Below are 72,089 nucleotides of genomic sequence, written 5' to 3' on the forward strand. Positions count from 1 at the left end.
TGGCTTATTATAATATGAAAGAACGCACTTGACACAAAGCGCTTGTGCATCCTATCATCAACGCTTCAGCTTGAAGCAAAAACGTCAGCGTTCCCAAAACACATATGCTGTGTATGAAAGGAGCATAAATCATCTATACAGCCATCAACGTTGCATTTACGTCGCACAGAGGAGGTCTGACATACAAAGAGAACAAGTCGTTTATTTGTACGAGGCACGCGGGAGAGTTCCTGTGGAGAATGTTTGTGAACAAAGACTGACTTAATCTCCACTAAACTTTAGTTTAATTGTGTTTTTCATAGTAATCTGATGTTGCATGTATGTAAAGTGCACTGACTGACGGTAAAATATGCGTTTTGCGTTTATTTTGTTTTAGGAGCGCGTACGTTTACTTCCGTCCCTTGTTTATTTAGTCCTAATCTCAGGGCACAAGCCCTTCATAATGCTAAGTTCATTATGAATTTTAATTAAATCACTGCATAATCAATGATGTCTAAATCCAATCAGCTACCGACCAACTAAGCCAGATGTACGGCATCTTCTTCTGTCCCGACGACATCATTGAATACGTCAGTCATCGTTAGTGATGGACATAGTCAACGATGTAAACTGATTAGGCTGCTCGCTTCAGTGCTTCAAACCAAACTCGATTCTGTCCACCTTTGAGTGAATACAAAATCTTTCCACCAGTTTTTATTTTTCATTACTCCTAAAGAGGGAATGTTTAGGAGTAGGGAATCCATAGGGAATGTTTTTCATAAATATTTTTTTGTTATAGGCTACTGGTTAAAACTCTCTTCACATCCTGATAGCAATTAATAAAAGAAGTGGTCTAGATATTAAAACATGTGCATATATCTTCTGTGGAAGTCTCAGGTCCAAAAAATGTTCGTCCAATCATTGCATTCGGTCCGAATGCAATGATAGGATGTCCTACCTGCAAGTCAGCCTGTGTATTTCCATACCTCCTTGCGCAGACATCACACGTCATCAGCACATTCCTCTATGCAGAGTTAGACAGTCACACCACAAACAGCCGTCTTTTACAGTTCCTCCTAAACCAAAACAACAAACTTATGCTGCGTTCACACCATGTCATAACCGTAATTACGTGATAGAAACCCGTAACGTTCTACCCAGAGCTCTTCTCGTCCTCAGACTCGTTTCAATGGCAACAGCCGCAACACTATCAACAATCTGAAGCAGTCAGGTGATACAAATAGAGCTCTGTAAGTTGTTTATGGTCATTATTATTGTGAAGTTATGTGCTTTGAGACATGAGGTAGCCTACGTGAGAGCATTCAGACTTAACAATTTTAGAATCAACTTTAGACTTAGCTTTTGATAGAGCATGTATTTTGCTAAATTAAAATAATTTATGGAAAAAATGCGAGGCCACGTTTAACATTGTTTTGATAACATTGTTTTTGTGCAATGCAGTCATTTCAATAGGAATCCACACGATTGGGTTTTGCGTGAAGGCGAAAGATTTCCCCACGCAGATTTTGCAGCGGTTTCAAGCTGGTCACGTAGTTTCGCACGTAGGCTAGTAGTTTAGTGTCTTACAACGCGTTGCGTTCAATTTCGGGGCTCATCTGATTTTTTTATACATAGTATGGTTTATTAATATGATGTGTACTGAGTTTGGTCATTTCATATCAATGTCTTAGTACAGTGAGCCACGTTAAGCGTTTTCTTATAGCGGTTTTCTATGGGAGAAAAATGCTTAACGTGTAATTAAACGCGTTGCGTTCGATTTCTGGGCTAATCTGATATTTTATACATAGTATGGTACATAAATATGATGTGTACTGAGTTTGGTCATTTAATATGTCTTAGTACAGTAAGCCACGTTAAGCGTTTTTCACGTTAAGCGTTTAGAATGTCCCTCTTACGAGTAGTGCTTCCAACGATCTCACAGGAAAACGTAACTATTTTAACAGGTGACGATTTCGCATGAATTCGAATTATTTTAATCGTATAAAAACATGATTTTTAAAAGAAACTTATGATGAAGGAACACCCCTAACTAAACATGCCACTGGGGTTTATACAGATCATACGAAAACATATGAGTGAGATTGTATGAATGCGTAATTAGCCACCAATTAAGTGGCTACGTAAATAGTAAAATAGTTACGAATTGCAGTGAGATTGTGTTGGTGCTTCATACAACATCACTCTTGCCAATATTTAAACTCTAAATTTTGCTTATAACCTTTAGACATAACTTTAGGTTTAGATTTAGGCTACTTTTCAGACCCAACATTTAGACTTGAGACTTGAATCCGCACACTTTACTTTCATGATTTAAACACGTCTTTTGTTTAATTACAATTACTTATGGAATGATATTGTAGCTAATCAGTCAAGACAAACACTGCTTATTAGACTTAGCTTAACTAAGACTCAACTTTATACCCCTTTTTTCACAGTAATTTCATGCTAATTGTTCTAGTCTGGCTTACTCTTCCAGGGACCCAAAAGCCACTAGGTCTATTAATAAAGCTCATACTCTCAAGGGGGAAGGAAACGAAATGAGGGAAAGACAAAAAAGGGAATATGTGGATAGGGATGGAATGAAGTTAAAGATAGCCAATATTGTTTCCCAATTTGATTACAAGAGGACTATTAGTGACGGGGCAATCGGAGTGAGGCGCCTTTAGGGGGAATCTGAGGGTGGGCGGCGTATTAAGGGATCCAACCAAGCGTGCTAAGAGAATGGAAATGGGATTTTGCTGAATTGGAGCGAGCAAACGCACACCCATAGGGAGGAGACTCCCACCCCGCTTGCTCGAATCCGGAGCCTGTAATTTACTAATGAGCTGCCCGCGCGGGTACGAGTGATAGCCCGCAAAACTGCTATAGGGCACTGCAATTCTGTTAATCATGATGCAAAAATGTTCTTGTCTTTCCTGAGAAACGGACTCATGGTTTTCAGGATGAGTCAGACAAGTCGTGCCTTGTTGCCACTAGCTCTGACAAACAGTGGTGATGTGACGTGTATCGTGACTAAAGTCATCTATAGATAGTTCCCCTCCGCTGCACGGCTTTTGAAACATGGCTTAACCATAGTTATGCCTCTAAATGGTCATTTCCTGGAGGCCTTCTTGAGAGGCATTTCTAAAAAAAAGAAAAAAGAAAAAACAGTGGAGAGGCAACTTTTCCTCCTTTTTTCCACCCTTAAGGAGAGAGGACATAAAGGAGAGTGTTGAGAAAGTTGAAAGTCCAGAGAGAAAGAGGCTGTGAGTAATGATGGTGAAAGCATTAGGCTGAAGTAGTGAATCTTCCTCTTCATCCTCTGATGTCATATTGTCCTCACAGAAGCACCCCTACAAAAGAACAGATGATTATGTCACACAGAAAGATCCTGACTCATAATGACCAGTGGTTGAATGTACCTATTTTTAAACCTTTGAATAAAATAAAATAAAATAAAATAAAATAAAATAAAATAAAATAAATAAAATAAAGTAAAATACTTTGTATTGGTATATCTATCTATCTATCTATCTATCTATCTATCTATCTATCTATCTATCTATCTATCTATCTATCTATCTATCTATCTATCTATCTATCTATCTATCTATATATATATATATATATATATATATATATATATATATATTATACATTCAGTTAAAATTAATTTACACCTTTATATATGAAATATATATAAAAATATACAAAATATACATATATGTCTACAAATAAATAAATACATAAAAATTACTTTATTTGAATATATAACTATTAATAAACTTTTAAATAAATAAATAAACATAGAACCAAAACCATTTTATTGGTATTTACTTTATTCCACCTTAATATAAAATGTAAATTAATATAAATAAACAAATAAAAAAAACATTTGTATTGATATATAAACCTTTATATATAGCCTAAAATATATTTAAAAAGAAATATAAATAATTAAATAAACAATTGATTAATTAATCAGACTAATCTCTAAAATACTTTTTCGAAAAAGACCAAAACAGCAGCATTTAAAATAATACAACAACAATACTCTAACTGTCACAATGTCAGTTTGTTTTGATTCCGGTCTTGTCTGTTTTTGGTTAATCTGTTAATAAGTTCATTTCTGTCTTTCTCCGCCCCCTGCCTGTTTGTTTCCACAGTTACTGGTTTGATATGAGTTTGAGTTTCGGTGTGTCTCTTTAATGAGTCTCATTAGTTCCTCTGTTTGCTGTATATTTAAGTCTTGTGTTTCTTTCAGTTCTTGGTCTGGGGCCTGTACCATGAAGCCGGTTTAGGTGGCTAGCCAGCTATGTTTCAGTTTAGTTTGCGCAAACCCTGGGTTTTAGGCACCATGAAAGTAGTTTGGCTTTAATCGGTGTTCGTCGCCATGGTATCTTACGCTGCACGGCTAACCTGGTCCGGGGCAGGTTATGTTCCAGGTATACGAGATCTCAAACCGAAATTTAAGCAATCAGCTTTTTACGGACAGTTTAAAGGAATAAATATGAAGGTAATATAAATACACTATAGAATCAATAGATGAAGCTATAAAATGACTACATGTGAGCTTAAATGTTCAATTCTCTCTATACCTTTATCAACTGTATAAATTAACTTCACAACTTTTACTTGCACTGATATAGCAAGACTTTTTCTTTTAGTCGCCTCTTTCATAGACAGCTATTTTCTTCTTGCTGTGTAAATTTGTTGAAATTCTTAATATTTTTCACTCTCGTAATATTCTGCAGAAGAGAGAAGCTTCTCTCGCGAGAAATGAATCGCGGTTTCACTATTTCTCAGCATGTGATTGGCTGTTCGCTACTGATGTCTCAACTCAGGATCAAAGCCTGAGTGGACAGAGAAAGTTGATAATCAGCATCATGGTACCAACAAAGCCTGGTTGGACTGGTTTGGTTTTGTCAACTCGAAACTAATCCTGTAACCCTGAGTTTGTTCAACTACCATCATGGTGCAGGCCCCAGTTCTACCTTGCATTTAGATGGTTGTTCTGTTAATGTTCCTGTTCCCGAGATTCTGTTTTGTGAAGTTGAGTTTGTTTTTGAGTAAGATCCAGATTCATCTCTAATGCACCTTGTAACACACACACACACACACACACACACACACACACACACACACACACACACACACACTATAGGGACAAATATAAAAAGAAATGTGTTGAGGCTAAATACACACTAAAAGACTGAGACTTTTTTATTGTGTGTGTCATTTTGAAACTTTTTTTCAAAGCAGCTGCACTTAATTGTGGAAATATTGTTAATATTATAATATATAATCTAAATTAGTATTAATATTTACTGTCAAATATGAATATAACTGTGATTACATCAACCTAAAATAAAACTATAAAATAGTGAAAAGGCAAACAATCAAGGGATGTAAGTCTGGTCATTAATGTTTGTGGAAGAGATTTTATCATATATTAGTGCCTTATTACCGCATACCACATTTAAAAAGGGTCTCCGTAAACAAAAAGAACTGAAAACATTAAACAGGATACATCACACTGTTAATCAAAGAAAGAGGTGAAAACAGAAAGAAGCAAACGGCATCAGGTACATGGGAATTCTTTGGAAGACTGCAATGGAAAACCCAGGAGCAAGAATGTTTGTATCCAAGACGGAATTCCCCCGTTTATGCCGCTGCTGCTCCTCTGATAAGTGCGAGTGAAGTGAGAAGAAAAGGGAAGTTGTGATAATTCCACTAAAACAAACCAGGGGCCGGTTTCACAGAGATAGACTTTGACTATGGCTTAGATATAGTAGATAGTCAGACTTCAGATAGACATCTAAATCAGACCGTTGCACAAAGCACTTAAGACTCTGACTATCTTAAGTAGGACTACACTGCAATGCATTCTGGGTCAAATAAGACACTTTTCAAAACAAATAACATGGCGGGTCGAGTAAGCGCATTCAACCGCTGCAGTGCAGTTTACCCCAGCGGAAAATATGTGTTTGTTGGAGGAGTAACGTTAGGCTATAAATGACGGAGTATGTTTTTATGTTTCCACTGTTTGATCGCGCCCGTGCCATCTCTCTCTCTGACATAGCCTACACACACACATTCCAGCATTGCAATCTTGACATCGCAGCCTGTTATTATGCAGCGTTCAAACCAAACGCGAATAGAGCGTCAAATTCGCGTCTATCGCGTCTAGTTCGACGCTTGAACATTTTGAATCCATTCGCGCGTCCAAGGCGAATAGGACGCGCGTATAAAGCGAGCGTTTGAAGCGAAATAGACGGTGAACAGTCACGGTGTATTGCATTTCACGCATCGCCCGTGACGCTTGCCTATGAAAGAAAGCGCGTCGATCGTTGCTCGCGCCTCGCGTTGACTATGTAACGGCCCTAACAGTTACAAGGACATTTTACTTGGGAATGTAACGTTAGTAACAAGAAGAAATGTTTAAATTATGAGCCATTTTCACTTTTCTTTTGGCAGTTTGTAATGTAACTGATTGTTACTGCTGGTTGCCAAGGTAACAAAGAGTCTTAGACTTCAGTTAGCCTGGGGGTAAGGTGTCTAATTTTTTTGGTCTAAATTAAGTCAGTCTTTATTTTTGTGAAACAGTCTAACTTGCATTAGACTGTCTATGAGCAAATTTTAGACTTGTCTAACACTATAGACCGGTCTAAAATAGCTTTGTGAAACCGGCCCCAGGAATACAGAAGCTGCAGTGAATTATGCTTTGTGTGCATGTGTTCATCTGGAGTTTGCGTGTGAATGTGCCGGTATAATCAAGCATATCATCGGAGGAAATCTTTCAGACAAACAAACAATAAAGAGAGAGAGGGGCGTGGTCAGTGAAGCAGACATGTAAACATGCGATAATTAAAGCATCTCATTGGTCATTAAAATTCAAATCTGTCTTAAGACAACGGAAAGCACTAATGACCAGATGTTGGGGATGGAAAAACAAAAGATGCCGTTATAATGGTATAGAGAATAAGAAGACAATAGTAATGACTACCTTCGGCAATGCAGTGATGAAAATTGACTGATAATAAAATAAATAGATCATTACTTACATATATATATGAAGAGTTCAGATGCAAAAGCCTCTAAGTGCCATCTGAAATTTTCTTCTAGAATGATCATTTTTATCAAGCTTGTATATTTAAGTTCAGTTATTTCCCTTAAATGACAATTCATAGGTAATTTTCATTGCCATTTAAGTGAAATTACTGAACTTAAATATACAAGCTTGATAAAAAATTATCATTCTAGATATATACTTATAGGCACACTAATGATTTGAGGAAAAAATCAAGGTCTATCTAAAACCTAAAATGTCTTTTAATTTGCAATTTAAAAAATAATTCAATAATAAAATAAAATAAAATCATACATCATACATTTATTTCATGGATAACGACAATGCTTTTGAAGCCACAACCAATAAACTGCCATGTATTGTAAACTGATGGATTTTATGTGAAGGGTTTGTGTGGGTACATTTATTTTATTTTATTTTATTTTATTTTATTTTATTTTATTTTATTTTATTTTATTTTATTTTATTTTATTTTATTTTATTTTATTTTATTTTGGGGTCAAAAGGCCTCAATAGAGAAGACTGCAATATTTTAGTATTATGAGGGCAGACAGATTTTTTTTGTGTGCATCAGATAACAGAGATCAAGGCATAGTTCAGTGCAATACTGCTTCCTGTAGCAGGCATGATTGAATCACTTCTCTATGCCATTTTACACTGACTTTTAACCAACTGCAAGTTTTCCTTTATGTTCAAATGTAACAGCTTTAAAGTTTAACCCATTTAGAGTAAAAGTAAGTTTCACTTGAAGTTGACTAGTTGTCCATAAAAGATACCATGAATTCAGTTTAGTTCACTCTTCTGCATGGTACACTTTAAAAAATGCAGAGGTTGTTTCAACCCTTGTTTGGGACAAATATATATAGATTTTTTTACATTTTTAAACCCAACGATTGGGTTTGCCCATATTTGACCCAAATATGGGTTGAAACAACCCAGCATTTTTTGATTGTGTATCTTTAGTTGCTGTTGATTCAACAAAACAATGGCATAATCCATTGTTGTGGCTAGATCTATGTACGTCCATTGCTATAAAGTCAGAGACATTACAAAGCAATGCACGCACACACTCACACTATCAAACAAGCAGTTATACATTACATAGAAAATCTGTTTCGTGGTTTCTTAGTTAGCACTGCAGCATCTTTAAAGATGACATCAACCATAAACCAATTAAAATGGGTTTTATGAAATATTAAACCTTTGCGTCTGCGTGCTATCGGTCATCAGGTTGTGGTGGACACTGTCTGGTCGAGATGCGTCTGAAAGTGTTCATAACAAACACAGAGGAGTTTAATCTGTGGAGACGTGCAGGTTTTTGAGCATGTCTAAGTCATAGGTTCAGAGCTAAATGAGAGTGAGTAAATGAAGATCCCTTTTTGAGTGAACTGCCCCTTTAACTGTATAATGAGCTGTCCCACTCTAAAAAATGCTGAGTTGTTTCCACCCATGTTTTGGGTCAGATATGGACAAACCCAACCATTAATTAAAAAATTCAAACCAACAGTTGGGTTTGTCCATATTTGACCCAAACATGGGTTGAAACAACCCAGCATTTTTAAGAGTGCACATGAAAAACATAATTCATATAGAAGGTCCTCTATGTAATTTGTAATCGTTTGTGTGCGTCATTTCCATTGCCTCTTATCCACTGTCGGCTGCAGACATCAGCACATCAGTGATGCGTGTGTTTATGTTTGGGAAAGGCAGAGATCCCAGACCACAATGTGCGCTCTTATTACAGTAACACTGCAGCCGTTTCCAGACACAGCTCCACAGATGGGTCAAAGGTCACTCCTGTGTTTTTTTATACATACAAGTGGGCCAATCTGTCAATAGAATATACAGACATAAGGCATTATACATAAACACCACTATATGGAGAGAGAGAGTGTGTGTAGTTGAGGTTTATATATTGATTTCAATTGGCTTTCCTGTATACAGACCTCAAAGAAGAGGATGTTGTTTACAACGAGCTTGACTGATAGCACATCAATGCTATTGATGTGTAAAGATGCATTTCCTTCTCCTTTTATGACTTTCTTCCTTTTTTTATTGGTTGTCTATGATAAGTCATGTATCGTTATTATTAAACGACTACTACCACGGAAAAACGAACAAAAAACGGGAGAAAAATATCTCAAGCAACCACCTAGCAACGCCCTGGCAACCACTGAGAACACCTTAGCAACCACATAGCAATACCATAGCAACCACTTAGAAGCCTAAGCAACAATGTGCAACCCCTTAGAAAATCTTAGCATCCACATAGCAATACCATAGTAACCACTCAGAACACCTTATCAACCACCTAGCCATAGCAACCACTCAGAACACCTTATCAACCACCTAGCCATAGCAACCACTCAGAATACTTAAGCAACCACCTATCTACGCCATACCTACCAGCTAGCAATCTATAGCAATCACTTAGAAACTTAAGAAACAACATTGCAACCACTTAGAACATATTAGCATCCACATAGCAATACCATAGTAACCACTCAGAACACCTTATCAACCACCTAGCAACACCACAGCAACCACATTGCAACCCCAATAGAACACCTTAGCAATGTCATAGCAACTACTCAGAAACCTAAGCAATAACATTGCAAACCTTTATAATATCTTGGCAACCACCTAGCTACACCATAGCAACCCCTTACGGGACAAAAATATATGAGAATATAATGCAAAATATAATGCAATATATATCATAATACATTTCCATATATGGAACACTAGTGCTTATATTTTTCAATATACTGTAATATATGCATTGACTATGTATGGCTATATATTAATGAATATAAAATTATATAAATGAAGACAAAAATAACAAAAAATATATTTGTATAATGGGGGGGGGGTTATTATACATTTATAGAGAAATATATAATGTAATATATTTCTTATATATTTTATATTACATTATATATTTCTCTATAAATGTGTGTTTATGTTGCATGAGTAAATATATATGCAATATAGTTACATGTGCAGTACCATATCTGATCACATATACATCTATATATTAAAAAGTAAATTACTGAATATAAAATTACATACATTATGATATACTAGTAAATATTTTGTTTCATATTTTTCAATATATGATACAATATATTATTCTGTATATTTTCATATACTGTTAAACCATTTAATATATTAATAATTCATATATAGGAAATATATTTTCGTTATGTAAGGGATCACTCAGAGCACTTTAGGAACCACTGAGCTACGCCAGCAACCACCTAGCAATCGTTTAGAAAGGAAACAACATTGCAGCCTCTAAGAACACCTTGGCAATCATGTAGCAATGCCATAGCAACCCATTAGAACATCTTAGCAACCACTCAGAACACCCTAGCAACCCCTTAGTAACCACTCAGAACACCTTAGCAACCACCCGGACCAATCTAGCATTGTAACAAAGTGTACTGCATGGGCAAACACATTCTCATTTTTCACATCCTCAGGAGAAAAATGATGTTTGAAGCTCAAAGTAACAGGAAACTTTGCTTTGCTTGAGACAGCATACGATGTCAGTGAAACATGCTGCAATGTTTATTTACTATGCACTTTTCTTCAATTTCCTTTGAACAGATTGTCTCGAAATTCAGGAAACTCTGTCATTTAGGACTTCTCATTCTCTTACCACCCCACACAAACAAACGAACGAACAAACAAAAACACACAATGTGCAGAGAGTGTACGTAAACAAGAACAAAACACCGTGAAACTGACAAAAATCTTTTAAACACAATGGCCGACAATTATTTGGCAGCTGTTGGTGAACAATTGCGTTTAAATGATGCATTACATAAGTGGAAGTGACATTCCTGAGATGGTTTGATGATAACGTCTGACAGTAGCAGACACTCTTATCTCTTGCGCTACTACCAGCTTAGATGTCCCTAAATAACACTTTGATGCTATCTGCATCCATATGGATACAGTTTATGGAGGCTGATCAAAAACTTGGTTGAACTCGAGCGGTTTGACCACAGGTGACCATTTTGCATGCTGCAGATAATGGTCTGTTACTGTGTAACTAACAGTCTCATCATCTGTGGCTTTTTTCCGGCATGATTCTGTAATGACTCACTGTAATGAGTCACTGTGAAGAAGGGTTGAGATGTGTGCTGTGGATTAATGATTTAGGATCATGATGGGGGAATCATATAGAAACTAGCCAGTCAGACAATAGTACATACATATCGAAACTAGCCAGTCAAACAACAGCTACAGTACATACATTCTGAAACTCCCATTTTGGAGTCTCATGGTTGTAAGCTAGAATAGGGATACTAGCAGTTCAAAGAGTGGGTAATAGATATTTTGACCAAGTTAGCGTTAGCATCTAGCAACTGTTAGCTGATCCCACCAGCTGAAATCTTTAAACATTGATGGATGATAATACATCTCTTGTTGCCATCATTGGTTTGGTTAAAAACAAACCAAATATGTGTTAAACTGTTAGCATCTACGTTTCTATAGTTTACAGCTGCCAGACAGTGACATTTTTCAAGCTTTGCAAGATGTACTCCTGCATTTAAATGCGATTGTCACTCCACAACTTTGCATTGTGTATGTAGCCTACATAATTGATTTATTCAGTTCGGCTATTTTCACGTTGGTTTTTATCACATAAAAAGCGCAAAGTATACAGTACTTTAGTTTTTGCACGTATAGGGTACACATATAGTAGCCTACACATGGCGTAAATTTCGTTATCAAACTAGTACGCACACATCCTGATTTTGGCGAGTTAGACAAGCTCCTGGGTCAACATATTTTGTTGATCCTTGAAGAACATTCCTGTCCGAAAAATTAATCTTACCAACCCAACCCATAAGTTATCCCTAAAATCAGAGGGAAATGATAGGTAAATAACGCTGATGTAGAAGCACCTGTCCCTGGTTGTAAGCCTAAACTTGACATAAACTGTTAACTTGTCCCTCAAATCTGATTGGTTGATTAGAATGTTGTTCCAGGATCAACAAGGATGTTGATCCAGAAACACGTTGTACTTGGTGAAATCAGATTATGCAGTGAAGAGAAGACCACAAAACATCAAAATGCCAAAGAAGTCAACAACAAGATACCCGCCTTGACAAACGAGGGCTTAAGAGATACAATCAACTCTAGTTTAAAAGAGTATTAAACATGAAACATTTTATTGGTCATGACCTCTGGAGAGAAATAGATATTAATCGGAATTCAGGAAGTTCAGAATAGGTCACAACCAGAAATATCTTTATTTAAAACCGAAACATTAACAACAACAATAGTAGCATGGACGTCATTAGTCAAGAGTCTTGAGGGTCACCAACTACAGATCCAGTAAACTCTTTGTTTATTTTGGTTTTAATGACTGTCAAGAGCATATTTGTTTAATTTTTAATGTACTTCATTGAGCACTTTGTGGATTTTCCATGGTTGGCGTTCCAATCGGTACCAAAAAGATGATGTATTTTCAACAGAGAAAACCTCAACGTCTGGGACTCTGATTCACGTCCGCGCAAGGTCTGCAAAACAAACATTAAGCTAGGTACGGATACGGATTTGAGCATAACTCAAACCGGATTCTTCTGCTTTTCCCCGTGTTTGGTCAGCTGGGATTGTGGAATTGCGCTTCAGCCAACTGAAATTGCAGAAGCCTGTCGATTGAGGCAAACGGGGAAATGGTGCACCACAAAAATGGAACACGATTCCAATAAATGCTAAGATTGTGACGAAAGCCACTCGCTACCACACGGCCTCTTCCGAAGATAGAAAACAGACACTTTGAACTACCTTTACACAATACGTTACACAAGAGATAAGAGACCCAAGGCGTAATGAGGAGGACAGGGAAAAAAGAAAGATGGCAGGAAAATAGAGAGTGGGACAGAGGAGGGACGAGAGAGGCCCTGCAACTCTTTGTTAGCCACACAGGACGATCTCCAATTACCGCACAAAAGGAGCTCATTCAGGAGGCACGGACTGAACACTAGGGCTTTGCATGGGAAATGAAGACTACGCGGAATGCTAAGAGGAGCTCTCCGTGCAACACTCACACACACACACACATTCCCTCAGTTGCTTTGCCATTGTGGTGCCACTAAGTCCCGTTTTTTGCAGTAGCGTATATTGATTTGTTTACCTTTGCTGCCAAAATCAGTGCACACTATTTCCTCAGGAGTTTCACCATACATCCGAATATTTTAAGTAGCATTTGGAGACCATCATTGGACTTTCCCAACAGTTGCTGAGGCAGCTTCCTGCACACCTGAACACCTAAGTATTCACTAGGCATTGCATTGACAGTCTCTTTGTTGTTTGAGTTTATATATCCGGCAAACTCTCAAATCTAACTTTTACTTTGGGGTTTTCAGTGGAAGGATGTGTCGATGTCAATGGCATTTGTAGGGCACGCTGAACGGGACAAAGGTCAGCTGCTGAGGAAGTGACTCACTCTGGCTAGCGCATCCCTTGACTGGAAGAGGATTGCATTCCACAGGCCTTTCCTGGTCACTCTAGACTTTTTCCAGGCCAACTCACAAAACAAATCTGTAGTGTAATTGCACCGTGTTCATGACCTTACATTGTTTACACATGGTGTATATCCTTAATAATGCATGCTCATTACTCTTCAGGCATCTAATTCCTGACGCATCCAACAGTTTTGATAATGTCTCAAATTCCCCAGGGTACGATTAAAGCAGGGCTTGTCCATTCACACGTTGGATGTTGTCGTAATCGAATTCTAATGACTCACCAGTCGTATGTTCCCAAAATAATACTTATGAGATTATATATCAGGCTGAAACCCAGTTAAAGAATAATGGTGGAAGCTAATCAGTTTTGGCCATAATTTATTATAATGTGACTGTCGATGGAACTGTTTCGTTTTCATGTTTTTTGTGTACTGATACTGATGAAAAATAGTGCCTCATTTAGCCATGTTTTTAAGGCGTGTGGCTTGCGTGACAAAGCTTTCCAAGTTTGAGTCATGACAGTTAAACAATCATGGAAGAATCTCAGTGTTGGTCATAATTTGTTTGGTCACACTTTAGGGTCCAATTCTCACTATTAACTAACTATTAATTACGACTTTTGCCTCAATAAACTCCTAATTACTGCTTATTAATAGTTTGTAAGGTAGGTAGGTATAGGATTAAGTTATGTAGAATATGGTCATGCAAAATAAGGCATTAATATGTGATCTATAAGTAATAATAAACAGCCAGTATCTAAGTAATATTAATGCTAATGAGCAACTAGTTAATTGTGTGAATTGGACCCTAAACTAAAGTGTTACCATTTGTTTAATTGTGAATGTCAATGGAACTATTTAGTGTGTACATCTTTTTTTTCCCCATGTACTGATATTGATGAAATATAGCGATGAAGCTTGCCTTATTTAGCCGTGTGGCTTGCGCGACAAAGCTTTCCTGAGTTGGAGGCATGTCAGTTAAGAATCGAATCAGTTTTTGGTCATAATTTGTTATAATTTTGAATGTCGATGAAACGATTTAGTATGTTCATCTTTTTTTGTTGTTGTTGTTGATGACAACAACATAGCGATGAAGCTTGTCTTAGCAATGAAGCTTAGCCGTGTTTATGAAGTGACTGGCATGCGCAACAAAGCAAAATGTCAGAGAATTCACTGTAGCAGCACAAGAATGATAAAATACATGGCTAAAGCATTCATTATATACCTAATTCACATTCTCCGCTCTTAATCTTGTTGCATTAGCGCTAAAAGGCTAGCTGAAATTTCCCCAATGGCCAATTTTTCTGAACACACATTGCTTGAATGCAAATCATTATTATTAAGTCCAAACTCGTAAGTTGGAACATTTCATGACGATTTGAAGGTTCCAAGAGTTGTCAGTTGGTCACATGACTTCATGACACGCACACTACTCTGGATCAGAGGAAAGCACATGTTTTCTCTTCCTCTATATTCTGGTCCCACTGGTTATTAGTAGCTATTCAGAGCGCCATGCTGTCAGCTATGTATAACCTAGAGGGAGGATTACGGAGAAAAAGGTGGGGAGTGAAAACACAACAGACCCCAAAAAAGACATTCTTCAGTATTCCCCTGACACGTCTGCCTCACAGCGACGACGTACGCAAAGAGCCAGAGACTTCCCACTGAGAATCGTGGGAGAAGGCAGTGGCCACTGGGGGAATATTCATGCCCGGAGCACAGGAATAGGAAACAGGGGGTGTTCTTCCTGTTATTGGTTTATTTAAACAGATCTAGGCATTATCAGCTATTTATTGTTTGTAGGTATTTGTATGGATGCAGAGAGGACTGAGTAAAAGGGGGTTTTGTATTGGTTTAATATAATAAACTGGACGTTCCTGTCATAACGATAGCGACAGAAGATAAACTACGTCATGTATGATAATAATTTATCGCTAAGAAAACAAACTTGGTAAGTCCTGAGATACTTCATGACCTGAATTACTTCTAGCAGAAGCTAAAAGAAGAAAATATCTTAATTGTTTCTCTCAGACACCATTGATTGAAGGCAGATAAAATTGAGATCTAGAGTTTAAAAAGAGATCTCAACAATGTCTGAAACTGTGCTCAGTCAGACTCCAAGTCTACACTCAAAAGCCTCATAAACATTCAATATATTTTCTTTCTCCTAGACCAAATGATCTATTCACATTCATTTTAAACTCTGTACTCCTGCTTTAGGTCAACAGTTGTCTCAAAAATGTCTATTTTTAACAGAATATATACATATATACATAATTTGTATAATTTCTAATAACATTTCTGATTTTGCCGGTTAAATGTGACCCGGACATGTTTTCGTGACATTCACCCAAAGTTCCCACCAAGACAAATTTCGAAGTCACAGCAGTGATTTGATTTATTGGTCCAAAGAATCCCCAAATTCCCACCCCTTCACGCCTATCTCAACCTCTCCTCTATAGTGGCACCAGGTCCTCTGAGCTTATGTTAAGGTGGTACAACCAGACCCTGGCACTGACAAACAGTTAATTTTGCTGTAGGGACCCTCTCTCTTGCCACAGTCCAACCAGATTGGTCCTTTCTGCTGGGACAATTTGCTACTGGCTGACTGGGTCCAAACAAAACCAGGGAAAAGGGAGATGGGTACAAAGGGGGGATCCCAGTGGAAGCTGGCATCGTTCCTCATCCAGAGAAGAGCTCAATGCCCCTTATACACACACAGGGCATCAACAGAAACATTACATAATGTTGCACTCAGAAATCGGTGGAAAAATTAGAGCTGTTTCTCACTCGGGATTGGGATTTTTGTAAAAATGTTTCTACAATCAATTTTATATGGGCTCATACTGCACAAATTCAAGAAATTAAGCCGAGTTTTAAAGAAATATGCAACGGAAAAAAATACATGTTCGGTTCCTCCAGTATGCCTTAGAAGTACATGACAAGTATGCAAGATCCAGGCGCCTCATTCCTTCCTTCCTTCCTTTTTTCCCCCTTCTCCTCTCTCTCTCCCACCCCCAATTTTCCCACCATTTGCGCAAAGTAAATTCTCATTAAGAACCAAATTGTTTTCAGATGCTGGCCTGGTCTGGTTGCCGTAGCAACGAGCTGGGAGGCAGCGAGCAGCGCTGGCAGTGGAATGGACAGCACCGGATCCAAAGCCCACAGTGCAAAAAAAAAAAAAAAACCTCTCTTTGCCAGGCTCCACTAAGCCCATTCTGCCTGGCACAATGCAGACTGACGGAATCCATTCTGCTCTTTACAAATGGTGAGGAAGCTCCACTGGAGAGGCCTCGAGACGAGTCATATGTTTTCACACATACCTCAGTCTGAGATGTGCTTAACACGTCAGTTTGAGTGAGGCAAACAACGACGCCTCTTAGTAAACACAATGATAGATCAATATGCATAACAACGACATATGACAATAAAGCACTACCATACTCTACTAAAAAAAGTCCTTTCTTTTACTCTTCACTACTGTATTTTACTCTACTATACTTTAGAAATATATTTACTCTACATTATCTGCATTTTAAAGTATTCTACTCTTTTTTATTTACTGTTTTATTTTACTTGCACTACTCAAAAAAAATGGTGCTGTCAAATCGATTAACGCCGATTAATCACATCTAACAAAAGTTTTGTTTACATAATATATATGTATGTGTATATATATTATTATATTTATATACAGTGCAATGCATAAGTGAATACACCCATGCTAAAGTTGACTAAAAAGAGGAATAAAAAATCATATTTTGGAAATTGAACTTAATGCCTTAATTAAAAATATTAGGAAAAATCCAACCTTTAAGGACACCAATTTTCTTTGTGAATGAATAATGTATCGTAAATAAATAAATGTTCTTCCTTAAAATACATGGTGCATAAGTGAGTACACCCCTATGTTAAATTCCCATAGAGGCAGGCAGATTTTTATTTTTAAGTATTTTTTTATATTTTTTTAGGATACTATGCATCCTGATAAAGTTCCCTTGGCCTTTGGAATTAAAATAGCCCCACATCATCACATAGCCTTCACCATACCTAGAGATTGGCATGGGGTACTTTCCATAAGATCATCTCTCAATGCAAATCAAACTAGCTATTAGGCTAACTGAAATAAAACCATGCCAATCTCTAGGTATGGTGAAGGCTATGTGATGATGTGTGGCTATTTTAATTCCAAAGGCCAAGGGAACTTTATCAGGATGCATAGTATCCTAATTTTTTTTTTTTTTTAAATACTTAAAAATAAAAATCTGCCTGCCTCTATGGGAATTTAACATAGGGGTGTACTCACTTATGCACCATGTATTTTAAGGAAGAACATTTATTTATTTACGATACATTATTCATTCACAAAGAAAATTGGTGTCCTTAAAGGTTGGATTTTTCCTAATTTTTTAAATTAAGGCATTAAGTTCAATTTCCAAAATATGATTTTTTATTCCTCTTTTTAGTCAACTTTAGCATGGGTGTATTCACTTATGCATTGCACTGTATATATATATATATATATGTATATATATATATATATATATATATACACACACACGTATATATATAGATATACACATATATACACATATATAAACAAATACACACATACTGTATATGTATACAGAAACACGCACACACACAGACATACAGTATATGTAATAGCCTCTATATATATATATAATAATAATATATATATACACACACACATTATGTTAAAAAAAGTTTGTTATATGCGATTAATCACGGTTAATCAAATTGACAGCACTAAAGATTAAATTAAAAAAATAAAAAAAATAGTACAGAGCCCCTAAAGGTACATGGTGATGGAAAAAATATGAAAAATATATTTCAATAATTTTGAACACAGAAGTTCTGCGTTCCCCCAAGAAATTTTGCGTTCGCTCAATAAACCTTTGCGTTCCCCCAATAAACTTTGCGTATGCTTGCAAAAACTTTGCGTTCCCCCAAGAAAATGCATTTACTCGCAGAAAGTTTGCGTTTGCTTGTAAAATGTTTGCTTTCCCTTGCCAAACTTTTGCGTTCCTCCAAGAAACGTTTTTTTGAGATTTCCAGAGGGAGCTGTGCTTGACTTGAAATAGCTTCCTGGAGGCGTGGCCAAAATGGCCACCGAGTGACTTGCTCAATTCATATGGATTAGTTTTACGATCTCCTAATGAACTTTTTGAAGTGTCAAAGTGTTAGTTGCATAACTGTCAATTTAGGGACATAAATCTCTTTGATTTGATTAAATACCTTCATTTGTGTTTCGAAGATTAACGGATGCTTTACAGGTTTGGAACAACATGAGGGTGAGTAAATGATGATATAACTTTTTGGGTGAACTTACCCTTTAAGGGACTTTGTCCAATCAACTGTCCTTTGCTATATAAAACAGATAGACCTTAAAGGGATAGTTCACCCAAAAATGAAAATACTGTCATCATTTACTCTCCCTCAAGTTGTTCCAAACCTGTATGATTTCCTTTCTTCTGCTGAACACAAAAGAAGATATTTTAAAGAAGGTTGGTAATTAAACAGTTGCTGGTCCCCATTGACATCCATAGTATTTTTTTTTTCCTACTATGGAAGTCATTGGGTCCATCAGTCGTTTGGTTACCGACTTTCTTCAAAATATCTTCTTTTGTGTTCAGCAGAAGAAAGAAAGTCATACAGGTTTGGAACAACTTGAGGGAGAGTAAATGATGACAGAATTTTCATTTTTGGGTGAACTATCCCTTTAATAATTATGTCAATCAGCACAACCTGAAAAATCTGACATGACTTTGTTGGACTTCAAGTTCAATGGGGGTGGAAACCAGATGGTCCATGAGCCTTTAGGGCTTGTAAGCCTTATATTTAGATTAAGACCTTTGACTGCACTCTGTGTTCATTCATTACAGGTATCAGCTGTCTGTAACAAAAGGTCCTCACCCTAATTCACAGCCTATTAACCTACAAATAAAACGGGTCAAGCTCATGGTCCGCTAAACCATGGTTATTAAGTACCATGGATGTATCCCAAATCACATTATGAGTCATAGTACAGCTTCACACAGTCATAGATACATAGACAACAAGGGAATTATTTTCACATTATTATTATTATTAATAATATTAAGATTTATGCAATTTTTTCCGAGCAATCCAAACAATCATAAATCCATAAACAGTCATGAAAAACACCCTGGAATCTGCAAAATAGTAAAGTGCTGCTCCAAATACTAAAAGTGCTGCACAAAACATAAATCAGCAACAAATAAAGTAATAAAAAAGTTGCATTCTGTGGTATTTGGGGAAAACTGTGTGCACATTTTTCTTCAGAATGTTTCTCTGCAATTTGAGGGTGAAACTGATGGCTTTACCGAGTAAACAAACAGCAAACAGCACAGCAAATAGCCCTGAACTCGGCAATCATTCATCCATTTGCACTAAACTACACAATATGGTTGTAATTGCACAATGTCTGAATGTGTGGTTTTAAGGTTAGTGAGAGTTCGCCCACTAAACACCTAGAATTTATTCTAAATCAGTGTTTTGTGAGCTGTGTGGAAATTATAGGTCACACAAAGACACGTGCTAAAATTACAATTTAGTTAGCAAAGTTATACAGATGTCTGCTCAGTATAAACTACACTAATATTTGTTCAAACCTTTCTATTAGCCTATATATATTGGTTTTTAATGAAGTATATATTCAAATATATGCCTATTATGAACAAATATTAACATTTTATACATATTATTGTAACTTTAAAATAACTTAACGGCAATTATTAACTGTGCACCACATCCTAGACACAATAAATGTGATTTTAAATGAACGTCCAGCTTATTCTGTTTCTATGGTTACAGCCTTACAGCACGCGACATTGTCGTGAAGTAGTCTATGCTTTACGGCAGTGGTTGTCAGTTGCTCCATGTGGCACCATGTGAGTGCTGAATAACAGTGAAACTCAATGTATTCTGCAAGCTTTTTAGTGTCTGATAAAAGATCGCAAAACAGTATATTGACTCGTACCCATTCTTTAAAGCGCTCCTTAATGTGTTCTTTTGTGATTTCGCCTTTTAGCGACGGGTAACGGTGAAACCTGCTGTGTTCTCTGATCTAGAGATGTTGTATTTCATCGGTCTCGGGCTGGGCGATGCTAAAGACATCACTGTCAAAGGTTTAGAGATCATCCGACAGTGTAGTCGCGTTTATTTGGAGGCTTACACGTCCATACTGACCGTCGGGAAGGAAGCTTTGGTATGTGGATCATTAAAGCAATTAGCTTTGGTATGTGTCATTAGGTCTGAATCTTGACGGTTGACAGCTCGATATGATCTCGATGAAGGCTATGATTGCATTTTGAAATATTGCTGTAATTTGAGATCTAAGATAGTAGATAACTTAGTACTCACGTGCCAGCAATATGCAGGTTGATGACAAATGATGCTTGGAATGATCTAAAAAATGTTTTTTTTTTTTTTTTTTTTTTTTTACTAGATTAAAACACACATGCCATGAAATGCCATGATATTTGTGTTTATCACTTTTTCAAATATTTCTGAAAAGGTTTATTCCATATTCTACAAAAAAAAAGTAAAACGTACTAATTTCATAAAAGTTTTTAAACATATTTTTCGAGGCTAAAAATGTATAGCCTAAATCATGAACATTAAGAATATATTTTTTGGTTACTCATTTTAACCTGAACTAGCCGTGGCTTTTCATAAAAAGGTCAAAATATGTGATGTTTTTAAGGACTTTACTGACTCTCTGTGATGTCATTTCCTGTTTAATAGTTTTCTTGTCACTTGACAACAAAATGACTTCCTGCATGTTGCACTAACTGATATGGCAGACAAAAGTTTTTCTGATATTAAGTAGCCTATTTTGTAAGCAGTGATAATATAAGGTTATGCAGCCGTACTTAACCCAATATTTCATTTTTATTATAATAAAAAAAATTAATAATAAAAAAAATGTGTACACCACTTTGACATTCTGGATTATTTGGGAGTGTTGGCCCTACAAAAATATCAGAAGTAATATGAATTCCATGTTTAATATTTTGAGAATCAAAACTAGGCTATTTTAAAGGAACACTCCATGTTTTTTTTTAAATAGGGCTTATTCACCTTCTTTCCTACATTTAGATAGGTGGGCAAATGCATTTTTGTCTCAGTGCATGAATTGTTTTAGTTTGACAGGGCCGGCGCTATCTTAGCTTAGCATAATGAATGGAATCCTTTGTTGCCAGCTAGCATGTCGTGAGTAAAAGTAATATAAAAAAGAAAAAACCCACCTAATTACTTCTTGTGGCCTGCGTATTCACAACAAGTACAAATAGCGATGCAGATTAACACTAGGCGATTTCCTAGGCAGATATTGACTTATATTATATTAAGGACTATATTAGGGGGAAGCACAGGCGAAGCACTGCTACTTGGGCGTGATATCTCTGCGCCCAAGTAGCAGTGCTTCGCCTGTGCTTCCCCCTAATATAGTCCCAAGTCAATATCTGCATAGGAAATCGCCTAGTGTTAATATGCATCGCTATTTGTACTCGTTTTTTTATATATTACTTTTACTCACGACATGCTAGCTGGCAACAAAGGATTCCATTCATTATGCTAAGCTAAGCTAGCGCCGACCCTGTCAAACTAAAACAATTCATGCACTGAGACAAAAATGCATTTGCCCACCTATCTAAATGTAGGAAAGAAGGTGAATAAGCCCTATTTCAAAAAACGGTGGAGTGTTCCTTTAAATAAAATTACTCTACCAGTCAAATTTGTCAAATCATGGTTTGTTTCAACTATCCAATAAGAAATTCAATTATTTTTATTATTTTTTATTTTGAATCATATTAATTATACTTACAAATCTAATGTTATTAAATTATTATATTTGTCTGCAAAATTAATATCAAACATTTAAGCTAAAGTGCTTAAAGTGCAACACTAATATGAAAACCCACATAAGAAACATTTGAATCATCTGAAATATTGATGTATTTCTGCTGCCGTTGCTTTCTGTCTCAGGAGAAGTATTATGGGCGCGAGTTGCTGCTGGCAGACAGAGACATGGTGGAACAACAGGCGGATGAGATCCTGAAGGGAGCAGATGTCAGTGATGTGGCGTTCCTGGTGGTTGGTGATCCTTTTGGGTAAGACTAACATCTACAATAACCAGTCTCCACTGTTAAAGACATATTTGATCCATATGTACAACTGCAAACTTGACCTGAACTAAAACATCCGGTCAGACTGTTGAGGAGGATTTACCCTCAACAATATAGTTGGCAACTTTCATTTGTGGTTTCTGTGCATATTTGTCATATGATGTTTTGAGTCACTCTGACATTACCATCACTTAAACCACAATTACCACAAGTGCAGTGCCTTACCAGGAAATTTTAATTCAGATGTTGCACAGGCTTTTATTGGAAAGCTTTGTCACAAGCCTATCCAATTCATATTTCATCATAAAATGAAAAAAGACATTACATGAGAAATTGGAGGAAATGTTCAGACTTGTTTGGTTCATTTTGATTCTGATAATGCCCTTAAGTGCACTTATTTCCCTTTCAACCAAAAGTATACAAAAAACCCATCAGAATACACTTCCTACAGCCTAATTGTAGATAAATAATGTAAATGTTTCCTATTATTCAGAATATTTGAACCACGGAGTGGTTGAGCACCAATGCTCTGGGCTGTAATGTTATCGGTCTTACGATTAGTGGGATGTGGACTGCCTGAGGTCTGGGTACTTTGGGAACTCTCCAGAAGAGATGAGCTAATTACGCCACACTTTCCCGTCTCTATCGTTTCTAGTCACGGTTGCGAAGTGTTTGGCTCCAGCGTTTTTCCATCCAAACCACCAAAACCCACAAAGCTGGGAGGAGGGATGGGGGTCTGACTCCTCATTTTCCTGCACTGAAGAATGTGTGGGTTTAATAAAATTTAATGATATATTCAAAATCGAAAAGGATAAGCGTTTGTGGCGCAATTATGATTATTTCCAAATTTTAAACTGCACAACACATGATGTCGACAAGATGTCGACAAGTAGCCGATCTGCAGTTGGCGCATATTTTGGATTAATGTACGCTAACAAATAAATAAATTTTGCTTCTCTCCAGGGCCACAACTCACAGCGACCTGGTTCTGCGAGCGCTGAATGCTGGGATACGGTATCGCGTTATCCACAACGCCTCCATCATGAACGCGGTGGGCTGCTGTGGATTGCAGGTACGTTTACCGCCGTTTGGCGAATTTTCACAGGCGAAATCCAGCCATTTCAATAGGAATCTACGAATTGTGAATTTCGTGTCAGGGCGAGATATTTCCCCACGAACTGGTTCAAATCGGTCATGCAAATCAGCTGCGCTGACCAACAAAAAGCTGCTTGGTTTGAAATTGACGCCTTTGTCAGTTGTGCTTCATACATCGCCACACAAAAGTTTGCCGGAATGTTGCTGATGTGACCGCACCTTCCCCGTGGTGTCATTGTCAACGTGTACTTTCCAGAAAACGTAATTTGCTATTGCGCATCATTCGTGCCCAGTCTCTCGTGAAAATGATCAAACGGCATTACGGCCTTTGTGCTGTAGGCGTCCCAGCGGAGTCTATCAACGAAGCCTTGTGGCCATCAATAACAGCCCCCTGTATTGACCTGTCAGGGCAGCTTTGTGTACCAAGAGGCCCCAGATGCCGCCCTAAGCTCACGATGGGCATTTTCAGTTGATCTGAGATCAGTGGCGCCATTTCTAAAGGATATTATTTAGGTAGGAAAAGCAGGTCCTAAATCATCTACCGCAGCTGCCGCTCTCATCTACTGAGGGATTTTGTAGGTTAACACACACTTTGCAATTACTGTTTTGGGTGCAGATTAAGATGCGCCAATTGGACTCAATCAACAAATAGGGATGCCAGAAAAAAGCATGACATTCCCCAACCCATGTGTGTAACTATCTGTTACCCAAAACACAAATTATTGTATTAGAAGGATTGGTTTTGTTCTACTTCCCCATGACTAGGTAGTGGATTCTGAATGACGGTCTTAAGTCATAACGAAGTGGAAGTAGCGACAGATCTTTTCCTCTGTAAGGCGGATCTGAATGCGAGCTTGCAGTCGATTGTAAGAAAGGGGCGGAGTTTAACCGGAGTTTTCCACTAGAGTGAAGTCTGACATTTCGACGGATCATTGTGACATTTTGATTACAAATTACGAGGTCAAAACTAAATTTTAACAATGAAACATGCAAACAATATTATATTTCATGCTGAATTCAAATGGATATTTCACATGAAAAATGTATCTTCTTTCCTCATTTCATTCCAAACCTGACTTCCTTTTGCTGAACACAAAAGATATCTTGAAGAATGTTTCAAACGTTCAACTGTCCATACAATTAAAGTCAATGGGGTCCAATGTTGTTGTTTTTGACCCTTTTGAGTTTCATTGTATGGACAAAAAAAAATATGGCCTCCTCAAAAAATCTTCTTTACTTAGACTTGCTAAATCATCAGCATGCTAAAACCTACTGAGCCCCACACATAACGTGACAAAAAAATATGTAGTGGGCATGAATTAAGAATTTGTTCACACATTATTTTGTGGCCATGTTTTCTTAAATAATTCCCTCGTTTTAGTTATATTGTTCGACAAACATATTAATTAATTCCCTTGTTTAGTTGAATTGAGTCCATTGAATTGAGTCCAACACCATTTCCACAATTTAACTAAATTTACAAGTCAGGAACAAATTCCTGATTTTTGGTTACGACATCATGGTTACGTTTTTTGGTTACGTTTTTTTTCCCCAACATATCATGTGCGGCACCTCGTAAAAACTCTCTCCATGAAGTTGTGACTCTAAATTTCATCCCTTTAAATCATCACTACTGAATTTATTAGAGCTAAGCAAAAATAAATGCATCTAGGTCACTAGTCTACCTAAACTAACCGACTAGGTTGGATTAGGGATGGCGAAAACTAAAAATTTTCTTGACCAACCAAAGAGCCTCATTAGCCGGTTGAAACCGGTTAACCGATTAGTTTAAAATGTGCTACGCTATTTGAAATAACAGCCACTTCGAGCCGCGCCTGCAATTTCGCAACTCTGTCTCATCTCTCTGCCGCTCTGCCTCCCGTTCACACACACACTGCCCAGGCGCCGCCCTTCCACTCACGTCACTTTTTTAAAATCCCCTACAGCGCGAAACAGTCCCGCAAACGCGGCACCGAGGAGCTTGTATGTAATCGGAGGACAAATGGCTCCTTAGTTTCGAAATGGTTTGGGTACAAGGTGATCGCGTTGAAAATAAAGGCGTTTGTCTACCGTTAGAAGCTCATTTGAAACATTGCCGCGGCTCATTTAAGAAAATGACAGCTCCGAAGAGACGCCGCTTTAGTTTGAGGTAGTGCTAACAATAATAAAGAAAGATGATGATCATCATCACCTTATAAGTACAAATCACTTCACACAAAAAGATCTTGGAATGAGATGGCTAACTGTAGTAGCGTTTAGTCCACTGTCTATAATAGCCTAATTTAGAGATTAAACTACAGACTACCGACAACTTTGATCGGTTAACGTTGATACGGTCAACCATCAGTCAAACGGTCATCGGTTAACATCCCTAGGTTGGATGTTTGATGACTTGATCCCTACCTATGTGTTGAGTCCAGTGTTATTTTAGAACATCAAGCTAAACAAATTGAAAATGAGAAATGTTGGTAACTAGCTGAATTAAAATCATTTAATTTAATTGTGTTTTATTACAGATAACAATTTTGTTCATGGTTTTAGTTTCAATTATCTATAATAACCCTGGTTGGGTCATATCGGACTAATATGCGCTTTACAAGGTCTGTAGAACGTAAAGTAACCGTAATCACACTTTGTTGTGTCAGCTGTGCGGCACTCTAGTGTTTACAATGATGTCATGCTTACTGAATAACAGGAAGCACCTTGTCGCTGAAACGGAGCTGAAAATGGTCTACATTAACACACTGAAGCATAGATGCTGTGCGAGTAAATTAAATCTGAACTTGATTGCTTGATTTTCCTCCTTAGCTCTACAACTTTGGTGAGACAGTGTCCATTGTGTTTTGGACGGACACGTGGAGACCCGAGAGCTTCTATGATAAGATCAAGAAGAACAGGGATATGGGCCTGCACACGCTGTGCCTGCTGGGTAAGCACTTCCTTCAAGTCTTTGTGAACGTGATGTTATATTTAGATAGAAAGTTATATGGTGTCGTACAATTGGCATGCTCTCCGGTCTGTCCCGTAGCTCACATGTCCCCAAGCAATTATCCAAGCATGCATGTTTGTTGCATCTTTAATAGTCACTGTAGCAATGAATGTGTCAAAACCAGATGCGACGACCCGCGTATTTTGACGTCCCGTCAAATTGGCTTTTCCCTTCAGGGGGCACATTAAACTTGGACCCGTTGCAAATGCTTTGGTACCCCCGAGGCAGATGGTAGCAAATAAATTATGTTTAAATCTGTGTGCCGTAGAGATTTCCAGACAACTCTCAATAAACCCCCAAAAGTACCAGTGGGATTTCCCAGTGGAAGGCGTCTTTGGTAATGAATGTTGGTAAAATCGAAGTCTACGGATTGATGGTTGTGTCTCATTGGATGGTGGGTGTGGTGGGAGTCCCCAGGTGCTTCCCAGCTGAGGACTCGGAGAGCAAGAGCGAGGACCAAAATGAGCAAGAGAGGAGGGATCAGTGTTATTAACCTCATTATTCAAAAGCAAACAGAGGGAGGCGGGGATGGGACACCCCCCCTTCCGCCCTTGGCCGCAAGTGCGCTTATCTAACACAATAACCCGCAGACACAACAAAAGCACACACACAGACAAAACACAAAGACTATACGCTGCATCCATTCATCATAATGTTGCTAACAAGACATGGGCTATTCATCAAGCTGGCAAATATTGGTCAATTTATTTGCTGATGTTCCTAAACTATTTTCAAAATAAGATTTGGAAACCTAAAAAAATCTAGGCAAATCCAGTGTCTACTCCCAACATAGTCAGATCATTCTGTTTCAATAATATTCAATATTTCAATAACATTTCAATTAATAATGTACATTTTCTGGTATCTTGCTTACTAATTTAAATCATCTTTTTCGAAGTTGGAAGGTAAAAAAACGTAGACGTAAAAACGCATTCAAAAGAAAGTAGCAAACAAAGTAACTGTCCTATTTGACTGTAGCCGAAGTCTAGCCTTGAACTTTCACCTGATTGCTGTAATTCATGAACATTTTGAGATTAACGTCGATGCTTTCGGTGTAGACATGGTGTGAGAACATGACTGGTCATGATTTGTACATTTGTCTTTGCTTTGTTCTCAATATGGGCCTCTCTCAGGTGCAGTCTGAAAATGTACTTAACTCCAGACTGCGTGGGGTTAACAGCCCCAGATGGAGGGGCGACCTACTATTTATGATGTGACAGTAACATCCAGAGAGGCCTAGTTTATAAAACCCAAGCTTATTGTATCGGACGGCACTTACAACTCCCCTATTTCGCAGATATCAAAGTCAAAGAGCAGACCATGGAGAATTTAATGAGGTAAGACTCTCACTTTCTGATTTTCTGTGGGGATGAGGGGGTTCTGCTGATTTATATCAAGTCTGTGGTGCTTTTCCGGGAGGGTCGATTTGTGGTTTGCAGCAGACATTGAGTTAACATTCATGCGAGTTGCAGGGGGGCACACTGGTTGAGCTGGAAAAAAATAACAACAGTAAAAACTGTGGCAGCTTGTTTGACTTGGACGCATGATATGTTATCATGGACCTTCCCTGGGCCGCCTCCAGAACTGCCACATTATAATTTTCCCATCTGAAGCCTTCAGAAATGTTTTATCGACAATAGGGGAACTTCATCCTCTGCTTTCAAACTTGAACTCCAAGTCTTTCCGAAAAACCTTCACTGGTGTTGAACTTGAGTTATTTCTCCTCATAGAAGATGGCTGTTAACTCCTTGCTCTCTCCTTGGTGTCCTATAATTATCTCCCCCCATGGTTGCGTACTTTGTGTAATTTTATATCCAATCCACATAAACCCCAAATGGGTTTTAGTGTTCCACTATGTACGCTATAAGGAGACGAGCATTAGGCCTGGTGCGTGTTCACTGTTCAAGGCTGGAAAGTGTGCTAATGTCTCCCAGATTTATTGGCACTGTTGTACCATTACTCGGAAATGGAATAACCATATGCTGCATGATTTTGGTCACAGTCAGATGCTTGTCCAGTGAGGTTGATGCCCTTCACTGCAGGGAGGGGGAAACGGCCCCAAAAAGAAATTCAAAGCATGTTTCCAGCTTCTTCAAGTTGACTGATTTCATCAAGGATGGATGGCTAGTGCACCTTAAGTAAAGCATGCAAAGTATTTTACTTCAAAGCTCAGATGTAAATTGCATTAATGGGCATCTTCTTGCTCAGGGTTCTGGGACCAACTGCAACTTCAAGTTACCTGCGCATTAAGAGCTCAGATCTAATTTCAAGACTGTCAGGGATTGAGACAAATTAATAGAAGACACCAGACACTTCTGCTCACTTTAAAGTTTACAAGTCCACTTTGTTTCCAGGGGTCGAAAGATTTACGAGCCTCCCAGGTACATGACTGTCGCTCAGGCAGCTGAGCAACTCCTGGAGATTCTACAGAACAGACGGGATCGTGGCGAGGAACTGGGTAAGAAACTCTCGCAAACCTTTCTGAATTGCATGAAAACCTAAAATGAACTCTGTGGTTGAACCATCTGGACGTCTGGCCAGCTTGAGACACTGGCAAGCATTGACGGAAAATTGAATTAGATTTGATTGAAAGCTGTTTTCATAGGGTTATCCTATGTTCTTTCTTTCAATGCAGCAATGACTGAAGACACTGTGTGTGTTGGTCTGGCTCGGGTCGGAGCCGAGGACCAGGCCATCCGTTCCGGGACGCTGCGTGAGTTGGCCTCCTGTGACCTGGGAGGACCACTTCACTCAATGATCATCAGTGGACACCTTCACCCTCTGGAGGTGGACATGCTGAAACTCTTCAGCGGTCCCGAGGGATTGAAGACCTTGAAGATGACTGATAGTTCCACATACATTTCCTGATATCCAAGAAGCTTGTGGTCCTGAAGAAGAAAGGTTCACTTCCCAGGACAAGTGGACAGACGTTGGTCCCCATGAGAGGCTAGAGCGGCTGGAGGGTCAGAAGAATTCCAGATCAAAGTTTACCACTTTAACCTTTAAGCACCGGTCGGGCCAGAGTTGCAGAAGATTTAGATTGGGAGTGGGATGGTTATTTTGATGTCTGGTAGCCATGTTCATGCTGTCAAAAAAAATAAATTATGGAATTATAATAGAGGAAATGGAAAAGGTTATTGTGAACCAACTGCATCTGGGTTGCATTAGTGCCTATGAAATTGAGCTTTCTTCAAAATTGGCATCGTGTTTCTGTACCAAGAGCCTTTCTTAATGGAACTTTCTCAGTAAGAATGTAAATAAGATAAAAGTGAATTCTGAGATTCTTTTGAGCATGTACCCACCCATGTCATAATGGATGAAGATCGATTTTCATACAATAAAGACACTCATTTGGTCGCCACTGATTACATCATCGCTCAACATGTAGTTTGACTGTTTTCATCTTCATCTGTGGTTTTGCTTGTGATCTCTCATTTCATTTCTGTCAGCATGAATTGCATAGAAAGTGAGCCAAGCAATTGTCAAACAGTCTTTCGCCTCTTTCTGGTTTGTTTATATAAAGTCAGATTCATAAAACAATTATTGTTTCAAATGAAGGTTATGAGCCGAAAGGGCACACCTTAAAGGAAAAAAAACTAGGGGGAAAAGTGGGGGTGTTGTTTTTATGTGATGGGCTTAATTGTTTGAAGAAGTTTTCTAACCACCAAATATTCGTAAGATATATTTGATTGTTTTCAAGAACTTGTCTCGTCATGGTGTAGGCCTGTTTTGTCGTTCGTTTTTTTCTTCGAACAGTTTTATATTTCCAGTTAACATTTTAAGAAGCAACTAGTTGAAACTGGTTCTGTGATAACACCCTCAAGAATATCCTGTGTTTCTCAAAGAAACATGGTTTATTCTTACAAAGGAGAAGTGAAATGTCAGTGTAAAATTGTCTTTATATCCTTTCAGTGGTAGGGTTGAAAACACTGCATTCAACCCATCTGTGAACAATATTGTGGTTCATGAATATTTTACCTAACATTAAAGCAATTTTACATATATAAAGATATGTAAGAAATCTAACATGTTGATGCAATTTGAATAGCTTGGTAAAAATAAGGTTTAACAATTGGTTTGACACTTTAATGTGATATTGTCATGAAACTCATAACCTCAAAATACATAATTGGACCATTCAGAAGCAACCAAACATTTTCATATGTCCTTTCTTCAACCTTGCTATTGCAGAATAGAATAATTTTTTGTTTTGCTTAGATTTATAATTACAGCTGAACACACGATAAAAGGTTTATTTATATGAGAAATTCACTGAAGGAAATCAAGCCAATTTAAACTGGAAAAGGTCTGTGTCCAGACAGGACTAAACGATCTTGATTAACTGTTTCCACCTATTACTTGAAAGGAAATAAACAGTAATAGCCTCTGACATTTTACTGCAAATATGGTGAAGTTGGCTTCTGATGCTTGTACCTTCTTTGTGCATAAAAAAAAGTGAAATAGGAGTTTAATGATTTCCACTCAAGTCGTTCATCAGATTTATGTTTGAAATTCGTTTCTTGTCGTTCTGTTGATATGAGGTTTGTTCATACAAACTTTACACCATGCATTAAAGAGCAAAGCCAAATGCAAAGGAATGTTTTAATTGTAGACAACTCAAATTCATAAAGATCCAGTTTTCATCGCATTCATGTTGACCATCAAACGCGGTCCAAGCGATTGTCCATGATCGTTTTTAAAAAGGCACTTAAGAAATTGCAGGCAAATCTGTTTATGTTTACATAATGGCATTAGCAAACAATTTCTGCACCTCTTTACAACTGTGCAACTGAAACATAAAGCAGGCGATGTACAAAAAGAGTCAATGAATCACATACTGCTATTTTTTGTTTTGTTTTTACAAATGTCCACTGAACTCCACATTCATACCACCAATAATTAAAACCCCATTCTGATCATGGAAAAGGGCGACAATTATGAGGAAAAGAAACAGTTTGGTGGGATCATAAAAGTAAAAAGCAATGGGGAACTTCAAAAAACAAACTTCAAATGACCAAGAGGGTGCAAAAATGTTGCAAGTTCTTTCTTCCCTCCAAAACATCAGATTGTTGTAGCTGGTCAGTTGTCGTTTTCTGGCAAGAGTGGAGTCAGACTGCTGGACTGCACCAGCTCCATCTTGATCCAAGATGGAGGTGGAGCGACAGAAACCCAAAGAGATGGGTTGAGGTGGAGAACTTCCCCACAGCAGCACAGAAGGTCTTTGGTCCCGGGACTCCCAAAGATCAGGAGAAATTTGGCCAACTCCTACATGGCAGCCACCTCAATCTGAACATACAGTTGTCTGACGCCAACCTGGGCACAGGGCGGAAAACATCACGTAATGGAAACTTTGAAATGACCTTTAATGAGCGAGATGACTTTGTTCAAGCCATATTCTTCAACAGTCCCCACCTGTGTGAAAATGTTGTGCGTTTGGCTGAGAAGCCATCTAGAATCTGCATCGGGCGCCACAAGGAGTTTGAGTGTACCGATGTAGACGTCTGTGCAAAGGGTCCAGAAGTGAGGTTCTTGAAGGTTATAGACCCCCTGAAGCTGCTGGACCTGCAAAGAACATTACTGGTTAGCAAATGCAATCTTGCAACGGGACATGCCATGTTAAGGCCAAATTCGTTGGTTATCTAGAAATGTTTAAGGACAACCTGGCATCACCATTTTGCAGCGGGATAAAGTTTAAAGATCAGACCCTCAATACGGTGTCAAGTTCCTCAATCTTCAAATGTGGCTACTTGGTTAGCTAGTTCATTTTTGGGACAACTTGGCTACAATCCCAGTTGATATCCCAGATTATCCTGAAACTCTCTCTAACCAAGTAGGCAAATATGAAGAACAGGATCCAGGAGATGGAAACGACTCACCCTTTGGTAGCATTCAGGAAGGGCATGGTCCAGAGAAGGAGGCGTCCGTTGCATCAAGATCCCTATGGACTCCCTGAGCAGAGGAACCACACTGTGGGAAAGAGGAAAGTGAGAAATGAGTCGCCGTTCAATCAGAAATGAACTCAATGGAGCGCCAAGTACAAGGCAAACTCTGGCAACAGGAAGGGACGCCACACATAAAGACGTCATTGGGTATGATTTGGTTTGTGATTTTACAGCTTGACACATCTTGTTATAAAACTGGGGAGAGGAAATTCTGTCATAATCCTAATAAAAAGAGGTCTTGTTTGTCATGATTTTTTCAGAGCATGCTAAACATGGTCCAACATAAACTTGCCCATCTTATAGTTGGGGTGGAGTAGCAGAGAGCTGTGCTGATGTCATTTCAACAGATGTAGTGCGCGTGAGCCGGCGAGCAACCCTAAGCACACTAGGATAGACATCCAAACCCATTCATTCTGCAGAAGAATCACTTGGCAGAAACGGATGACTGGTTACTAAAAGACTATTTCTCTCCTAACCAGTCAGCCGTTTCTGCCCCATCAAAGCTAGGTCTTGGCTAGGCCAGCATCTTATAAAGTCATCAGTCCTCTTTCAAACCTTCAAGGCCTGACCACTGCTCCATCTGGGAACCATTAGAGGGTTCCTTGGTTTGGACTTCTTTACCGGTCCCTAATCTACTCGATCACCCCCACGTTCTCCTGAACTCCTCCCTGAAACCCCAGCCTCAGTTTGGGACACGCCAAAGTGGAGAAGCTGATCTTTGTCTCTCCTAGACCTTCACAAAACTGAAACGCAAATGTGGCAATCAACAAAGCATTTCACAACATTTGACCTTCTTAACAAAAGTCAAAAATAGCAACGTCAGCCTTAAAAATAATTATAACCCCAACATTGTTCTGGTAAATTATTACAAACTGCAATCATATTACTCCCAAGGCATCGATTTCACAATAGTCATGTCTTGACTCGGCTGAAATGTTCCTGTCAGGTGCTACAGACTTTCACTGCCCTACTTTGAGAGCACAGATGAGTAATATTACACTGCGCTCCAGACCAATCTATAGCTTTACTGACTACTCAGGACTCTTTGTGGTCAAGTAACATTAGGTAATGCGTTAAATGCACTTGTTAAATTGCAACGCATGCAAACATTTTTGTTAATACTTCACTTAAAAAGACTGTGGTTTACCAAGCAACCGAACAAACTTGTAATCTATATAAAAGCCATATAGGAACATGATACCAGAGCCTGATTGGTCTGTCTCGTCCTTCTTCGGATCTATCAGCTTGGAAAGTAAAATGAATCAAGTCTACTAGCAGACTGACCGCATTTCTAATACATTATATACGCAATTTTATATACTACTATTCCATGTACACTCTTGATTAAAATTAGGTGCATTTATAAATAAAGAATAGAATTAAGAATAAATGCTGTTTAAAATAGTGTTATATGAAGTATAGCATGTCCCATCACAGAACATGCCAACTTCCTGAAGGATTTTCTATTGCCTGTTACCTATTCCACTGCAACATATGACCATATGTTTCCCATCGCCATGTACTGTGACAGGTCATCATACAACTGGCCACTGTGCATTCCTCTCAGTAACTGGTCTGTTTGTCCCTCTTTTAGAAAACAAAATGAAAACAGGAAAGTACTGGATGAGGGTACCTCAGACCTCTGACATCATACTATTGTTCCACACCTTCCTGTTCATTGAAACAGAGGCACTCACCGTTCACTGGTGCTTGATCGCTAACCTGTCCGAAAAACCCCGTAATGCAGTTACATTAGTGACTCAGTCAGCCAAAATACAATTACGTGCGAGAGTCAAGGGTAAGCTGGCCAGTGACATCGACAAAATGTCACCACCTAGGTCAGGGTGGCAATCAGGATAAATTACTTCTGCACGGACGAATGTAATCACCTTTGAGCTTTTTGGAAACCAGCTTGGAGTCACAGTAAAACACAAGCACTTCTAAACCGCACAGAAATTATTGGTTATCACGCCCAGACAACCTAGTCCCTAATTGGAGCGCAGAAGCATTTATGACACCAGAACCACCGCAGGAATGATGTGACCTTAGTGAAGTCTGCGTCTGAATCGGCACAGTGGGAATTAGAGCAGGTACTTTTAACTTGAGATTTATATGGAAAAGGAAACAAACTTTTTTCATTTCTAGGGCAAGAAGTTCTTGGGATTCTACCACAAAATGCTGAAGGTGATTTACTGCTAGGAACATACTGCACTCAAGTTATGGTCAAATAGCTATTAGGCTTTGAACATAAAAAAAAAACCGTATGTCTGGATTCAAGGGCATATTTTTGTAGTATGAGTGTCTACAGACATTTGAACATCTGACCAGCTCCACCAATACTTTACTATAAATGATTACTAATACTAAAACTTTTTCTCTTGCCACAAAGCTGATTGTAAAAAGGGGTCCAATCTGAATATATAAGACAATTTAAGTAAACCTGGATGAATCATATGTCTCATTTCACCTAAAAAATTAAGACTAATTTTTTTTTTTAATTAAATTAAATATTTTATTTTTAAAATACAAAAATCATATTTAGAGTCTACTATATTTTTTATAAATAAATATAGCTAAATAAGTGATTATATATTAAATATATTAGAATATTATCTAGCCTAATAATATATACTGTATGCATATTTCAATTATTATTGCATAACATTCCTTTATTAAATTACATATAAATCATGCATCTTTTGTATGTATTTTAATGAAATGTTACGCAAAAATAATCAAATAATTGTTTTTAAATATGCTCTATAAGAGCTAGAACTTAAAAGAAACTAGAACTAAAAACAAATTAAGTTGAACGTACATAATGATACTAACAGTGAACGTTCATTATTTTAATATGCAGAGCTGAGCTAAAATTAAGTGAATGACGCTGCATGTATATGTGGCTTTTCCCCCACCAATTAAACACCATGAATTAGAATTCTGAAAACCAGTATGGTGTAAAGTAGCTAGTTATGCAGCCAGCACAGTGCTAAAGCACATTATGTGAAGAAATACAGTAAATCAAAGAATAACACAGTAACATGAAACAAAAGCAGCTTTGCAGAGACAAACGAATCCATCCTCAAAGGCCCAGCTTAGTACACCCAGAACAAATGTTAATTACTGTTAACGTTCCCTACCCATTCCTTGGGCTTTAGGCTGTGACCCAAAGCGATTAGTGGTCTTTGGAAGACTTTGGTGGTGGGGGACTGCTGTAGGTCACAGCAGCAGGACTCCTCCACTCCCTCTTACTAATCACAGGGTACCAAGACAGCTCCCCAGATATCCCCTTAAAGCAAGGCTACCACACCCAGAGCGGCCTTAGCTAAACACGCCCCGGTTCGCGTACAGCGGGGGATCTTTTGCCGGCGAGTCCCGCGCACATGGGTCACGCCTCAGGTGCGACTGATGAAGGAGAAGTCATTCACCCTAGTGAAAGGTCAAACATCTGAATGTGAGCAAGATGGCTGGATCAAAATAAGGCACTCTACTGAGAATATTAATCTCACAATGTGGGGTGCATGGGGAAAAACGCTGTCCAAACAAAGCAGAGTCCATCTTAACGATCAAACGAAGAACCACAGACATTCCACGCGGCCAATTATGGTTTATCTCTCACAAGACTCGAACAATAAATGATTCTGCGGTGCCAGACGTACACAGACATGAAGTTCAAACGCATAAGAGAGTCTAGAGTTGCAGATGAATTTGTGCTTTGGTCCAAATCTTTCATGCTGGTATCATGTGTTTAATAAATCTATATACGCAACAGGCCGGTTTCCCCAAACACATTAAGCCTAGTTCTGGATAATGCATCACTTTTCTTGGGCTGTTTTCAGAAGAGCATACTAGAATACTACTATTTCCGCAGTATATAGTATACAAATTTCGCAAGTACCCTTGACCTTCTACATTTGGAAAAAGGGTGTTTTATCCCACAACTTTAAGTGGAACACGACATAAAATACTTTGAAAAAAAGGTCCAAAATTGTTTTGACGAAAACAGCTATACTACAGTATCCCACAATGCAATGTGTTTGACATGGCCTTCCAATCAGAAGTTATTACTTCCACAATTTAACTTTTTAACTCATTCTTTGACCAATTTGACATAAAATTTGATTAAAAATACAAAATAAAGTTTTAATTTGGGTCATGTGATTTAGAATGTAGCTTGAAATGCCATAATAAAGCAATTTGACATACTGTTCCACATATTATTTTTAAAGTGTAGCAGACTGTATGCAGCATTTTTTTTAATCAAGTGTCAGAAGGGTAGAAGAGCCTTCTTACCAACCCCCCCAAAAAAATCTTACCAACCCCAAATGTTTGAACAGTAGTTTTAATGCCCAGTATTCAATTGTGAACACAGCCAGGACTTTTTCTTAATCTGAGGTCTGAGAAAACCAATACAGGTTTAGTCATATCAAAATCTGTTAGCGTCAAAAGACAATGCCTACATATGGACCACAGGAACGAGACGTCTAGAGCTACGAGATGAAGGCTAAGCTCTGTTCTAGTTTGCAACAATTTTAATTGTGTGCTCTGGAAATGAAGGGCTTTCCATTTTCATGTGATACCTTTGTGTGTGTGCCATACCAGATCCGCCTCCAGATTGCACCTGAATGAGACCGAGACGCCGTCACGCAGGTGCAATGTGGGAGAGCTGCCATACTCTTAGCCTTACTCTCAATTCTCAGTATTTGCCACTCTGCAAATGCATGGAAAACTCAAGAACAGAGAGGAAAAAATGTCTAAGCTGGGGTCTCTGTCTGACATAAACCTCCCCTATTTGAGAAACAAAGAGAAGGAAAAATCCATCTTAAAAGATGCCTTTGTTGCAGTAACATTCACAGATCGCCACCACATTCCAGAGGGAGAAGAAAAGCCTCAAACACGGACAAGAGCGAGGAAGAGGGGGGTTGGAGAGACGAGATGAATATACGGGAAAGACTTGTGCATTTTGCAAAAAGGGGTTTGCGCGTTCTCCATCGGAACGGTGGTATTTCACTCAAGCACAGTAACCGCAGGCCATCTGCAATTTAAACATGGGGCACACACACAGCAGCTCCTGCTCAAATTTACACAGCCGTAAAGCACATTTACCTACATCACACAGAAAAAATAAAGCCTATTCATCACCATAAAACTATCTGCTGCTTTTTCTGAGATTATGGAGGAGGAATGGAAGATTTGGTAGGTTTAAAAAGCGAACAAAGGCACAAAAATGCTAGACAAGCATGCATATTTCCCTGCTCGACTGGAGTTGTTTGAAAAATGCCACATGAGAGGCTCCAGTCCTGGGTTTTCTGGCTTTGCCACATGTTGAGAAAGTGCTCTGGGCTCCACCCTCCGAGCGTGTATCCTGTAATTCACCCGGCTGGAGTGCCAACGGCTCCACAGGGCTCTTGGTGAAGGGCACTGTGAAGTGGCTTTTGTATGATCTGTGTTGGGTGCTGTTGAGGGTTTCTGGGTGGGGTTGAGGGTGGAGAATGTCTTGAGCAGAGTCGAGAGAGGTCAATGCTCATAATAGCGTGGGCTGAGGTGTGCGTACTCACCTCACTCCTATGAGAAGTGCGATGAGCATGGAGCAGATTGGGTCTGCGATCATCAGGTCGTATTTCTGCATTAGGATGGCTGATATGATGACTCCGACACTGCCCAATGTGTCCGCAACAATGTGAAGAAAAACTCCTGCAATGAAGAAAATTGGCATTTTTTGAGTCGCTTTGGATAAAAGCGTCTGCTAAACAAATAAATGTAAATGTTAGTTGTTCCAAAACCTAAAAAAAAAATACACATTACCATTCAAAATTTGGGGTTGTTAAGATTGAAAGAATTTGGGGTTGCTAAGACTGAAAGAAGGCTCTTATGCTCACCAAGGCTGCATTTATTTGATTAAAAATACAGTAAAAACAGTAATATTGTAAAATATTGTTATCATTTACAGTAACTGTTTTCTAATTCAGTACATTTTGAAATGTAATTTATTCCTGTGATGCAAAGCTGAATTTGCAGCATCATTACTCCAGTCTTTAGTCACATGATCCTTTAGAAATCATTCTAATATGCGGATTTTGAGCACAAGAAACATTTCTTATAATTATTATCAATGTTGATCATCTGCTTTATTCTTGTGGGAGAAAAAAAAATTCAGGATTCTTTGATGAATAGAAAGTTCAACAAAACAGTTTTTTTTAATAAATCTTTTGTAGCATTATAAATGTCTTTACTGCCACTTTTGATGAATTTAATGCATCCTTGCTGAATAAAGGTGAATTTCTTTAAATATATATTTATATTGACTACAGATGCACAGATATGAACATTTTAGCTGATACCAATAACAGATAATTCATTATATTTCAAAGCCGATAACAGATATATATTGGCCGATAAATCTAAATCCAAATTTTCGGGCCAATAACGCTAACATTACAAATTAAAATATGGGTCAGTACTGATATGATGGCCAATATATTGTGCATCCCTAAAACTGACCTCAAAATTTTTAATGGTAATGTATATAAATATATACAAAAATATTCAAAATGTATTTTAGGATTTCTCAAATTAGTATAAATATATGTAATATTAATATTATAACTAAATCTTTAATATGTATAACAAATTATATTAAAATGAATATAAAATTAAGTGCAGTGCGTTGAAAACCCCTGCACTGGGGCTTTTGTCTACATGAAAGGTCCTGGTTTTCACTTAAAAATCACTAATATTGAGTCTGAGATGAGGACACAACATTTGCTAGCACCCATATTCAAAACATAACGAACTTGCTGTCTGGGATACCATGTCCATGTCTAGTGGTAACCCTCAAACTGATGATGTCATTTCACAAACAGGTAATCGAGAACATCCTAGAATGAATAGCCAACCTGTAAGACTGTCTTCCCTGACAAAATCTCCAGAATATATCAAAACATACAATACTCCGTTAAAACCTTGAAGTGAGTTAGTCAACTTTTCCTAAACTCAAAGGTCTGTACTGGCTGTCCTGTCTTGACACTGGAGAATAGTTGTGGACTGTGGTGTGATGGCACGCCATGAGACAGTCCACTAAGTCCTTTCCTTTCCCCAGAATGAGATGACATACTTGCGGTTACTCTCAGTTTTGCAGAAAGCATGACCGCAGTATTGGAGCAAACTCCCTAATAAGTGAAGACCCCGTCCAAATGCGGTCAAAGCAAATACTAGAAAAATATCAAGAATGCTGGAGCTCACCACATCCTTATAAACAGGCTGTGTTTTGAATAGAATACTAGCTTACCAAATTATATGCAGGATATACTGCCAACAATTAAGACAATAAAGTAGTAATGGGAACAGTAGACAAATGAAAGTGTTTATTTTGGTATATATATATATATATATATATATATATATATATATATATATATATATATATATATATATATATATATATATATACACACACACACACACATACACAGTAATACATTATATTATTCATTAAATATAAAAAAACAAAAACAAAAAAAAAACACTTAAAACATATCACTCTTTATTATTATAAATATATAAATTTCCTTAATAATAATAATATCTATTTCTGTAAAATAATAATAATAGTAATAAAACTGTTTTAATTTATTATTAACAATGTTTTTTGTCAAATTACTTTTCTTATTATTAAAATATTTTTTTATTATTATTAATGAAAACATTTGTCTTTTGTAAAATAATATCAATTATTAATATTTTCTACTAATATTTTAAACTAATATTTTCATCTCATAATGATACTAATACTACTACTAATAATCATGATAATGGAATTAATATATTTCATTATATTTTTCCCAAATAACATTTCGGGAAATTAATAATATAATATATTAATAATTGTATTTATATTATTCTAAATTGAAATCCAATTTAATAATGATGATAATTGTGTGAAAATGTAAACCATTGGCATGTGCAGTGCATTATATTGCACACTGCACATTTTGGCAAACACAGTACATCTAAGTATTCTACGCACTGAGAAAATTAGCATACTAAGCTCTGTGTAAAAGGTAAGAGTAGTACACTAGAATGCTATTCCAAACATAGCCAAATTAGACATGACGAGCTTCAGGATGGAAGGTTGGTACAATCTACTTGCAATTCATCACTGTGAGTGGAGAAGAGGATCCACGGCTGGGATGGAGGCAGCGTAACCTTTTGCACTGTCACCTCCTCTCCCCCCCTCCCCCTTCTCTACATGGTCCTCCCTTCTGTGCCCCGTTCTTTCTCCCTCGAGCAGGCCTCCCAAAGGATCCATTCTCTCTCTGTGTGTGCCAGGGTGAAGGGGACAAACTACTTTCTCTGCTCTGCTCTTTCCCACACAAGCTCGGACAAAGGGATTTAAAGCGACAGTGTACCGCACTTGCTCTAGTGTCAGTGTTAACCAGGTTAGAGTCCGAGTCAAAGGTTAGAGGTTGGGGTGGTCAGAGGTGTCACTTCATCACACATAAAAGTCCATCATCCAGTCACATCTGATGTAGACCACTCATTTCAAGTGTTTTCCTTGTTTAAATGAAGATGCATAATTTTCCGAATTGTTACGACTACAGAACCTCATCTACTAAGAATTCAAAATATTGACCGCCTATAAAAGAGGAAAAAGCTGTCTAGACCTGATAGTAAATATTTTCATATCTGGTACCTTGCTAAAAGCATGCTGATTATCGTTAAACAAGAGATCTCTAGCGCCATCTGGAGGTGACTAAACATACATTAAAAAAACATACCTTGTAATATCTGCTTGCTGGCGCCTTTCCCCGGTGTGTGCGATTGGTCATCTGAGGACACAGATTAGAAATGAATCATGCTATACCAGACACCATCACGATGTATCAAAACAGCTTCTAAAATTTTGCCACAGCATGAGGACACCAAATAACACATCTGATGCATTAAAACAGATTCATACAGCACGCAAATCAGTGAGGTAACTTGAGGTCTTACCGTGGCAGTGGGGATCGTCATGCGAATGGCCATGTCCTCCGTGTGAATGCCCATGATCATGTCCATGTTTGGACTCGTGACTGTGGCCGTGGTCTCCATGACTGTGTCCATGTCCCACACTCCCATTAAACAGAGAATGACTGTGGCCATGACCTTAAAATTGTACACAAGATGACACATCTATGAAGAAGCACGTGTGTAAACGACTCGGACCGGTTTCACCTAATGGTTACAAGATGCTTACCTTCACCATCGTGTGAATGTCCATGTCCTCCATGCTGAAAAACGAATATTCCTACAAGATTCACCAACAGCCCTGCTATGGACACCGGGAGCAAGCGTTCATGGTGCACATCAGGGGGTTCCAGCGCCCTCTGGTGGGAAGACGAGATGGCATCATTCACAAACAGATTTGACTGGATCAGTGTCACTTGGCAAGTGAATCGACTGTAATCTTATAATCGTACGTACCTCTACTCCTTCTGAGAAGATAAAGAAGGCGGTAAAGATGAGGAAAAGGCCGTTCACGAAGCCCGCAAGAACTTCTGCTCTGACATACCTACAAAAATAATGAAATGGGCTTGGATTAGAATGCAGTGATGCAACCAGAGACAGGCGTTTCCTGTCAACACCACGCAAGCAGAAGTATATCCTTCATAGGAAACTTGTGTCATTGGTGCTCTAGCACAAAAGTTGTTTTAAGTTGTGAAGTGGTCTCTCACCCGTATGAGAAGGAGTCATTGGACCTCCACCGTGAGATGACTGATGCTGCAAGGCCTGCCAGGAGAGCCGTGCAGTCGAAGAACATGTGAAAGGAATCGGATATCAAACCTAAACTGAGAATCAAAGCAACACAAAAAGGGAAGTGTTTAATAGTCATGAAACCTGAGAACTGCATCCCACCTCATACTGAGGTCAGAGTCGCGTAAGGGCTTTTGTTAGACATTACTCACTCTTTCATTTGAAGACAAAGGTATGTTCATACTGACAGAGATTTGGGTGTCAAGTATTGTTGGTTGCAAGTGGGTCAAACTGTGCAATTAAATAGATAAATAATTTCAGTGAATAAAAATGTAAGTAAAAAAAGAATATTATAAGTTATACTCTTATTAATGTTTATATTTGTTTTTAAATGTACAAATACAACGAAATAGTTCATTATAATAATAATTCACTTTCTCATTCTCAAATGACAGAGACTTTATTATAAAAAAACGAAATAAAAAATTATTATTAATATAATTATTAAAAGAATTCAAGCTTTGCTGCAAGCACTCCCATTCGCATAATAATTTCAAATGACAGATAGTGTATTAAATCAATTATAATAAGTAATAATTTTTACATAAAATTATTACAAAATAGTATTATTATTATTGTCATAATAATACGACTTCACTATCTGCACTTCCATTTGTAGGATTTGTGTCATTAATTTGCATAATACTATCAGTGTATTAAATACATTACTAAATTAAACAACAATAATAAAATGTAAACAAAAAAAAATTATTCACATCAACTGGAAAAAAAAAACTTCTACTAACTTTGTCATTGCAAATTGCTGACAGTGTTCACAGTCAAATAACCATAATAATTGATGATTAAAAAAAATAGTAGGAATAATAATAATTATTATAATTTGCATATTATCAGTGTATAAATAATTATAATTAACAATAATAATTATAATAATAGTATTGTTGTTATTATGATGAATATAGTAAAGATCAATTATTACAATAATTACATATTATAATTATTATCATTTTTGTTATTATTATTCATCAAATAATGATAACAATAATAAATAAAGCTTCACTGTCTGCACTCCCATTCGTGGGATTGTGTAATTTGCATAATATTATCAGTGTATTAAATAAATTATTATATTAAACAACAACAATAACAAAAACATAAAACAATAATTCCACGTAAAAACTGAAAATAAAAAACTTCTGTTAACTTTGTCATTGCAAATTGCTGTCAGTGTGCACAATTTACTAATAAACATCATATATATATATATATAGTACCAGTCAAAAGTTTGGAAACATTACTATTTTTAATGTTTTTGAAAGAAGTCTCTTATGCTCATCAAGCCTGCAGTAAAAAAACACACAAAAAAAACAGTAATATTATGAAATATTATTACAATTTAAAATAATGGTTCTCTTTTTTAATATACTAAAATGTAATTTATTTTTGTGATGCAAAGCTGAATTTTCATCAGCAAGTACTCCAGTCTTTGGTGTCTTATGATCCTTCAGAAATCATTCTAATATGCTGATTTATGATCAATGTTGGAAACAGTTGTGCTGCTTAATATTTTTTTTATAACCTGAGATACTTTTTTCAGGATTATTTGATGAATAAAAAGTTAAAAAGAACTGTATTTATTTAGAATAGAAATCTTTTGTAACAATATACACTACCGTTCAAAAGTTTGGGAACAATAACTATTTTTTTTTAAGAAATTAGTACTTAAATTCAACAAGGATGCGTTAAATTGCTAAAAGGTGATGGTAACGATTTATAGGCTATTGTTAGAAATGTTTTTATTTTGAATAAATGCTGTTATTATGAATAAATGCTGTTAACGTTTTTCTCATCAATGAATCCTGAAAAAAGTATTCCAAAAAAAAATATATTAAGCAGCACAACTGTATCAAATCATCATATTAGAATGATTTCTGAAAGATCATAAGACACCAAAGACTGGAGTACTTGCTGATGAAAATTCAGCTTTGCATCACAAAAATAAATGACATTTTAAAATATATTAAAAAAGAGAACCATTATTTTAAATTGTAATAATATTTCATAATATTACTGTTTTTTTTTTTAACTGCAGGCTTGATGAGCATAAGAGACTTCTTTCAAAAACAAAAAAAATAGTAATGTTTCCAAACTTTTGACTGGTACTGTACATATACATAAATATACATATAAATACACACACATATATTATATATATATATATATACATAAAATAAAAGTATGTATGGTGTATAAATGGGAATATATGCTGTGATTAATATACAATGGCATACAAATGGTTAATGCCACTTTCCCCATATTTGGTGTATTTGGAATATTCCAGCTATTTCTCAAAACCAAGCCAGATCTGCTTCACTAAAAAGCATTTTTGGGCATTAAAGGCATTGTTAAACATTCAAACATACCTATATGCTCACATATGCCGTCTAGATAAAAAACCTCAATAGGTTTTGAGCCACATCCTGTATTTTATTAACTCTGATCAGCCATCAATCTCACTTAAAAGATGACTATGATAACAGATCATGGGAGAAACTCCATTCAAAACATTCGTAAAGGCCCAAAACAAAAGCACACTAGCTCATCCCACATTAGACATACGTGGCATATTCTTGTGTGTTTGGCCCCCTCCTGTAAACGTTACCTGTTACTCCATATGCCGTAACTCAGCTCCACGAACGCGAAGGACAGGTTCAAACACAGGAAGAAAAACAGATTGCGAGAGGTTTTATCGGCAAGAATTGATCTGGGGAGGAACACAAAGACAAAAATAGAGAGGAAGTTTCATGACTGATTCATTTTAAAAAGCGGACTTACCAGACAGACTGGCTGTAACGTTAAACCCACAGCTAACAAACACACGACTGAAGTTTATTCAAATGAAATGCTCTGGGGAAATGACATGGGGTCCAAACACACTCTTAATAGACGTGTTTTGTTGTTGAATATATTTTAACAAATTTAATAAAGTAAATTGAGTGACATTACACATTTTGTTAAATGTTAACTTCGCTTTGCTAACATCTGTCTGGCTGAACGATAACCTGAAGCTTTCTGCTTCCTTGTCATATCAGTTAAAATAACTTTTCAGGATGTATTTATTCACTCTATATATTTTGTAGAGGAATTCGTCTAAATAATGTTTTACAGACACATTTTTAATACAGTTTCGCGAGCTAACTAGCATGCTAACTGCATTAGCCACACAAAACCGACAGCTGTGAGTGAAACTCAATGAATTATTATACATTTAAGCGTCGTTACCTGAACCAGCCCGATAACTTGACGAACAAGTTGAATTTGGCAGGCTTGTACTCGTCATCTTTGATGGATAACGGGAGCATGTTTCAGCGAAGCGTCTCCGGTTAGCCGTTGAGCAGCACTGCGGCTTCACGAGCGTCTGGACGCAAGACAGCGGAAAGTCATCGCGCCGACGTCGCGCGCGTCATGTCACTGACCCGGTCGGTGGAACTGGTATTGAACAAACCCCACAGATTTTCTTAAATAAATGTAGACTCATTGTAATGTTTATCTCGTGTAATGTGTTTTAATCCATTCATTCATTCATCTTTGATTATATATTTAAATAATCAAACCATTTATACATCCATGTTAGAAATATTCAGGTTGAGGTTTATTTATTTATTTATGTTAGAAATATCCTTCTGATAATATGCAAGTATAGGCTAATGAATATTGGCCTTCTAACAATAATAAATTATTCTTTCATTTATTTATTTGCTTTTTAATCTATCCAACCAGTTTTTAAAAATTCTGAAATAAAATTATTAGAAATAAAACTAAATTTCAGAATATAATAGACTGAATATTTAAGAATTATTATTTAGACAAATTATTATTTTCATATGCAGAAGTTGATCATATCTTATAATATCATTGTTGTTATTTATTTATGAATGTTACAAATATCCTTCTAACATTCTAACAATATATTAAATATTATCCTTCTAACAATATCATAAATTATTTTCTTTTTTCATGAAAAGTTGAGTAATAATGCCCTATTTAATTTTTTCATCAATTTTAAAAATTTTCAGATATACCCATAATCATTTTTTGTATTAATATTAAGAATAGAAATTATTATATAGTTAAGGTTGCATACTGTAAATGTATGTTAATTGAAATGTGTGAATTTAAATTAAGTTATTTCTTAATATTGTGAAACAGTGAAAGACTTCTGTAGGTTTGAAAACTGTCAACAAAACATAATATATATATATATATATATATATATATATATATATATATATATATATATATATATATATATATATATATATATATATATATATACATATATATATATATATACATAACGTTTTCCAATTAAAAGGTTTCTTCTTTGTGTGAATGTATTGATCAGAGATAATATTCAAAAAGATAGAGCGGAATATTAATTTATGAAATTGCTTTGATTACTTATGTTAGTACATAGTCAGGTCAGCTGGAGTGTTTCTGTTCATGGAAGATTATTGATAATGAATTTTTACATCACAAAACCGCCAGGTGTCACTCTTTTATCACAAAGTTAGGCACAGGCTTCTAGTAGAAACTTTGGTCAAAGATCTTTTTTTTTTTTTCTTCAAAACTTTATTGAACAATATAAACAGACACTGATCTTAATCAGACAGAAAACAAGCATCATAGCATAAGATAAAGAAAATATAAATAATAAGTAAATAAATAAAAATTAATTCAAGTAAAAGATCCTCTATCAAAGTACATAAGATTAAGGCACTATTTTTCTTCATTAATTTTAACGATAAGAATGACACAGTTCTTTGTGAAAAAGGTAAACGTTTGGAAGTGTTTTCAGGAATCTATTCTTGTGTAAAAAGATTTTCCCAAGAATAATAAACGTGCTAACTGCCAAGTCATGTGCTTCATCTTCCATAAACATACCAAATATTGTACATTTTCCTTTATTAATACAGGTAAATCCAAATTTAGGAAATTATCTTTTAATCAAAGATCTGTTCTCTTAAATTTAATTTATAACATAATTTTTGACTAGATTATTATAACACGTGTAAATATTTTCTCTTCCAAATAATCTTACTGTATGATAAGCCTATCTAAAATAAAAACTGATAAAGAAAAGTAAATATCTATGATTATTGTTACAGGAAACACGAGTTACAAAAAAAATGAGTTTTATAATCTCAATATAAAATTAAAATCTGTTTTGATGGTCTCTAAACTTTAAACTCAGATTATTTAAAAATTTAACAAATTAGTAAAATAGTCAAATAAAACAAGTATCCATCCAATAATTAAGTATTCAAGTAGGCTACAATAAAGAACTCAAAGGCGATAAATAGCTAAAGCCCAAGTTTTAACACCTAAAGATGAACAGAAACTAAATGCTAAACTGTGCAAGACCTGCATTACAAATACTCCAAAACAACACTTCAATGCTCCCTCAATGCTAGGGGAAAAATGGGTGTTCCCATGGTAACTGCTTCAGCAGACAGGAATGGGAACTCAAGCACAGCCTGTTGCCTGTGAGCCAGACGTTGCACAATGTGCTTTCCCTGTGCACATTGTGAACTAACACTTGTATTATATAACGCTGATCATAAGCAAATCTCAATCTATTACTTGTTGGGGTAGCCGCTCACTAATTCCATACGGATTCATTGATTCCAGTGCGACTGAAATTAAAGCTCATTTTTAGAGTCCAAAGCAGTTTTGATTGATTCACACAATCGGATCCTTGTGTTGAATCCTAGTTCGACATGCATGAGCATCTTAAAGGGCATGGGAGAGGCTTAAGCGATTGTATTCTCAGAGACATCTCATTAATATGCATGAGAAGACCGAGACTTTTGTTGGACTAGAAATATCATCAAACTTGTGGTGTGTTCTAATAATAGACAGAACACCACAGATCGCTGTTTACCCAGTGGTTAATATGAGGAACACTTGTGCAACATTTCCTAAAATGGACATCAATGTCCAAAGACAACAAAACAACTCCCACGAAATGATGGGTGTTTTCCGGTTTTGACAAATTCAACAAACTGTCAATCCCAAGGGAATTTCTTGTGGGATATGAAAGGCCCGTTCACGCCAAGAAGGATAAATAGCCTATTAGCGTCCACACCGAAGTACGATAACGTTGTGGGCTACGTTTCCAAAAAGCATCATGAGCTAATTATATCGTAGAGAACATTGGTGGCAAGGGTCTTCATGATCAACTTGGGCTCACAGATGTAATGTACTTTGTATTATAAGTAGGGCCCTCCCAAGCATGGGGCGGGGACCAGTGTGGCGAGGCCCCCCTCAGCAGGTTGATGTTCGCCGCGGGGCCCCCTAAAGCGACCAGTTGCACCGGTCGCACCGCCCTAAGGGCGGCCTTATTAAAAGCATGCGCTGCAGTTATGTCATCTGCAGCTTTAAAAGTTTAAAGTCAGGTGTTCTGATTGGCTATCAATGTTTTTAGCGTTCATCACCAAGTTCTGAAAGCGATTCCAACCATACCCTCTGTGTTGTTATCATTATAGGCTGTGTTTAAGTCCAATTTTTTATGCCCTTTACTCTCGTTCACTCAGATGTACGTCATTGCTTACTTGTGAGCGCCCACTACTGGCAGCTAGCTAGTCGCTAGTGACCCAAGGTGTGTAATAGTGTAAGTAAATTTTTTTCTACACAACAATTTAATCTCTGATGAATCAATAGGTGCAATTCACCTTTATAACTTAAGGTGGCGATGTCTGATACACAATGACGACTTGACGTTTCACTCATAGTTACCTCAGGCAGAAAACAAAAGAATAGGAAGAATCATCAGCAAAACTTGAATTGGCTCAGTGATTTACTGCAGAGCAAATACTGAACGCAATCAAACATTAGTGTCACTGTCACTTGATGGTGGATCTGTTGAAGAAGCTGTCAGCGATTAAAATATTGATTTTGAATTTGTTGAAAATGATAGTTTTGAGAATATGTTTAAGATCGTGAATATGAGCCCGATGCTGAATGTACTGAGGAAAATAAACTTGCCTTGTATCTCGCCAGAAGTAGTAGGTCATCCGGTGACTTTTCGCCCACTGTACTATAGGGTTTATCATACCCTAGAGTTATGTGGGGTGGGGGTCATGTTGCATTGTGGTCTACGGATCTCTATGAAGTGTACATGTTGAGTGGACTTGCTCCCTCGGTTATAATCGAGGGATTAAGGGTCTGTCCAAACAAACTTCCCTCTCCCATTTGACGAAGTTGAACACACTTCAAAATGGCAGCGGGATTCCCCCGAGGAGAAGTGCACGATATGTCTAAAAGTGGAGTTGAAAGCAGCCACAGTTGTGGTGTGAACTGCATTATTCTCTACGGATACCTGGCCTAAAGGAAAAAACATGATATGGGAGAGAATGCAAAAGCATTTAAAAAAAAAAATGTCATCACCATGTCCCTTTTTAGGGGCTTTGATTATTAAATTCTTGGTGTGAATGGCCTTTTAGAAGCTTCTATAAAGCCATAACATGAGTACTTTGTAGTCAGACCAAGTTTCACCAAAATCGAGTTAGTCCAGAAATCATGATCTCATCTTACGACTGCTTATTTCTATAAGAGAATGAATGCAAGCTAAGAACATAAACAAAAAATATAGTAGGCCAGATGTGCGTCAGTATGTTGTGAATGTATAGGAGAAGCAGTGTTTCTCGCAGTGTTCATAGTTTGGACTGAAGAGTCTCTGTAAGATACAGCGTGTGAGATTAAACGTGAGAGGCCTCAGTTTGGCTACATTAACTGTAAATTAAACAAGAGGAAAGTACGAATGTTTGTTCTGGCCGGTTTGTGTCTGATAAATAGAGCGAAAGAGAGAGTCAGTGGGTTGCTAACACTTATGGTCCCATCTTAAGGGGACAGTTCAACTGAACAGAACATTTAACCATTCTTAAGCATTATGTAAAAGTATTTAAACCTGATTTTTGAAAACATAAAATTCACAATCAGTTTCATAAGTCTGTGATATTCTGGTCCTTATGGATCTTTCAATGCAAGTCTATGGGATTTTTTCACCCTGTGGTGAAAATCAAGCTTTGATTTTTAATGTTGTTTACATGTCTATGTGTTGATTTTAATATGCTTTAAAACCATGTACAAATGCAAAAATCAACACCATTGCTGAGTATTTTCTCCTTAAAACTGCAGTGAACAAAAGAGAGTCTCAAAAACTCTGAGTGAGTGGTGTGAATGAGTGGAGGCGGGGCTAATTTGCATAATCATAGAACATTGTATACTAAATGAGGCAAGGGTGTAGAGTTACATTCAAGCTATATTAAGGCATGAAGATTTTCTTTTCAAGGAAAAAACTTTTAAATATGTCATTTTGGTGATCAAAGATGAGTTTTGAGGGATAAAAGTATTGACTACAGGGGACTTTAAGTCCAATTGCTTTGAAAAGGGATAGCCTCAACAAACACGTGATTTGAGGTATTCATGTCAATAACCTACAGTATGAGTAAAAATAATCACAAACATCACTAATAATGATTAATCCTAATCTTTTAAGACTCTTTAAAACCCTTTTCCTGACTAACAGCTCTTGAGGTCATGCATCACAGTGGATGAATTTGTACTCTGGTTGACAGAGATTGTGCTGAGGATAGCAACTCGAGCTTCATGCCAAATATGTCTTAAAAATTACAAGATGTACGCCGTATCCAGAGGAAGGTCATGCAGCCGTATTGTGGGTCAAACTGTATTCCGGAATACATGTTGATGCAAACCTCTGCTTCCTGTGGAATAACATGAGGTTCATGCCTTAATATAGGTTGTCACATATGCATCATATCCTCATGAATTTCGGGGGATTAAACAAATGCAACGAAAAGATTTACATTTGAAGTTTTCATTGTGTGAAGTTGGAAAACATACACAAGTTTCAATATGGGTACAGAACCCAGAGGGCCGGGGCACTGTATATTTAAGGTCATTTTGAATTAAAAATAGACCACTCTTGTAAATATGTAGGCATGCATGCTTATCTATATAGGTTAAGCTGATGTGCGCATGAGTATAGATTGGGGTTTGTATTTTTGAAGCAAGGCAAGAATCATGTTATTACAGGTGGATTAAAAAAAAGAAGAAAAGCCTAAAATTAAAAATGTAATTCGGAGTGAAACTTCGGAGTTTGTAATTCGGAGTGAAAACGTTTTTTTGGAGGCTTGTTTCCGCCACGGAAAAAATGTAAAAGGTAGTTGCGAATTTTCCCCTCAGAATTGGGAGATATAAACTCGCAGTTGCGAGTTACAGCCAAAATTTCGAGATATAAACTTTATAACTTACAATTGCGAGTTTATATCATGCACTTCTGACTTTATAACTTACAATTGCGAGTTAACATCACGCAATTGTGACTATAAATCACAATTGCAAGTTTATATCTCGCAATTCTGACTTTATACTGTACAATTGGGAGTTTATATAACGCAATTCTGAGGACAAAAAGTCATTTGGAACACAACTTCACGTGGTGGTTTTCAGAATTACTGGAATATAAGATTGTTTACAGGAAATAGTCCAATGATTATTGTTTCATCGACACAGATGGTGCCTTGCAAAGATACAGTATGGGAAGTTTTGTTGCATGGTACTCGCTGATATTTGAAGTTCAAAAGCAGCATTTGGGGGAGTCAGCATGAAACAGCCTGTTAATGATGAAAAGGATACTCATCTGACCTGCACTGATAAACATGCCAGCCAAATGAAACATTCCTCACTCTGTTGGCTGCTTTTCTTGGAAAAGATCATTTTCCATTTACTTTGCAGACAGGCCTGTGGGCATTTTAGTGCTTATCTGTATCTGTGTGTGTGTGCATGTGTATGTACCAACACCCAAAGAAATGTGCACGTGAAGAAAAATCACAACAGATCTCTTGGAAAAAACAAAGAAGTGGGGATGTTGTAAAAAAAAAGCTGCTGATCTGCCATATCGGCAAAGGATGCGCCGCAAGAACGCAGAGACCCTGGGTCAAACGCCATCTGCTGAACCAGGGGTTCGTCTCCATAAATATTCAGATTTTCTTTAACCAGCAATCAAACAAACAAGCTTGAGTGGAGGCGTTTAGAGCAGCTATACTGTGTCCACACAACAGCTGAGAACCAGGAAATACCAGTGTCTTTAAGTGATTAAAAAAGACAGGACTCGGCACAAATCATTGTTGCTGTTCTTTTTCACCGGAGAGTTGCATAAGCAAGTGCTTTTAGGGGCCCAGGGGTTAGAATGTGTCACAGTATTGCACAAACCGTTCATAAGAAAGCTTTTTAAATAATGTTGGTTTTGCAAGCTGAACTATAAACTATTGATCTTTCTCATCCTTGGAGGGGTTTTGTGCTAAATACCAGTGCAATGGTTCATTCCCCTCAACTAAGTAAATAGAAAACATACTGTAACTGTCAGGGATGATCACAATGGCAACCGAAAAACATTGATTGATTAAATGGTGATTCAGAGTTCTTAGGAAGAGTAGATTGAAAGATTTAGATTTGTTGCTAAGACATTGCTGTGCAGTTGCTAAGGTGTTTAAAATGGTTTTAGCATGCTATGAGCTACAATGCTATGAGCATTAGTTATAGTTACGACTAATTAGGGGAAATGATTCATTAGATAAACTCACCGGCCACTTTATTAGGTACACCTAATAATATCTAATCAGCCAATCACATGGCAGCAACTCAAAGCATTTAGTAGACATGGTCGAGACGATCTGCTGAAGAAGTTCAAACTGAGCTTCAGAATGGGGAAGAAAGGTGATTTAAGTGACTTTGAATGTGGCGTGGTTGTTGGTGCTAGACGAGCTCGTCTGAGTATTTCAGAAACTGCTGATCTTCTGGGATTTTCACAACTATCTCTAGGGTTTACAGAGAACGGTCAGAGAAAGCGAACATATCCAGTGAGCGGCAGTTCTGCGGGTGAAAATGCCCCAGCTAGCAGGGAACGTTCTCAGATCTTTGGCTAACATTTCCTACAAGTTTGGTTAATGTTTTAAAGAAAACATTTGAATGTAACGTTCAAAGAATGTTTTAAGGATGTTTTCTCATTTCAAATAATGTTCCTATAAGGTTAAATGTAAACTAAAATATAACGTTTTAACTGTAACATTTTGAGGATGTTTTGAGGATGTTATTGAGATAACAGAATATACAATGTTCTCAGTAAAACATTGGCACAATGTTCCATAATAACAGAAGAGGAACATTAGCAAATCAACATTAGCAACATGTTTTGAGGATGTCACTGAGACCTGAGATGATGGAGTGTTTTTTATAAAACGTTCTTGTAATGTGACGTGTCAACAAAACTAGAACATGTAACATTTTGAGGATGTATTTAGGATATTGTTGAGATAAGATTATATAATGTTCTCAGTAAAACATTGGCACAATGTTCCATAATAACAGAAGAGGAACATTATCAAATCAACGTTTGTAAAATGTTTTGAGGATATCACTGGGACCTGAGATAATGGATGTTTTTTATAAAACATTCTTAATGTGATGTTTTAACAAAACTAGAACATTTGTGACCCTGGATCACAAAACCAGTCATAAGTCGCACGGGTATATTTGTGGCAATAGCCCACAATACATTGTATGGGTCAAAATTATCGATTTTTCTTTTATGCCAAAATCAAGAGTTAAATTTAACATAAAATAATTTAATGTTTTTAACTAAAGGGTTATTAGTTCACCCAAAAAATAACAATTAGCCCATGATTTACACACCCTCAAGTCATTCTAGGTGTATATGACATTCTTCTAGACAAATACAATCGGAGTTATATAAAAAAATGCCCTGGCTCTTCTAAGCTTTATAATAGCAGTGAATATTTTTTGAACTCCATAGAAATGCATCTATCCATCATAAAAGTGCTCCACACAGCTCTGGGGGGTTAATAAAGGCCTTCTGAAGCGAAGCGATGCATTTGTGTAAGAAATATATACATATTTAAAACTTTATCGACTAAAATAACTAGCTTCCGACAGACGGCCGCACGCATCGATTTACAGCGAAAGAGTAAGTGAGAAAATGACCTGACGCACAACATATTGACGAACGCGGAAGCGCAGAGGATGGGGAAAAACAAAACACCAGTCACGAATTAGAAGTCTAAAATGAGAATTTTTAAAGAGAAATGTGGGAGGAGCTTGAATTTATTGCCTAGCCCTGTTTGTTTGAACCGCAAGAGCCGTCAAAGCTTACGCTACTCCTACGTCGTACATCGACAAGAGTTACTCTTTGGGCGTAATTCGACTTGCATATGGCTGTCTGCTGGAAGCTAGTTATTTTAGTCAATAAAGTTATAAATATGGATATTTTTCTTACACAAAAACATCACTTCGCTTCAGAAGGCCTTTATTAACCCCCCAGAGCAGTGTGGAGCACTTTTATCATGGATTGATGCACTTTGTTGGACTTATCAAAAAAATCCCACAGGGAGCAACAGAATAAGAAATCTTTGAAGTCCAGTTTTTACTGTCTGTTTCCATCAGTAAAATTACATAGTTTTTTCTTTTTTTCTTTTCTTTTTTTTTTTCCAGAATTGTGAGCTGAGTTTTTTACTCCCCTCATAATTCACCCTTTGAGGGAGTTTGATTGACAGGCATTTATTTTTTACATTTCTTTAAAAAATGACAATTTAAACGTTGAGACTTTGTTTCATATCAAAAGTAACCTGCTCTGTTCTGTCTCTGCGCGTTGTCTGTTTTTTCTTTAATCCGCAATGTATTTTTCATTGCGTGACAACATGATGTGTGACGTGAGAGCGCCATGGCTTGTTGGACATAGCAACAGTAACTTAAGGGGGAGGATCTTTGCAAATGGTCAATTGGACTTGATAGCTTCAAGTGCAACTTTATATCTCACAATTCTGAGAAAAGCCAAAATTGCGAAAAAAAGCCAGAATTGCTTTTTTTCTCAGATTTGCTAATTTATCCTGTGACTCTGACTTTCTAACAGCCAATTGTGAGTTTATATCTCGCACTTCTGAGAAAAAAAAAGTTAGAATTGTGAGAATCGCAATTACCTTTTTTAAAAATTGTATTCCATGGCGGAAAGAAGCTTTCATACGTACAGACAGTAGCTCACATTTAACATGCAGATTGTGCACACACAGAAACCTACTGGAGCACAGAAACTTGGTGTCAACACTGTCCTGTGATTTCTCAATAAGAAAACACTAGAAACAGAAGTTATAGCATATATTTCTTTCTGTTTTTGAAGTAATTAAAACTTACAGCTTAGCTAATAGCAAAGAGACGCTACACAGGTATGATTAAATCACACTAGAAATTGTTCAATCGCCAATGCATTCAAATGCAGTGCTACTTTATCTGTATCTGATTTAAAACAAGCAGAAATCTGTAAGAAATGTAACTATCCATAGAGAATATAACTGATGAAAATGAGCTGTTACGTCAGAGCAAAAGCCTTGTGGGCAGTGCTGTGACATGCTGCAGCTGTGCTCAAGGCAACCTGCGTTCGAGTCTTGGTTCGAGGTTCGCACTTCTCAAGCCAACATCAAAGTTTGTTCACATTATTTAGCCTCTAGTTGTGTTATAAACATGCATATAATGGATTAAGTATATGTTTTAAATTACAGAAACAAAATAGATACTCATAAGGTATCATATAAGATAGCAGTCAAGACGTGTGATTGCACAATAGACTTTTCTTCATGTAGTTTTGTGCATCTACTGTACGCAGAACTTCAAATTTTTGTTAGATTTTGATGTTTTATTTTTGAGATTAAAAAAATGTGTGTTTTAACAATGTTATAGCTAAGCATTTTTTAAGTTTAAGAGAACATTTTGGGAACAAAAATAAAACTTCCCACTAAAAACTTTATAAGAAATGTTAAGTAGTATTTTTAGAGAATGTTATCTTAACTTTTAGAAGAACATTCTAAGAATAAAAATAAAACTTGTTTAAAAAAAACTAATAATGTTAAGGGATAATGTTCTAAAAATGTTATGATTAAACCTTTATAGAAGGTCATCACAAAACATTTTTAGAGTGTTCTTAGAGAATGTTATCCTACCTTTTAGTGCAACATTCTGGAAACAAAGATAAAACTACCCGCTGAAAATGTTAGACTGCCACTGAACATTAGGGAATAATGTTTTAACAATGTTATCATTAAACATTTTTAGAATGTTTTTTAGAGAATGTTATCCTACCTTTTAGGAGAACATTCTGGGAACTAAAATAAAAAAAACATTATTAGAACACTGCATAAAAATGTTCTCAGAACATTTTTAGAACAAAAAATTTCTAGCTGGGTGGTTGGTTCCAGAGGTCAGAGGAGAATGGCCGGACTTCAAGCTGATAAAAAGGCAGTAGTAACTGAAAATGAAAATGAGGCTACAATGTGCACTGGCTCACCAAAATTGGACAATAGAAGATTGGAAAAAGGTTGCCTGGTCTGATGAGTTTCAATTTCTGCTGCAACATTCAGATGGTCGGGTCAGAATTTGGTGTAAAAAAAACATGAGAGCATGGATCCATCCTGCCTCGCATCAACGGTTCAGGCTGCTGCTGGTGTAATGGTGTGGAGGATATCACCTTGGCAAAAATTTGGGCCTCTTAGTTCCAATTGAGTATCATTTAAATACCACAGCCTACCTGAGTATTGTTGCTGACCATGTCTATTCCTTTATGACTAGTGAATCATCTTCTATACTTCCAGCAGGATAATGCAGCATGTCACAAAGCTCAAATCATTTCAAACAGGTTTCTTTAACATGACTCCAAAGTCATGTTAGTTGGACTTTGAGTTTAGTTCACTAAACTCAAATGGCTTCCACAGTCATCAGATCTCAATCCAATAGAGCGAACAGGACGGGAGATTCACATCATGGATGCGCAGCCGACAAAGCTGCAGTAACTGTGTGATGCTATCATGTCAATATAGAACAAAATCTCTGAGGAAAGTTTCCAGCAACTTGTTACATCAGAAAAAAAAATCAAGGTAGTTCTGAAGGTAAAAGGGAGTCCAACCTGGTACTAGCATTATGTGTACCTAATAAAGTGGCCGGTGAGTGTATATTGCTTTGTTACTAGAGTGTGCTAGTGTTTTCTGTATGAATTTGGCCTGACAGTGGAAATGTGGCTAATGATTGGCGAACAAATGACAAATGAAGTGGTTCTTTTTAAAGGGTAACTAATGAACAACATTAATAAAGCCCCAGTCTTACAGATCATTAACTAAAAAAAGTTGTTTTAGGGTTTAATTACCCTTTAATGGCTCGGATAAATAATCCACCACACAATACTGTTGATGAATTCCGCAATTCATTTTTGATTAGAAACTGGGAATCGTTACTTTCTGTACACTGGTCAATCTGAACAACCATTTTATTGCCCAATTTTGTAATTTATCATCTAAAATTAGTCATACGGATCCTACATGTTTTATCACGTTTTAGCCTATTGCATTTGTCTCATCTGGGAGCCCTGCGTATACGGTACAAGATTGAAACTTGAGTCACGGTTGAAGCAATCCTTCAAACATGAGTCATTTCAAACAAGAATCAGATATCAGCAGAGACACTGAGAACAAGAATGAGATGTTCTTGACCTTCGTCGTTATGCTGACAGTAGATTCACAACGGCACTTACCACTAACACACAATTCTCACATAACCACCATGTTCAGAAAGACTTCAAGTACAATACGCATAAGGACGTGGTTAAGTGTTTAACTGGAAAACACTTATAAATCAGCATTCATCACTATTATCACTCATACTCAGGCAAACACCAGCCTCTTTGGAAATATTACTGTATAATGTCCAAATAAAGGCAAATGTTAGCACAAATATGATCAAGTACTGCCATTTTTGTTAAGCAAAAACACATTACTTATTGCTGGTTCATCCTTAGTGGCCTTACATCTTTCTAAGAGAACATTGTTCCATTCACACCTTTGCTTCTCCTTTTCCCTGTGGAACATGAAAGCACGACCCACCCCCCTTTCCCATTGCATCTGGATGGTCACCATGGCAACAGCCTTTTATAGCAACACTGACAAAAAAATCAATATAAGACACTAAAAAAGGAGTGAGGATCTGGAGTTTGAGTCATTTAGTCTTAATGTGCTGGCTAAAATAAATGGAATGATTTTCAGAGGGTCTGTTCTTGAAAGGACGGAGGCACACATGTGGTGGTGGTGGAGAGGTTTATTTTTGGAAGGTGTGCTTCTTATTTTGATCAACTTGTTCCTGTCTTGTTGGAATTTAGGAAACTGTTTGTACTGATAGCTAAATATGCAGTGAATGCACGCCTCCAAATTATTCCACATTTATTGTGCCGAACGGATTTTATAACATTGTTACATGCCAACAGGAAAACCAAAACTGAAATGTCAAAAGAAAAGTGAAGCTATAACAGACGCAGTGGATTCCTGTAACACTCAAATTTCCCTGGATTTTCCCATAAAACTCTCAGAGATCAAATTACAGATAGCTGCTTTTTATTAAAAATGAAAGCAATTTGACAAGATTTCAAACCACATTAAGCACAGAATTTTTAGGACACAATATCTACTTCAGTACATCAAATAGATTATCATCTAAAATGTACCAGTTAAACCTTGGTGGCTAGGTTACATTCTTGAAATACATCATTTGCATTTCAAAACAGCTTTGACTTTCAAAAAAATAAATAAAAATCACATATTTGAAACCGCTTTAAGTCCAGACCAGGCGGTCTCAAAACCAACTTCCCAACATTAAGACCATGGAGAAACCACACCGATTCGATTTCCCTCCTCTAGGGATGCGTGAAAAATCTCGGGAACATTGATTGTCTCTGGCTGTGGAGAATGCAGGTTCCCATCCGGCTGGGGGTTTGTCACCTGAAGATCCAGATGATCAATCCAGTCACCTGCAGTTCTCGCTTTCGGGAGGCTCTGGGCCCTGGCAAGACACTTCAGCCGAGCTTAGCTGCTTCCAAAACAGTTCATGGAATCTATACACAGTCTACACGGTGCCCGGATTGCACTTTGTAAGGTCGTACGATCCCATCTTTCTGGCTCTCAACACGTTCACCACAGCACCAAGCAGCGCAGCAGCGGCTCCCAGGGAAATCGCAGGGATTATTAAGTCATTCCAAACCAATGGAGGGTCATATCTTTTCTCTGTAACAAAATATCAAAGAGATCAGAAAATTTTAAATATGTTGTAAATTGTCCTAACCAGCCGATTTTGAAAGCGATTTTGCGTCTGATATGCCTGCTTTCCTAGTATATGATAGGTGAAGTGAAAAGACTAGTATGTCCAAATTCATAGTATTCATAAACAGCAGATGAAAAGTACCCAGATGTACCCAGAGTGCCTACTCAAAACAGTATGTGATTTCTTATGTTTGATGACATTAAGCTGGGTAACCCTTCCCACAGTGAAATTGTATTGGTCCAAAATCCTTCCTCACTTCACATTAAGCATCAGATATGTTCTGATCGCCTGGGATTATGTCGCTATGCGAGAGTTACTCAGACATTCAATAACTTGATATAATATCTGACCAGTTTCACTCACCTATCACGTTGATACTGAAAAACTCCGTCTCATAGCCCAGGTCGTTGGTGACGTTGACCTGATATAGGCCTGTATCATTGGGAGTGAGGTTGATCAGTAGGAAGATGCCATCAAGGGAGTAGATATTTGTCTCACTATCCAGCTTGCTGAGGAACACCACAGGTGGAGGGAAGCTCACGGAGCGACAACAGATGGTGATATTCTGCCCCTCCTGAACATCCGTGGATGGAAAGACCTCCACCGTTGTATTCCTAGGTGGAGCTGGGTTACAAGAGGCATAATAATTGTCAATTGCTTAGACAGAAACCGCTTAATAAGAGCAAAAAACAGTAGAAGCTAAATTAATCAATTTTGATGAAAAGGAGAACGAGGCAAAATGGAGAGCAAGGCACTCCTATAATTATAATGTATTTCAAATAACTGTTGATATTTCAAACACTAAAACACATTAATACTATGCCCAAGGTAAATTGATTGATTTTGACCAGATGTGATACCTTCTAATTCAAAAAATAAGTAACTTACCGTTTACAGTAATCTCCACACTATCACTGTGATTTCCATACATATTAGAAGCTTGACAAACATAGAAGCCAGAGTCATCCAGCTCAACCGAAGGGATGGTAAGCAATGTTTCAACTCCATCACTGGCAATTAGCTCTGTCTGAATGCCGTCCGACACCCTGCTCAGCACCGTACGCCCCACTGGAAAGCTGTCAGAAACGCAAGAAATGCTCACAGTTTCTCCTTCCTTCAACTCTGTCAGAGGGCTGACAGTAATCTTGGTCGCACTGGGGGGATCTGTAAAAGGAGCGCAATTGTCAGAAAACCAAGACAAAGTCGTACTTTAAAGGAACAAAGAAAAAACCTTGACTTACAGTGAATGGATAATGTAGTAGACGCCGTCCTTTCTACTTGAGCGGCTGGCACACCATGCATGTTCAGCAAGACTTTGCAGGTGATGAGTTTGCCCTGGTCTTTCCTGTCCATGCGGGATGAGTACACTGAAGTCAGATCTGTTGTTCCATTTGAAAATGACCCAAATTCCGAATGCATTTCTCTCTCTCCATCCATCCACAGGATTTGGAAATGGTTAGCTGGGAAAACTTCCTGAACAGTGCAGGTCAATTTCATCATCTCTCCCACCAGACAAGGTGCAGAACCTTTTATGATAGGACTTGTAGGAAATGCTGATAAAAGAATAAAATTGAATGACTAAGTACTTCCAAGTATAAATACAAAGAGATACTGATAAATACAATGAGATTCAGGAGAACCTTGAATGAGGACAGATTCAATATGTAGTACAACATGTTATGTAAACAAAGCAACACTCCCTCGCACATTCTAAAAAGTTAATATCCGCTGAGAGCAACAAAACGTTTTAGGGAAGTTTGTTTTCTATCAGGGGAGTTTTAAATCTTGACAACATTAACCACTTTGATGACCTCGGAAGACTTTGTTCATTCTCGTTCTGGAACATTTATAATAAATGCTTTTATTCCTGCATCAAATCAATGTCATATTGAACTCTTTTTAAAACTTTCCACAAGGAGACTTGACTGAATTACTGTTCACTGATGACTCATGGTTAACGGCTGGTTAATTGCAAATCAAGCTCAAACCCTCAAACTTTGAGGAGTTAAAATGAAGGGAACTTTCCCTTGATTAACTCTTCTTTTTTTAATTAAATTCTTTTAGTATCGTAATATCTTTTTGTTTGAGCATCCCACCTAGCCAGACGAGTTTTGGATGGGATTATTTGTTTTATCAACCAATGGTAGATGTGATTAAACCAAGATGAATGATTAAACCTTTTGAGATACTTACAAAACACCTTCACTTCCGTCTGTTTGGACTTCTTTATTGAGCCACATGTGACCTCACAGACGTAAGTTCCCTCATCTTCCAGCTTCACTGAATCAAGAAACAGCTGGGACTGGAAGCCATCAGTCTTAATTCGCCTGAGGATCGGCATATTTGAAAGATTCTTCCAGGAGAACTTAGGTCGAGGGCAACCTGAAGCCTGACAAGGGAGCACTAGACTGGAGCCAATGTCTGACACGACACTATCTGATTGCAGCTCCACTTCTAGAAAATGAGCTGTGAAGAAAAAAAGAGAAGTTTTGACTTGGTACCTCAAGCCGAAATTTGCAGAAATGTGAATTGTACTTCAACTATGTTAAACTTCAAGCTCAAATTTAAGACGAGGAACCGTAATCTCAGTGTTACTACTAATCTGTATCTCAGGGGCTGAAGACTTTTCAAAAGACTTTTTTGCGTTTTGGCCGTTCATTTACACAACAAAGGTGTTTTAGTGACATGAAAATGTAACTTTTGGAAAGGATACAGATATTAACATTAACAAATAAGGGGGAGGGGGAGGATACAGACATCATTACAAGTGGTTATAAGAATTACACAAATCAACAGAATATAAAATTTTTACATCGTGAAAAATGTTTTCGAAGCCTTTGTTCAAAGGTTTTAACATTTTCTTAAAGGAAGTAAGAAACTTTTTAAGGAAGTTTTAAGGAAGTAAAACTTTATAAAAGTTTTTACTGACTTTATATCAGAGGAGAACATTCTAACATTGGGGTTACAGTGAGTGAATGGTTCTGGATTTAAGATTGAATTTACGTTTTTTTTGCACATCGCTGTTGTGTAAACGTACCCTCAGAGTGTCTTTACGGATTTGATTTAGGCCTACAATTGGTTCCTCTACTACAATTGGTTACACTATAACTGCTCATCAGAACAAACTTTGTACCAACAATATCCACTAACACAAGACATACATTCATGGTCTTACCTTCAACGGTTAGATTGAGAGTGGTCCTCTGACTGCCGTGCTCATTGCTAGCCTCACAAACAAACATGCCAGAGTCGGACAGCTTGACGGAGTGGAGGAAAACTGATGTTTCATTCCCTACACTGGTCTTTAGCTTTCTGTCTTGACCGTTCTCCCTCCTGCTAAGAACCACTTGATTTACTGGAACACTGGTGGACTTGCAGGAAATGCTCACGTTGTCTCCTTCCTTCAGACTTGATTGTGGACTTGCAACAATGAGTGTATCCATGGGAGGTGCTGCCAAGAAATTCAAAAATATGATTAATTAGGATCAAAGTGATCATGCATATTTAGTAGGGGTGTAACAGTACACGTATTTGTCCTGAACCTTCACGGTACGGACATCATGGTTTGGTGCATACAGTCAGACAACAAACAGTCAGTCACAGGTGATCCACATTCCAGTCCAGAAGGGGGCGTGCACGGTAATGCAACGCTGTTTGCTAACGGCCACAACAGGAAAAAGAGCAGAAGAAGAAGAGACGATCTATGCACCAACTCAAAACAAGAGTTCAGATGGCACGCAAGAGCTTGGAAGTAGCCTATACGATGAGTTTCGATACGTTTTTGTGACGTGCTCCACAAACTTCACAGGACTGCAGAAAGTTTCGAATGATGTCTTACTCTTATCTGTATGACCATAAATATATTTTAAGTTGTTTTCGCTGTTATACGAGACAAAATCCTTTGGCATTGTGCCGATATGTGTAGTGGAAGTCTCACTACAGTGATGAAATATGTGTGTCCTGGAAATGGAACCTCAGGTGACGCTTCACTTGCTGTCTCCTCATGGAAAAGTGAAGTAGGCTCTTTTTCTCCTTCTCGCTCAGCTTTCTGTGATTTCTTGAAAAAGCGTAATATTGAACTTTGTGCATCCGCCGTTGACAACTAGTATGGAACCGTGACCCCAAAACCGAGGTACGTACCGATCCGTGACTTCCATGTACCGTTACACCCCTAATATTTAGTATTTAGAAACTTAAGGAATTATATGAACCACTAACCTTGAACGATTACTGAAACTGTGGTGTTTTGTCTTCCCACGTCATTGCTAACGTCACACTGATAAGTACCAGCATCTGATAAGGACACGTTATGCATGAAGAGATCTTGACTTTTTCCCATTTCCACAGACTGGCCATCTGGTTTAAGAGCCGTCCATGTAAATTCTGGTTTTGGGTTGCCCTCAGCCTCGCAGGTCAAAGTTAAATTGGATCCCAGTGAGACGGCGGTCGCTCCAGATACTTTAACGTTATGCGGTGCAGCTGTGAAAGCAATGGGAAAACGAATGACTATGGGGGGTCATATTCTTCAGAGAGGAACTACTATTCCCACATCCGTTTTGAGTTTCATTTAAAAATGGTTTGCGTTAGTATATGCAAGTACAACTTACAAAGAACTTTCATGCGTACAGACGTCTCCTTGGTCTTCTCATCGGGGGGAACACCATCCAGATTGAGTGTTGCTCTGCACGTTATTGCCTTCCCATCATCCTCACTTGAAGGTGTGAATATGTAAGGAATCCTCAATACATCTGTGCCATAATTTCCCTCATCAGTCTTGAGAACCTTGTCTCCATTTAGCCACTGCACTTCAAAGTACTCCGAAGGGTATACAGAAGACACTTCACAGTCCAAAACGCTTTCCTTTCCCAGTATCAAGCGATCATACCCGGATATAACTGGGTTTCTTGGAAAAGCTGAAAAAGATTTAAAGTGTCAGATACGAGTAAATAAGCAAAAATAATCTAGAAAATATGTTTAAAAGTTTTATGTGGCATTATGAACAAAAAAAGACGGGCTAGTTGTCACAAAGTATGCAAATCGTTATCACAACATTTCTTCTTTTATCAAACGTATTCAACTTATTGTAACTAAAAAAATTATTTCAACAAACTAAACATTTTAAGGCAACCTGGTAACTTACTTTTTAAAGTTAAACCAACAATATATATATATATTTTTACAGTATATAAGGTTTTGAATCAAAAGTCACATTACACAAACGTGACAGTGGCCAAAATGATTACTTTTTACATTTTTGCCCTTTTCATCAATTAATTTTCTGTCGTAATTGTTTTATATTTATATATACACTATAATTTAGACATAACATAATATACATTTTTAAATCTCTTGTGGAAGGTGGTCATTTTATCAAAAACTTTAAATAGTACTTTATAATTCAAACAATCAAATTCTTTCTTTTTAAACAAACAGTGTCAAAGCCTATTATTGTTGACAATTTAACCCACATAGTGTGAAGAGGTCAAATAAAAAAAAAAATATGTTGCAAATGTTCAGCAGCTTTTTTGTAGCCAAAATTGAAAGATATGCTATATAGAAACTGACTTCCAGTGTTAAACCTACATAGAGGAAAAAGTGTGACAACTTGCCCCATCTCCTCTAACAGTGCATTGTAAAGCCTATTCAATTTATAATGAATTTATATTGTGAACTCACAATAAACTCTAATCTTTGTATTCGCCTGTTTTGATTCCGTCCCACAGGATGCTTTGCACACTATGGTGTTTTCGTGATTCTGCGTCACATTTTCAAAGACCAGCACAGACTCTCTGTCCTTCGTATTAACATCAGCGGCGTTTAACGGTTTGTCTTCTATCGCGGTCCAAAGAAAGTTCACCTTCTCTGGGCAAGATGACATTTTGCATGCCAACTCCCTCGTGTCGCCCACTTTGAACAGAGATTTCGATGGCAGGTCCAGTACATGGGAACCAACTATTCAAGACAACAATTTCTATTAGTTCCAACATCAAAAGTTAACATTTAACAAGCATCATTAACTCATTTGCAAATTTTATGAAATTTTGCAGTTAAAATGCATAAATAAAATATATGCAAATGTAATTAAGTCATGAAAGTTTCATATTGAATTCAAAATTAAAAATAATTAAAATTTTAAACATGCTTTGCACTATATATATATCAAATGCAAAATTAAATAAAATATTAAGCGTTTTATAAAACATCATCAATACACTTAAGTTTTGTATTGTTTTATAATGCTCACATATTAAATAATGTAGTTAGAATAAGGGACTTATAATGATTTAAAACACACTTATGCAATACACTGTAAAAACGATATGATCAATGTTATGGCAACATATGTTTTTACATTGCTTTAACTCATCAAAATAAGTTAAACAATTTTCAAGATTCAACAAATTTTTAAGTCAATTTTGATTGTAATTTAAGTTGAAATGACTTAAACATCCAAGTTGATTGAACTTAATTGAAGTTTTTACAACTTTTTTTTTTTACAGTGTATTTGTAGTGGAAAAAGATAAAGAAAGATGCATTATAATGCTCAATTCTGCATATGTGGACCAAGGGGTATTAATAAACATCATACTTTTAAAATAGCAAATACTTTTATAATAAAACATAATTAAATAAAAATAACTTAATTGCAAAAAAGCAGTTATACACCAAACAGAGAATAAATTATATGAATTTTGCAATGCATAAAGAAAAGCAGTTTAGTAAGACTTTAAAATATGCAGGTTACCTATTAGCATATTTAATTAAATGTATTAAAAGTTCTAAACTTACCTGCAACTGGTAGAAGCAAAGTCAACAGAAAAGTTGAATCCATGCTTAATAAAGAACTTTCCAAGTGCTCAGAGTTAAAATGAGTTAGTGCTCGTTTTCATTCATGCCTGGATCTCATTTATAGGAGAAGGGGGTGGGACTGTAACCCCCCGCCTCACGAATCTGAATACGCCACCAAGGAATTTCCCAGCCCCAAATGCTTTTTGTTTAAAGTCACATGGGACATGATCTGAAGTCCCGCCACAAGCTCCCTCTGCTGTTCTGATAGGGTTCTTCTCAATTACAGGAAATTACTTCATTAGACATTGTTTATGCTTTGAAGATAACATTTCCATTATGAAATACTAGCGGCGTATTAAAATAACTGTCAATGTTTTTTATAAGCTCGGGCAGAGTTGTTTTTCCCAGAAATGCTGAATCTACAAGAACCAGCTCAATTCATGGAGGTGGAAGCTGTGGGCATTTATTTATTTTGAGAGTTTAAATTGTTTCTATGTAATTTATTCATTTGCATATTTGATAAAATTATGCAGTTAAAATTTGTAAACAAAAGATTTGTTTGCAAGTAAAATCATACATATTTTTATAAGGATTTTTGAAGTGAACTGACATGGATGGCCCATCGAGGTTAGTGCACACACATTAGGAGAGGTGAGCAGTGAACACACACTCTGCAAACCGTGGACACACACATACACACCCGGAGTGTTGGGCAACCAGTCACTGAGGCGCCTGGGAAGCGATTGGGTGCCTTGTCTGCCAATATTGAGAATCGAACCCGCAACCTTCTGATTACCAGATTGACTCTCTAACCATTAGGCCACAACTGCCCTATATGCAATTTAGCTTAATTTTTAAAAAATCTAATTTTGCATTTAGTTTAATTTTCCTCTAACTGTGTTCTGTGCCATTTTACCTAGATCAAACTGAAATCAACAAATTGGTGTCATCGTTCAGGTCACTCGCACTGATGCTTGCTCAGGTTTTTAACAATAGAGTCTGAGGATTATGTAAGCAAGTGTTTAAGACCGGATATGACTGGATGGAAGTTTCCTTCAGGGGTTAAATCACCTCAGACATTGTTCTCCACAGAGCTTCACTACATTGCAGATGATCTTGCATTAATCATAATAATGAAAAGAAATAAACAAAACATGAGAGATTTAAGCTATTTAGACGAATAAACACAAACAGAATATGCAATTAATAATCAAATATTATTAATAATGTTACTTAATATTAATGACATTATTATATTAATATTAACAGTATATAAATATATAACATATATTAATATAATAGAAATTTTAAACAAGCTGTTAAAATAAAAAGCATTTTATGCACTTACTCAAAATAAAATAATATAATTGAAATTTTAAATAAATCTTAAATAAAGCAATTTAGCATTTAATATAATACACTATAAATAATTCAAAATAAATTATATTCATATAATTGACATCTTAATATAAAGTGCATCTAACAAAAGTTATATATATATATATATAAAATATAGTACATTGTGTGTGTGTGTATACATATGTACATACATACACACACATACATATATATATGTGTGTGTGTGTGTGTGTGTGTATGTACATATGTATACACACACAATGTACTATATATATACATATATACACACATATACATATATATATATATATATATACACACACACACATATACATATATAATTCAAAATAAAAATAATCAACTTTAAATATTTTAAAATCACACACTATTAAACCATATTAATATTCATTTTATATAAAAAAAATTAAAGATAAGAAATGAAACAAGTCGAGATATTTAAATTTTTATTTGAACATTCATAAACATTTCTTATTCATAAAAGTGCCAGTGTAGTCTTCACAGTTGTGCAAAAACAATTCACACTTCAACTTGCACAAAAATGTTACAAAAACGTTGCTTTACAAAACACTGTGTTAACACATGCAGCTTATCGTGACTGATTATTGAAGCATCTTCAACAGGCACAAGCGAAATTCGGCCGCAGTACTAGTCGTAAGGTTTCGCAGGTTTATCTCAGTTCATCTCACCCAGAAATGCCCTGCGGCTGTTTTGTCTCGGGAAGATGTGAGAAATAGTATTGATGGTGATGGGCTCGACCCCGACCGTGGATCCCCGCAAGAAGTCCCCCCTCATCACAGACCTGAACGACTTCCGAAACTCCTCGTTTTTCCAGGTGTACAGAAAGGGATTGGACACGAATATAGTGCAGAACACAATCCAAGTTGACGTCCAAAGCGCCACTGACACCGGGATGAACAGCCCGGCGATGAGAACCCAAAAAATGGGTTCGGTTGTGAGAAAAAAAATTAAGCACACCGCTAGAACGTAGAAGCCGAGTCGCTTGTCCTTTCTCGGGAAAGAATAAGGGAGGTTGTTCACGATTTGGAAATTCAAAATACTGACCCTCTTCACACTTATTTGCACCCGGCGGAAAATCTTAAAGTAGCAGTACATGACGACGACGGTTTGTCCGATGATGGTGAACGCCAAAGTGCAGGCGGCAAACCGACTGGACAAAACGGACACCGTGGTGAAGGATCCGTCTTCTGCGTCCCGGCATCTCTCGGGAGGGTATCGAAAGGACGTGAGCCACGGGAACAAAGAGCCCAGCGAGATCAGCCATGATCCTGCGATCATCCACTCTGTGTTTCTCTTCTGATACAGACTTTGATACACAGCAGGCGTTTTGGTGATCAAAACATACCTGTTCACTGCGATAAGCGAATGGGAGAGCAGTGACACTGTGATTCCGAGAAACAGCAGCGCTTCTTTGAACGCCTGGTAACCCACCACCAGAAACGTCCCAGTGGAGGTGGCCACCGCTTCGTGGGGCATCCAGAAAGCGCAAACCAGCAGATCCGCCACGCAGCCGTTCACGATAAACGCATTGCTGGCTGTGCGGAGCTTCTTGAACGTCACCACCAAATAGATCACCAGGAGGTTGAGGACGGTTCCCAGAACGCACATGAAGGAGTAGAAGGTGGCGAGGGAGATGCGCGAGCCGCGTCCCAGCGCGCACATCGACAGTGGCACGTCTGTGTCATTTGGCATGATGGGAGCAGGCTGGAAAATAATGTCATCTCATCTCATATTGTGTGGAGAAGCGTGCGCGTGAGAGAGCGCAGCTCCCTTTGGCGATGCTGCGGTGGAGAAACCAGCTTTATACGTGCGTTCGTGTGTGTGTGTGTGAGGACTGAGAGGCGTGAGATCAACAAGAGCCCACGCTACTATCTGGCTTGTCTTTCATTATTCCCAGGGAGCATAATCACCACGAAGGCAATTCATTATTCATAATGGACTTAGCCTGTAATAATCAATAGGGCGTAATATAATGGGCTCCCCACTGAGAATCTTTAGGAAGGAGGAGGGGCAGTAGGATGCATTTTGAATATGCAGAGAACATAAATAATATTAGTTTGTTATTTATAGATGGAAATTCTGGCATCATTTACTCACCTTCATGTCACTTTAAACCTGTAGGGCTTTCTTTTGTCTGTGGAAGAGAAAAAGAGAAGTTTAGCAGAATGTTCATGCTGCTCTGTTTTATACAATGAGAGTGAATGAGGACTAGGGTGAAAAAATCTCCAAAAATGAGAAGAAAATAAAAAAATATTAGTCAGACATGACAAAAATAATAATCTAGTACCCATTTTGGTTCATAATTGTTTTTTTTTTTTTTTTTGATAGAACCAGAACAAAAAAAGATACAGTATGGATACAGTATGGTTTTAATTCACTACAAAGAATCAGTTCATAATTTGTTGAGGAATCAGACTTCCATTGGTGGAGCTATATGTTATTGATTCACTAAAAATACGATTCATTCGTCAGCAATCGGACTACACTGATCACTGATACAATGTCGAATGTATCTGAAAAAATGGCTTAGAGTAATTTGATCGAGAATCAGACTACCGCTGGTCATGCTATATGTTTTTGATTCATTAAAAATAAGAGTCATGCGATTCATTTGTCGGAAATCAAACTACTCTGATCCTGTTGTTTCTGATTCACTAAAAAGAACTGGCTCGAATCGGACTACCATGATCGTGTTGTAAATTTTTCATTTATTAAAAGAACTGGCTTGTAAAAGTCATTCGTTCGTTCAGAAATCGGAAATTCGTTCGTTTTTTGATAAAAAAAAAAAAAAAAAAATTAAAAATCATTGGTTTGGGGAATTGGACTACACTAGTCAGGCTGTATATTAAATAGATTCCGTAATTACCAGCTAAAACGTTCTAAGAACGTTTTGCTAACGTTCCTATTCAGCTATGAAAACGTAATTTCTAAATGGTCTCTGGAAGGTCAAAATGTCCAGTTTTTACATTGCTTTAACTCATCAAAATAAGTTAAGCAATTTTCAGCTTTTTATACAAGATTCAACTCTTATTTTCAGGTCAGTTTAAGTCAATGTAATTTAATATAATTTAAATTACATGTAATTACATTATGTAATTGTAATGTAATTTAAGTTGAAATGCCTTACATTTTTAAGTACAATCAACATGGATGTTTAAGCAAAGTTTTTTTGTTTTTTTTTACAGTTAAGTAGTAACATTTAAATACATTAGATGAAAGTCCATCTAAATGTTTATATATATATATATATATATATATATATATATGTGTGTGTGTGTGTGTGTTTTGAGAATATTAGGCCATATAACTTTGAACAACATTCTATTGAAGAACATTCTAAAAGAACATGTTCAAAAGTCTGAGAGAACCTTGACAAAATGCTTGCCAAAGTTCTGAGAATCTTCCCTGTGTTCCATCACAGAACTATATTAAGTTGTTCCGCATCAGAGCGCACTTTAAATCCTTCAACAATGGAACGTCATTAAAAGAGCAGCGTGAATATTTCTTCATCCGATTCTCAAGTGCTCATATTTAATATAGGTTAGTAAGAACAACCGTAACAGTTTTGACATGTCAAGCTGCCTTTCCGGAACCATTTCAAAGATACTTAAAGACTATTATAATAGCGAACAGAGCAGCAGCAGCAGCAGCCTTGAAACCTGCTATTTGCTTTAAATGATTATTGAATGTAATGTGTATTCAAAGAAATACATTAGACCTTCATAATCTGAATGAAAGGGCTCGGAAATACACGAGGCCATGGTTTCAATTCAATATAGTAGGCCTACACCTATGACAGCTATAGCACTCCAGTAGCCTAAGCCTAGTATCGTAAATACACTTTTTAGTAGAACATTTTGGACCCGCAAGAAGGTTTTCTAAATATAGGTGGAAGAAAGAATTCACGACACTGCATCAAATCGTGCAGAAATTAAACTGATATATTGGAATACTTACTGAAATCATGCTGTGAAAAGTCGCTCGACTAGCAGAGCTGTCTCCGGACGCCCACGACCCGACGCCTGCTACCAGACAGACTCGAAATGAAAGACTTTAGTTCACAAATGTGTGGTGATTTGCTGTTCACACTTTGTTGTCAGGGAGAGAGCATCGTTGGCACTTAATTTATTTTTGTGGAGCTGTTAAAAAGCAGCTGTGTTTTTCT

At 37.1% G+C, this 72,089-nt stretch overlaps 4 protein-coding genes across 7 annotated transcripts in view; 1 reads left to right on the forward strand and 3 right to left on the reverse strand.

Moving 5' to 3' along the window:
* The first annotated feature begins 20,423 nt into the window (after positions 1 to 20,423).
* dph5 (diphthamide biosynthesis 5) lies at positions 20,424 to 31,404 on the forward strand. 3 transcript variants are annotated; one of them, XM_081385248.1, is made up of 8 exons: positions 20,424 to 20,491; positions 20,632 to 20,808; positions 22,590 to 22,714; positions 23,693 to 23,801; positions 26,633 to 26,753; positions 28,111 to 28,150; positions 29,168 to 29,271; positions 29,449 to 31,404. In XM_081385248.1, the coding sequence occupies exons 1-8, from the start codon at positions 20,480 to 20,482 to the stop codon at positions 29,679 to 29,681; spliced, it is 921 nt and encodes a 306-aa protein (XP_081241374.1). In that variant the 5' UTR covers positions 20,424 to 20,479; the 3' UTR covers positions 29,682 to 31,404. The 3 variants fall into 3 exon arrangements, with proteins under 3 accessions (XP_081241374.1, XP_081241375.1, XP_081241373.1); XM_081385249.1 differs by having other exon boundaries at positions 20,672 to 20,808; positions 29,449 to 31,398; XM_081385247.1 differs by having other exon boundaries at positions 20,431 to 20,491; positions 20,632 to 20,838; positions 29,449 to 31,398.
* Positions 30,874 to 46,290, reverse strand: slc30a7 (solute carrier family 30 member 7). The gene is made up of 11 exons (XM_081385246.1): positions 45,794 to 46,290; positions 45,174 to 45,275; positions 42,472 to 42,585; positions 42,221 to 42,308; positions 41,994 to 42,123; positions 41,750 to 41,902; positions 41,533 to 41,583; positions 38,314 to 38,449; positions 32,690 to 32,780; positions 32,226 to 32,375; positions 30,874 to 32,126 (listed from the first exon to the last, which is right to left on the reverse strand). Exons 1-11 carry the CDS (start codon positions 45,871 to 45,873, stop codon positions 32,079 to 32,081), a joined length of 1,143 nt encoding a protein of 380 aa, XP_081241372.1. The 5' UTR covers positions 45,874 to 46,290; the 3' UTR covers positions 30,874 to 32,078.
* A 12,432-nt stretch (positions 46,291 to 58,722) lies between these two features.
* Positions 58,723 to 72,089, reverse strand: part of vcam1b (vascular cell adhesion molecule 1b) — a 15,747-nt gene continuing 2,380 nt past the window's right edge. Inside the window, exons 1-10 of one of the 2 annotated variants that reach the window (XM_081384121.1) lie at positions 66,527 to 66,613; positions 65,414 to 65,689; positions 64,345 to 64,650; positions 63,956 to 64,216; positions 62,913 to 63,188; positions 61,931 to 62,203; positions 60,979 to 61,290; positions 60,626 to 60,901; positions 60,101 to 60,361; positions 58,723 to 59,700 (exon numbers count right to left, since the gene is read on the reverse strand). In XM_081384121.1, coding sequence (XP_081240247.1) covers positions 59,543 to 59,700; positions 60,101 to 60,361; positions 60,626 to 60,901; positions 60,979 to 61,290; positions 61,931 to 62,203; positions 62,913 to 63,188; positions 63,956 to 64,216; positions 64,345 to 64,650; positions 65,414 to 65,689; positions 66,527 to 66,569 — 2,442 coding nt within the window. In that variant the 5' untranslated portion in view covers positions 66,570 to 66,613 and the 3' untranslated portion in view covers positions 58,723 to 59,542. Of the gene's footprint in view, positions 59,701 to 60,100; positions 60,362 to 60,625; positions 60,902 to 60,978; positions 61,291 to 61,930; positions 62,204 to 62,912; positions 63,189 to 63,955; positions 64,217 to 64,344; positions 64,651 to 65,413; positions 65,690 to 66,526; positions 66,614 to 70,021; positions 70,059 to 72,089 lie in introns of those variants that run through there. The other variant, XM_081384122.1, reaches the window with a different exon arrangement.
* gpr88 (G protein-coupled receptor 88) lies at positions 68,341 to 69,720 on the reverse strand. Its single transcript, XM_081384131.1, has one exon. The coding sequence runs from the start codon at positions 69,614 to 69,616 to the stop codon at positions 68,579 to 68,581; it is 1,038 nt and encodes a 345-aa protein (XP_081240257.1). The 5' UTR covers positions 69,617 to 69,720; the 3' UTR covers positions 68,341 to 68,578.

The sequence above is a fragment of the Scardinius erythrophthalmus genome (assembly GCF_964197995.2).
Source record: "Scardinius erythrophthalmus genome assembly, chromosome: 14".
Taxonomy (NCBI): domain Eukaryota; kingdom Metazoa; phylum Chordata; class Actinopteri; order Cypriniformes; family Leuciscidae; genus Scardinius; species Scardinius erythrophthalmus.

Bases quoted from the DNA above. Each gene is read 5' to 3' on its own strand.
- dph5 (XM_081385247.1), top strand. The intron at 26,754-28,110 runs GTAAGCACTTCC...CCTATTTCGCAG, and splicing joins GCACACGCTGTGCCTGCTGG to ATATCAAAGTCAAAGAGCAG. The intron at 29,272-29,448 runs GTAAGAAACTCT...CTTTCAATGCAG, and splicing joins GGATCGTGGCGAGGAACTGG to CAATGACTGAAGACACTGTG.
- slc30a7 (XM_081385246.1), bottom strand. From the start codon at position 45,873: ATGCTCCCGTTATCCATCAAAGATGACGAGTACAAGCCTGCCAAATTC. The intron at 32,376-32,689 runs GTGAGTCGTTTC...TGTTCTTTGCAG, and splicing joins TTCCTGAATGCTACCAAAGG to GTCCAGCAGCTTCAGGGGGT. The intron at 32,127-32,225 runs GTGGGGACTGTT...CCCTGTGCCCAG, and splicing joins CGCACAACATTTTCACACAG to GTTGGCGTCAGACAACTGTA.
- gpr88 (XM_081384131.1), bottom strand. From the start codon at position 69,616: ATGCCAAATGACACAGACGTGCCACTGTCGATGTGCGCGCTGGGACGC.